The 57,713-nt window shown below is 42.0% G+C and overlaps 6 protein-coding genes across 9 annotated transcripts; 3 read left to right on the forward strand and 3 right to left on the reverse strand.

Annotated features, from left to right (window-relative positions):
- Nucleotides 1-7,679: 7,679 nt before the first annotated feature.
- On the reverse strand, nucleotides 7,680-12,617 carry tmlhe (trimethyllysine hydroxylase, epsilon). Its single transcript, XM_088279696.1, has 7 exons — nucleotides 12,205-12,617; nucleotides 11,943-12,119; nucleotides 9,242-9,521; nucleotides 8,998-9,117; nucleotides 8,674-8,910; nucleotides 8,036-8,174; nucleotides 7,680-7,936 (listed from the first exon to the last, which is right to left on the reverse strand). Exons 1-7 carry the CDS (start codon nucleotides 12,353-12,355, stop codon nucleotides 7,805-7,807), a joined length of 1,236 nt encoding a protein of 411 aa, XP_088135822.1. The 5' UTR covers nucleotides 12,356-12,617; the 3' UTR covers nucleotides 7,680-7,804.
- A 1,764-nt stretch (nucleotides 12,618-14,381) lies between these two features.
- mpp1 (MAGUK p55 scaffold protein 1) lies at nucleotides 14,382-21,168 on the forward strand. Its single transcript, XM_088279205.1, has 12 exons — nucleotides 14,382-14,755; nucleotides 17,158-17,286; nucleotides 17,403-17,481; nucleotides 17,561-17,646; nucleotides 17,761-17,829; nucleotides 18,767-18,963; nucleotides 19,220-19,320; nucleotides 19,395-19,475; nucleotides 19,794-19,874; nucleotides 19,952-20,154; nucleotides 20,260-20,334; nucleotides 20,413-21,168. The coding sequence occupies exons 1-12, from the start codon at nucleotides 14,633-14,635 to the stop codon at nucleotides 20,587-20,589; spliced, it is 1,401 nt and encodes a 466-aa protein (XP_088135331.1). The 5' UTR covers nucleotides 14,382-14,632; the 3' UTR covers nucleotides 20,590-21,168.
- An 826-nt stretch (nucleotides 21,169-21,994) lies between these two features.
- vamp2 (vesicle-associated membrane protein 2) lies at nucleotides 21,995-26,993 on the forward strand. Its single transcript, XM_088279206.1, has 5 exons — nucleotides 21,995-22,454; nucleotides 24,978-25,080; nucleotides 25,155-25,313; nucleotides 25,436-25,487; nucleotides 25,600-26,993. Coding segments are annotated over exons 1-5 (333 nt in total). The 5' UTR covers nucleotides 21,995-22,452; the 3' UTR covers nucleotides 25,617-26,993.
- A 4,877-nt stretch (nucleotides 26,994-31,870) lies between these two features.
- On the forward strand, nucleotides 31,871-36,074 carry pcolcea (procollagen C-endopeptidase enhancer a). Its single transcript, XM_088280332.1, has 9 exons — nucleotides 31,871-32,036; nucleotides 33,049-33,157; nucleotides 33,237-33,495; nucleotides 33,884-34,008; nucleotides 34,077-34,213; nucleotides 34,298-34,656; nucleotides 34,734-34,811; nucleotides 35,512-35,682; nucleotides 35,767-36,074. Exons 1-9 carry the CDS (start codon nucleotides 31,948-31,950, stop codon nucleotides 35,895-35,897), a joined length of 1,458 nt encoding a protein of 485 aa, XP_088136458.1. The 5' UTR covers nucleotides 31,871-31,947; the 3' UTR covers nucleotides 35,898-36,074.
- Nucleotides 36,075-36,506: 432 nt separating this feature from the next.
- tmem88a (transmembrane protein 88 a) lies at nucleotides 36,507-39,852 on the reverse strand. The gene is made up of 3 exons (XM_088279816.1): nucleotides 39,381-39,852; nucleotides 38,228-38,545; nucleotides 36,507-37,006 (listed from the first exon to the last, which is right to left on the reverse strand). Exons 2-3 carry the CDS (start codon nucleotides 38,528-38,530, stop codon nucleotides 36,719-36,721), a joined length of 591 nt encoding a protein of 196 aa, XP_088135942.1. The 5' UTR covers nucleotides 38,531-38,545; nucleotides 39,381-39,852; the 3' UTR covers nucleotides 36,507-36,718.
- A 1,853-nt stretch (nucleotides 39,853-41,705) lies between these two features.
- kdm6bb (lysine (K)-specific demethylase 6B, b) lies at nucleotides 41,706-57,364 on the reverse strand. 4 transcript variants are annotated; one of them, XR_015839630.1, is made up of 21 exons: nucleotides 57,230-57,364; nucleotides 55,410-55,533; nucleotides 52,946-52,982; nucleotides 52,668-52,791; nucleotides 51,981-52,043; nucleotides 51,478-51,697; nucleotides 51,116-51,361; nucleotides 50,072-50,221; nucleotides 49,727-50,008; nucleotides 47,408-49,530; nucleotides 47,199-47,325; nucleotides 46,999-47,104; nucleotides 46,586-46,791; nucleotides 46,091-46,293; nucleotides 45,859-46,007; nucleotides 45,610-45,724; nucleotides 45,337-45,524; nucleotides 45,053-45,194; nucleotides 44,789-44,915; nucleotides 44,113-44,704; nucleotides 41,706-42,431 (listed from the first exon to the last, which is right to left on the reverse strand). XR_015839630.1 is itself a non-coding variant. In XM_088280118.1 (21 exons), exons 4-21 carry the CDS (start codon nucleotides 52,784-52,786, stop codon nucleotides 44,254-44,256), a joined length of 4,761 nt encoding a protein of 1,586 aa, XP_088136244.1. In that variant the 5' UTR covers nucleotides 52,787-52,791; nucleotides 52,946-52,982; nucleotides 55,410-55,533; nucleotides 57,230-57,364; the 3' UTR covers nucleotides 41,706-44,253. The 4 variants fall into 4 exon arrangements, 3 of the variants coding, with proteins under 3 accessions (XP_088136244.1, XP_088136242.1, XP_088136243.1); XM_088280118.1 differs by having other exon boundaries at nucleotides 41,706-44,277; nucleotides 44,534-44,704; XM_088280116.1 differs by having other exon boundaries at nucleotides 41,706-44,704.
- Nucleotides 57,365-57,713: the final 349 nt, after the last annotated feature.

Below are 57,713 nucleotides of genomic sequence, written 5' to 3' on the forward strand. Positions count from 1 at the left end.
CCCTGCCTTAAGCGACACTCGCAGTTTGACTCATGGTGACGCTCGTATTTGAACAAAAGAAGCCATATAAGCACGGTAATCCACGTTTAAAGACGCGTTATGCCTTGAGATAACGGCTTTTACATCAAACACTCGCCATGGAGACGTTTTGTCAACTTTTACTGAGCCATGCCACATATTTTACGACCCAAAAAAAAAACCCGACGACACTGCCAAACTAAAATATCGCAAATTTTGAAGTAAAGAGCACACAAAGCTGATATAAGGGTATTTACGGAGGAATTGAAGAAACCAATTTTTTTTATTTAGCTTTTTTTTTTTAGTAATAATCTTTGATGTCCTTTTATCAAGATTTTGCAAGATAATTAGGTTTGAGATGGCTGAATTTCTTATTAACATTTGCCATGGAAATAAGCTTTGCTCTGATTGGCTTGCTGTTCTCGTTACTATAAATATGCAAAACAGTGGGATGTAATGCCAACTGTACGATTTATTTATTTATTTTTTCTTATAGTGACCAGCAGTACTTCTCAATTCAGCCTTTCGTTGCTATTGCGCCATCCCAGCACAACGTGCGTGAGATGAAGTAGAGCCGTCAAATTGGTACTGGCACGCCATAGTTAAAGTCATAACGACTCTTATTACCATTTTTAGATTGTTTAACACCATACGACTGCACCGTGGGAATGAAATATAAACAGAATTAGGAAAAGTCAAGAGGCCGGCAGCATTTTATATCGATATACGTAGAGTAATAACCATCAACATAACTGCTCTTGTCGTCCTAATGTGAATTTTCCGTCCATCTAATATCGGATTTGTCCTCATTCGGGTTGCGGGTGTGCTGGAGCATATTCCAATTGACGTTGGGTCCGCCCTGGACTGGTCACCAACGAAGCCACAGACATAGATGACATGGTTCCCCCATTCTCACCCTTTTCTGCTTCATATAGTTTCTTTTTTAAGACATCAATGTTTTAATATGGCCAAGGAAAGGCTCGTACTGGCACTGTTGACGGGAGAAGAGCTACAACTCATTTACCATATTTTCCGGGCTATAAGCCACTATTTTTCCTTGATTTTGAACCGTGCGGCTAATACAACGATGCGGCTTTTCTGTGGATTTTTCTTTCACCAGTAAGGGGGCACTCTATAGTTCATAAAAATACATTTTTTATTTATTATTTAATTGTATTTATTTTCTATCTAGAATTGTGGCGGCTTATATGCAGGTGCGCCTTATAACAAATCCAAATATATATATATATATATATAACATGTACGACTATTGTTGACAAATTTAAGTAGCTTATTCTACAACGCTACGTTGTATTGCATCACGTGATCAAGTGTGTATGAACGTGAAATGAAGAAATATGTAATTGGGTCAACTGATGATCAATGCCCGTAATGACTCTTCTTGAGCTTTGGACACTCAGAGTCTACACATATTAGTGAGACTAATTGAAGGTCAGGGGTCAAATATTGACTCAAAGGAAATAACCAGAGCGTAATACCTGCACAGTCGATATCACTAATATGTGAGCAGGTCAGAGAAGGCTGAAGCTGATGTCAAGACGGTTAAAACATCTCGGAGATAGTTTATAATTTAATCTAAGTATGTATAGCATTGTGAAAAGGGATGTCATGTTTTAGCAGAAATACACCAAGCATATGAAACTTCACTTGCCACACGTGGACATCCCCCCTTTTTTTGCCAAATGACATCAGCACCTTGTCTGTTATCGTCTTTAACAACTGTCTGTGAAAGTACTTCAAACGAAAAGACGGGTTATTGAGCACCCTAAATATGAATCATATCATTTTACTGTTCTGTCCAGAAATGATTTTTTTTTTTTTGCGCGCTGAACCTTCGGTCACGTTGCAAGTCGGCCACAAGACGTAAAGCAGATTTAATGTTCAGCTTAGAGTCATCTAATTGATTTCGTTTAATTTACTCACACTGGCCTGTACCGGGAACTTGGACAGTTGATTACACTGCTAAGTGAGTTCACCTTTTGAGGACCAAGGGCCTGATCAATCATTTCTAACATGTCAGAGAAAAAAAAAAGAAAAAAAACTCTTTCCATTCACAAACTCACCGGTTGAACTCGATTCTTCCAAATGTTGCGAATGAACGATAAAGCAATCATGTTTGCCGCCGCTGCTGCCGAATTTGGCTGCAGGTCCGTCTTTTGTTTGCGCAGGTAGGCTCTTTCTGAAGTGGAGTGCATACCTCTGTTCATGCAGACGGTGACAGAGCCGCAGAAGCAGCACCATGAAATGTGCTTTCCATTTCCGTGTTCAATTGTCAGCACTCCATATAACAACATCAAATATTGAAAAGATGCATTAACATGGGTCAGGAATTGATGGCTGTTCCCGTGTCGAAAGAAAAGAACGTGGGAGCGGTTAGACTTTGAGTCTTTGAATATTTTTTTTTTTTTTAAATAGCTTGTTTAATGCATTTCCTCATAAGAAGACTTTTTCCATTTCGAGAATCCCAACAAATCTAGTAAATATCCCCTTTCTTAGAAGCCCGCGGAGAATAATCAATTATTCAGTCAATAAGCAGTCGGAAGTCGTCGTATGAATCAAGCTCCTTCGGTTAATGCATCCACTATGACATGATAAAATGTCAAGCCATGTTTCCTCTCAAGCCTCGTCCCATTGCGTTGCCATGGAGTTCGGCTCGGAGGTTGCGGAGAGAGAGAAGACGTAAAAAGAGTCGAAACTCAGCCGTGCTAATAAAATATTAACATATACCGTATATTGTTGATGCCACGTGACCGTTACGAGACCACTCCATCAAATCCCCCCCCGAGGCATTGTTCATTAACGTCGTGCCTAGAAAGCAGGTGCAATAATCTGTGATTTGGTCAGCTGACCCAGAGAGAATGTGGCGAGCGAGTCGAAAATGAAAATGCTGTCACTGCCAATACCAAGTGAATTTGTTCGAGCTTCTTGCGGAGGTCTCTGGAATGATGGGGGCTTCCGTGGTTCTCAATCAGAAAAGCTTGGATTTTTGCACTTCAGGTTTCTCGTTAAAATCCTTTAACTTGGTCCAAAAATGACAGTGAGCCTCATAATCGGACGCGGCTTATGCATGGATGACGAATTGGAGGGGAACAAAGTTTGATTTATTTGCTGTTCTGCTGTGGTCAAGTAGTAGTAGTTGCTTCCATTTTTGTGTCTAGCAAGAGTGCATCACAAATACGGCGGATTGTGGTAACCACAAATATGAATGCTTGAATAGATGCAAATTTATAAGCAGATCAGGCAGGAAAACTCATCCGATACAATTAACAACACAGGGTAATTATTCAGGAAAATCTTTCACAGGCATCAAGTATCAAGTCAAATTTAGCCCGACTGTTGCGATGCATTTATTTTCCCTTTACAAACGTTGATTTGACTAAATGTGCATTTGTTGACCAACAAGACATAATGGAGGTCGTTGGAAGCAAACCAAGTCAAGCTTCTGAAACCGTAAATCGTATCCGACTAACCTTCTCAAAGTTGCTACAAAAACGGCATGCTGCAATATTTGAGCGTAGACGGAAGGTAAAACGACCACTTGGAAATGTTCAACATGTGCCATTGAGGAACAATTATGATGTGCTTTATGCTTCTTAACTGCAAGCAGTAGGAAGGTTGCAAATGCAATCGTGATGCAACACAAAAGAATGTCCACCGTTCCCCCGCTCTCCTCCTTATACAATTCATGCTCTGTCACCTATAGCAACAGTGCGCTGAATTTCTGACGCCACAAAAGAATCAGGTGATCTCGCGACTGTCGGTGTTCCGGTTTTTCATATTTCGTTGCACACTTGTGTCAAACGTTAAGGACGTGGCAAGACATGCTTTTGCATATGTTTTTGATGCCGATGAAAGATGATAGTTCAGTGTCACTGCATTTGCTCACATATACCTCCAGTCACGTGATGCTTCACATCACTGTGTGTGGAATTGTGATTTGCGCTTTGAATCATCAAGACTTGTGAAAGCTGGTTTTAGCAGATGTAGAAATCTTGTTAGGTGGGAGCTATCTGTGTTTTGGGGTTCGGGGGGAATGAGCAGTTGTTCATCAGCTCCGATCAGCCTTCTGTTTGACACTCACGCGGGCCTCTAAAAGCCTCTTCTGCCACCTGCTGGCTATCTTGAGAACTGCAAGCTTTGTTTTCTTAAAAACCAAAGCATCTCTTTTTATATAGCACAGTTTTCTTAATCGGTAATAAGAGTTAATATTACAATTGCATATCATAAAATAGAGTAAAGTAGGAAAAACTAAATCTATGGGTAATCAATCCAGCAGTGCCAGCCAAAGTGCTGATTCACTCCTCCTAAGAGTCTGCTGACTGGGAAACCACGCATGTGGTGGGAGGATGAATGAGTCTGTGTGGAGGAATTCCACTGAAGGCAGCTCTCTGGTGTGAGGGGGAGACAATTGCAGGCCTGCCGGGTCTCACGGTCCACTTTACCAGACAGCCTCGCACGTGCCGCAGGCCCAATTGATCATCGGCTTTCAACTCAAATCTACAGTCGTGACTCAAGAGACATCGCTTTGGTCCAGCAAGGCATGCTGGGAGGCATGAGGAAATCATTCATGTATGTGTTCCCTTATAAAAGACATTCGTTGCATCGTATAGGTTAGTAGGATAACGCCATGATTCCAATATCGGACATGTTTTCTCTGTCATACCAGATGTTTGATGATGTGCTTTATGTTAATATTTATTTGTCTTGCTCGACCACTTTCAACTGACCGCAAGGCTCTGCCTTAAATGTTATCACCTGTCTGGGTTGTATAATTTGTCAAACTCAAAAATGGGGAAACCCTGGACCCGAAAGACTGTTGCAGGCTAAGTAGATGATCTGAGGTTGCCATGGTGATGCTTCTTTTCTTTTTTTCCAAGTCCGTGCACCGTGCAAATGATTGAAACGGCTGCCTATATTAAAAATAGACATTGGGTAAAAACAAATTATCTTTTATTGAGACTATGTTCCGCGTTGTTGTAGAATTGTTGCAGAACAGCAACATAATGTGTTTTTATTGATCCAATTTCGTATTTATTTTCTATTTAATTATTTAATCTTTTTTTATGTATATAATTAAATTATTCTTGTATTGCACTGGAGCGGGGAGCTCTCTAATCTCATTGCAATCTGAGTACAATGACAATAAAGGGCATTCTGATTCTGATGTTAAGGTAAAAAGCAGGTCCGGCTGTATGGGGGGGGGAGCGGGGGGGGGCTACCCACCCTGCCTCACACGCAAGATGGTGTCCGTTTCTTGTGGGTTGGATGGTCAGCACTAACAACCCAGTCCCATCAACAAAACATTGTATAAGAATGACAAAATAATGCGCCCCCCCCCCTCATGCTTTGCAAGCCTAGAACCAGCCCTGGGAACAAGGTCATTATCAAACTTGCTCCGCTATCATACATGAGTACAAAATTGTCATACAAGCGATACAAGCCTCCCTCTACTTGTCCAGTCTCGCGCTCTTGTCGCTCCACTCACCCTAATCAACACTTTTCACACCCTTAATCACCTTTGTCACCTTCTGCTAACAATGAACAATCAATCTTGTGTGATTTGTCCCCCTCCCTCTATCAGCAGGCTTCAGTGTGTCCTGAGTGAAAACGATGAAGGTGAAACTTATTTAAAGTATGCATCACCAGGGAGTGATTCCCTCCCCCCGGCAATGAGCAGCATGATGCAGTGCTTTAACTTTCGGTGGCATGAAGGCAACTAATAAAGGCCAGGTGGAGATTAAATTAAATTAATTCTTCAACCACAAGCCATGACCCGGACTGATATACAAGACAAGCCAGGCAGAGTTATGAGCTGTTACTAAGCGATTGGCGAATAAGCGCAAAATAAATGACATCTACATATACGTAATCAGTTTTCAAAAATGTCGTCACCTTCACCTGCTCCGTAACATCGACATGTTTAAAAGGCTGCAAGTACTTTTAAAATAACGTACTCACTCACTTTGGGCGACCCTTGAAAAAAAAAAAATGCCCATTTCATCTTTCAGCGGACCGTCTGTTCCCAAGTGAATTATTCTTTATTTGATGTCGTTTTTACATTAAATGTGTTTCGGCCAGCTGGTGATATTGGGTGTAATATTATTCAAGACATGGATTCGTCAACAAAAAATCGTTAAAAAAAAAAGAAAAAAGCACTATGTACTGAAAATATTTTTATGACTTTATTTTTATTATTATTGAGCATCAGTAAAATAAAACCTCTTGTAGGGAGACATTTAAAATATACAGTAAAAAGGTGGCTTATTTAACAATAGTAATAATATATATAATAATAATTTGAGCAAATGGAGCAGAGTACTACCTAAACCGAATTGAAATTTTTTTAATAGTTGGATTGCAAATCCATTGCAGAGAATAAATCTTGAGTTCTGTTTTGGGTCATTGTCCATCTGCACTGAGTTGACAAGCATTGGAAGATTTTTATAGGGTGCTTGAAGCTTCATCCTCTTGCTCCTCAAACAAACTCTTAAAACGCATCCCCCATTTGATGAGGCACTTCCGGGCACTGTTGCAGAAGCTCCGGCTCACTTTTCTTTCTTTTTATTCTCTCAATTTTATTGTATTTTTCCCAACATTCTTTTTTTTGTCCAAGATGTACAGTATTGTCTGCCAATATCAACATGAAGAGATTTTTTTCTTCTTGTTGACGGTTTTTCACCTCCAACAGTAAGAAACTAATACTTTTTCACCTCTAATATAGGGCAAGTGTCTTTTGTTTTTGCTTTTAAAAAGTATTTATTCATAGCACTGTATTTCAGATGTTTTTTTTTTAAGTGAGATGAGATGCTGGAACTACTGTAGACTTTCCGCGATAACTGTCAAGCTTGAATAATTCATATTTAAAATAAAAAAAGAATGTGTGGCACCCATCGTAGTTTTGTTTGGAAGAGCAAAAGTGAAGCGTCTTAAAAATGGCAGATCTGAGACACTAAGTAAGCCTGAGTTAAATATTTACATTTCCACTCACTGTCAGTATTGTTTCTTCATTTGCCCTTTCCACTTGTCCTCCCCCTTCGTACAGTAGTCTCAATTATTGTCCGTAAAATCTTTTTGAATCCCTTTAAATACCTTTCCTCCCACCGAAAAGGCAACGTCATCCATCCCAAGCACTTATTGATCGAAATGGTCACCTCGCACGGCAGCGTCTGAATGCTCTCATTCACCGAGTTACCAGGACAACAATGCGGGCTTCAGTATGCTCAGCTGTTTCCATGGTTACCACAGCAGTCTCCTCAAAGTCAATGATGGAAATAAGAGTAGGACTGTGACTGCAGCTTTGTGCTTTGTGCCGTCTTCTGCATGCAAATGTCCCCCGAATGTTTGCTGGCAACAATTAAGGCAACACGCACGCACACGACCGATACTCAATTTGTTACACGGATCGAAAAGTCATATGATTGTCACGGCGGATTAGCCCTCACCGTATTGCGGAGCTGCAAGAAATATCGTAAAGTAGAATATGTGTCTCAGTCGCGAATTTATGGCTTTGCCGTCAACGACCACCCCCTGGTAGTGATGGGAAAATGAAGCTTCAAATTTGCTTCAAGAACCAGCTGTTGTATTTTTGAGTCCTCTAGATGGCAGTGTTGGTTTAAAGTAAAGGGTTTACAAAATGCCATCTACAGGAGTCCAAAAATACTACAACTGGTTCATGAAGGAGATTTGAAGCTTCATTTCCCCATCACTACCCGCTGGCCTCCCTTGACGGGATGAAAAGTGCTTAAGCGACTCCCTTGGCCTAATTTTAGGCCTGAAGGCCAAAACCCCGTGCATTGCTGAGAACATCATCCCTGCTCAGGTAGCATCCACAGAGTTGCCGTACGCCAGTGAACGCCTCCCTGCCGTGCATGACCCGCCAGTTGTCGATAAAAATCACCTGAAGTGAAAGGGATGGGAAAGTTCATGATAGTTTCTGACAAAATGCGAACTTGATGTTACTCGATGTTAACTGGCGAAAATGAGGAAATGGCCTTACTTTTCCCGGAGTGAGTTTGACCCACAGCTCATTCTCTGGTCGCCTCAGTTCCGTGGTCAACTGTCGATGAGCCACATACCAGCGGCGGACAACATCGTGAGGGATTGTGTTTATCACTGACCGGTCATAGTTGTTGTACCTGTTATAAGAGGAAAACAACTTTGAATATACACATAGCAGCGGTAACTGACATTTTTTTGTTACATTTGACCAAACAGGAGTCTTACTATCATTATCTGACGGTAAATATTTGAATCCATAAGTCGTTTTTAAAGTCACCTGTGGTAGAATTGGGAAAATGAAGCGTCAAATTTGCTTCATGAACCAGTTGTTGTATTTTTGAGTCCTCTAGATGGCACTGTTGGTTGAAATAAAGGTGTGCTTTCAGCCCAATGTTGAACAGAGGGCGCCATCTACAGGAGTCTAAAAATACTACAACTGGTTCATGAAGCACATTTGAAGCTTCATTTAGCCACGCAGCTGCTGGCACGCCAAGGCAAGCGCAACATGACAACAAACGAGCTGGACTAGACTTTGATTCGCACAAATATTAAGTTACCATGCAACCAACCAAAACAGGTCCCAGCATGTGAAACGAGTTTTCGGAATACTTAACTAACATGACTCCTACAACATACCGAATCAAGTAAACTTCATTATTCCAAGGATAGCTATTTAGGACCGGGCCAATGCCAATCATGTGGTTTTTGTGGCTGCCAGTGCTTTCAACATATTCGTGTGTGATTGGAACATGCGAAAGCAGGTCAAAATGTTCTGGCGACTGCAGACGAACAGTTTCAGCTGCATAGAAACCATCCACGAGCAGATTCCTCCCTCCAGTCCCCTCGTGCTTCAGGCAATGAAAAACTTGAATTCTGGAAGGGCCAAAAAAAAAAAAAACAGGCTGTGACAAGCAAATTGGCGCAATGTCACTTTTAAAGATGTTTTCCTCTCCCACTTACCCACATGGTTCATGGAAGTAAGTCGTGTCTGTGTGGCGGTCAAGACCCAGCTGGCTGTAGGCAGTGTCTCCTCTGGAAAAATCGGAAGTGAAGGACCACATTCTTCCATATGTGGTCTCCCTTGAGGATCAGGAAGACAAGAGATATGTTTGAGAATGAGAGGATGCCTCCGGCGTTCTTTGACAACGTGCCCACAGAAAGTATCAGGAAGCAACACAAAATAAAGCAGAGAAGAACGTTATACCTGATAAGACTAACTCTCTGCGTCACGGCCTCGGTGGCTTCGACGGTCGCGGGGACATCGTCGACAAAAGCGATGCCATACAGAAGATAGTTTTGCAGAAACTTCTTCAGTTCATCCTCGCTGCTCATGAATGAGTCCCATTTGGAAGAGGTTACGTTCGATTTTTTATAGATGTCTGCATTCCAAAGGATGCGTGGTTGTACGGTGCTCTCCTTTTTCCCCTCGTAGCTGTTCTCAGCTAGCCAACAAAGGCGGTATTTGGACGTGTGACCGCCGGGCCCTGGGGGTGCATAAAGGCAAACTTTTGTTTCGCGACTGAAGATCGAAAGCAGAAGACAATTTTTGCAGATAACAAACTATCACTTTGGGACTCTTTAATTTTCACCATAATTCGAAATGGAGTTTTAAAGGGTGTGAAAAGAAAAAGTGTGGCTTAGAAGGTTACCACACTGGCATAGTGATGGGAAAATGACGCTTCAAATTTGCTTCATGAACCAGCTGTTGTATTTTTGAGTCCTCTAGATGGCACTGTTGGTTTAAATAAAGGTGTGCTTTCAGCGCAATGTTGAACAGAGAGCGCCATCTACAGGACTCCAAAAATACTACAACTGGTTCATGAAGCACATTTGAAGCTTCATTCACCCATCACTGCACTGGCACACATTATTTGCAAGTCACAGAGAGAGCGAGATTGCTGGAGAGACTTTCATGATCTTCAAATCACAAAATCTACTACAACGATATGTTGTTCGATTATTTGCGTATTTATTGAACGTTGAGTCAGAGAGAGGATTGCAAATATTGATTGTAAAAACGAGGAAATATCTTTGTTTTGGTTTTCCCGGTTCAAGTCATTGTTCTTTACCGGAGGCCACATGCGAATACGTTCAATGTCGTAAGTACGTTCTCAACACCGATTGGCTGTCGCCTATGCGACGCCACCGAAGAACATCTGACTGTCCTAAAAAAAAAAAAAAAATAATTAAAAAATAAGCCGTGATGAACTGTAATTTAGCTAAATTAATGATATTCATGATGGCGACTGATGATGATTCGTCTTGAAAGAATGACAGACTGACAATGGCGGACTTTTTGTGACGCGCCCACCTCTAGGAAGCGGCGGTAAAGGCATCGGCATTGTATATTCGTTGACCTTTATATGCTGCGTAAGGTTTCCGATCTCTAACGAAGGCCCATTACTCTGAGCTAGAACATTTACAGAGCTGTCATTTTGAACCAGTTGATGTCTAACCTTGGTTAAACAATGACTTCTTTACGAGCATAAATGACTTGTACCATCTTAGCCATACGGTTGAAACCAGGGGCGGGCAACTCCGGCCCTCGAGGACCACCCCTGGTTGAAACAATTAAGAGCAGTCTGCAGGATGACTGAATTAAGTAACCCATTAAAGAGTAAAACAAGAGAAAAATGAAAGTGCTAACTTTTTTAATGTGTCAGAATTATACTGAACATGAGCTGAACTTGTGAAATACAGTCTGACTGTATGCTATCATGGATGTTTTATGTCTTTTTGTTCCAGCACACCTAATTCAAATTTGGCAACAAATTTCATACAGCTCAGAATAAAAAAAAAATTTTTAAATAGATTTTTTGATTTGATTTGATTTTTTTTAATTCAGGACAGTGAGGAGGTGGATTAAGGACATTGAGGTGTGGACCAATTTCCAGTCACAAGTCCTCCTCCATATGACAACTCTTGCCAAGTAATCTTGCAAAACAAGTCCTTGGGAATGGCATCAATTTCCCCATGTAGATCTTTACGAACTCTACTTCGGTGACATAATTGCTTTTACATAACGAATGTCGGTTTATCCTGGACACACCCCTTCCAAATGGCCCCGATTGGGCCTTGATGTACATTGGGGAGGGGAAAAGGGTCTTCTAGTGTTTAAAACATCAAACGATACGGGTCCTTGGGGATTGTCACCTCAGAAGATAATAATTAGCCGTCAGAGAAATGCGCAGCCACACCCTTCTTTTTTTATGCCAGTGGCAGTTTTAACAAGTCATGGGTGCATAACACGGAAACACACCAGCAATAGTATTCTGCGTTTGAAGACATTATATTATTTACTTTCTATTCTGGTTAAATATTTGTTGTGTTATTACTGTGGAAGAAAATGAGGACGAAAATTAATAAATGAGTTCTCTTCTTGGCGTGCTTGTGAATGCGCTGAAAACCATTTTGTTATTTTGTGTGGGTGTGTTTTCTTTTTTTTCTTATTTTTTTAAATACAAACAAGAGAGAGTGGACGGAAATGTTTAAAACTGGCGCAATTGTCATAATATTAGCATTAATGCCAACATCAAGTACGACACGTCGGATGTTTATTTTATTGTATCAAAAAAACAAAAAAAAACAAACGTACTTGACTGCAATTTAACTCTGGATTGAGGACGGAAGACTCTAAAATATATCTTTATTCTTATTTACAGTTTATGGGTGATGTTCACAGCAGCCGCCGATAGGACCGCGACATGAAAGTGGTGTGGTTCCTATTTATTATATATATATATATATATATGTATTAGATTTCATAAATCTGAAAAACAATAGAAAAAAAGAAAAATAAATTTAATATAAAATAAAATAAATAGATAATAAAAAAAAACAACAGAATACAAATGTATTCTGTTGTGCAAGTGGGGTTGCCTATATTGTAACCGTAATGGACTTACAAGTGATGATGAGGTGGTCATCTTCCACTTGGATGTGATCAGGTCGAATGTTGAGGTCAATACTTCCAGTGTCAAAGTTCCGCTGGTTTGTTTTGAAGTTGAAGGACAAGGTCGACTGGCAGTGATCCCTCAACCACACGTAGTCAAAATGCATCCGACTCCCTCTGTAGTCGAGCTCTGGTGCATGCATGTGGAAAATGGGGTATGAACAGCAGCTCTCGTCTTTTTAACGAGACGAGTGCCTGAATATCACTCAACTCACCCAGACAGTCTTCAAGTAAGTTCAGAGTAGATGGTGGGCTTGCGTACCCACGGACTTTGTTCACGTGTCTCCATGGAGTTCCGATTCGGGTGGAGAGGTGCTGTGTGCGCGTGACAACAGCTCGTGCGCTCCTGCTAAGCATCCGAATCATGTCTAATATCTCACAGAACAAGACCTCCCTATAAAACCGCAAAGTTTTTTATGCAACTGAGTCACAGCGAACTAACCACGGCACCGAGACACTTAAGTGTTTACACGGCGGTCTGTTCTCTTGCCCTTTGCGTTCATCAAAGCGAGTTTACTGTTAAAGGTGGATCTGCGCGTGAAGTGTGGCCGTGGTTAATTATTAAACACCTTGCATTTTGCATGTGATTTAAATTGTTAACGAGCTCTTTGTGAAAAGGTCAGTGCCCCTGCGGAAACTAAGTGAATTTGAGAATCCAGGCGTTCTTCAGCCGTAATAGCGTAATACCGTTTTCTTAAAGACACAGGCCCAATTTCCATTTTTAACTGTCTTTTAAAAAAAAAAAAAACACATTCACCAGTGGGCTTTCTGTTTGGTAATTTTGCATATCCCGCAGTGAACTATCGTTCTGTATGAAATAGAATGTTTTCGTATTTTTATTCTCTTGGAGCACTAGTACCCGTACTGACCACAGGATGTCACTGTTTTTAAACAGTACATAGTCAAACAGAAACTAAAACATGCAGTTCTGTTTTACTGCTTTTCCATATAGTCATGTTTTTTTTTACTAAATAGTACCACTTTCCCCCCCCAAAAAAGTCTCCCTTTTGTTTTCGAAGTCCTGCAAAAGATATTTTAAAACGCCGAAAGCGATAGCGACATTTAAAGTTAAAAACACGTACAGTACGTGCAGTGCCATCCAGGCACGCGTCAGTCAACATAAGACAAAGTATTCCTGTTCAAACGTCATTTTTTATCACGTTGCATCAAATCAGCCTTTTGTGCTTTAATTGATCCAAATGAATGTTTTTTTTTCCTCTTTACTACCGAGTGCATTTTAGTGGTCATTTCGAATCAAACCCATCCGTGTTTGGATATGTACAAAATGTTGCAACGTGGCCAGTTACATTGTGAGACTGCTAAACAAGCAGTCGTGCAAGCCTGGGCTTCCCTTCCTGCAGTGGGCCGCAGCGCTGTGCTGCCTTCCTGTCCGTAGGATATTTGAAGAGTTTCGGTCGCGAAAACGGAAGACTATAATCACACTCGCTGGTCATTTCATTAGGTCCGCTTTCCAGTTTCGTGTTTCCGCTTTCCTTTATTTAAATAGAATGCATCCCTACAGTATTTGTGTATTTGATGTAGACTTGCATGCTATTGTGTATTAAATAGTAATGTGTTTTTATTTTAGTTAATTATTTTTTTATGTAATTGTAAATGTGTAGATTAATGTGCTTTTGGAACATAATAAATACAATACAATTATATTTATGTAGCACATTTCACAACAGCTGCAGCTGTAACAAAGCGGTTTCCATATCCCGTCATATAAATTAGCAGGTAATTAGAACACAAATTCAAACCCATAAACACCTTTACAATATCTCAAACTTTGGTTATAAATTGCACTGTAATTTTAAATTAGATTGGCACATCAGTGCTGTTGTTCAATCCAGCTTCTTTCATCATAGTCAAGTGGCTAAGGTGAAAGAAGAAAGGGCTTCTTTCTTTCTCAGCAGCACTTAGAAACCATACCTTCGTTACATTTAGGCTAAATTACTGTAATGCACTTTACTTTGGAGTCAGCCAGTCCTCCCTCAAGCGCCTCCAACTGGTCCAAAATGATGCTGCTCGCCTTTTAACTCGAGCACTGAAGAGGAGCACATAACGCCAATTGGCTTCTCTTCACTGGCTCCCCGTGCACTTTAGAGTTCATTTTAATATACTTCTGTTTGTCTTTAAAATTTAAATGGCCTCGCCCCAGTTCCAGTCGTTGAAAAATGCGCTATATATATTGAGTTGTATTGTATTGTAATCAGTCGCCCGTATTTTGTTCTAGAACATAATGCAAGCATCAGTAAAGACTTAATTACAACATACTATCACGGAAAAATGACGGTATAAGGTACCACTGAACTTGAATTTCTTGAAATAACCAATTTGACAACGCGCTCGAGTGAACACTCATATTTGGTATTTCGTGTTCATCACGTGAAGGCAGCACGAGCCAGCCCCCTGTTTACTTGCTCTGTCAGCTGTGTGCCTGCAGTGGACCTCATGTGATCACCTGCTGCCGAGCAGAACCTTGGACTTTTATCTCAGTGACATTATAACATCAGCGGTCGTTATCAGCACTTTGCTATCCCGCTGCATTTCTTCGAGCAGAGCCTCGCGCGGACCTTGCACAGGGACGCAAATCCGGTTCACTGATATTTTTTTTCTCCTCCTTTTCTTTCCACCGGAAAGATGACGCTAAATTCCAATAAAAACGAACCTGCTGTCATATTGGAGCCTGTGGACTCCGTCCGGACAGCCCTTTCCGATCTTTACCTAGAGCAGCTTCTCCAAAACAAACCAAAGCCTGACAAGGTAAGTCGTCGCTTTTGCGTTTAATCTTTTAATAGTCCGATTTTGCTGTTTGCTTCCGGGGATGCGAGTTAGCACATGACCGTTGTTGTCTTTTAGAGAGAGAGAGGAGGGTGGGGGGTGCTTTCAGATATTTGGTAGAAATGAATGTTAAGATTTGCAGCACAATTGAACATCATGGCCGAAACAAAGTGGATAAAATGCTGAAATATATTTTGTGGAAAGCTTGAAAGCTGAGTCACCTCTACAGTGTTGCCCACTCAACCTGAACTGGATCCAGCAGGCATGGCGAAGGCTTTTCCACTTCTGGAGTCGCTTTCCAAAAATACACATGCAAAACATGTGAGGGGTAAACATTCTTCTTCCATGAATAATCAGTTTTGTTTGTATGAGAACGTCATGGTGGGTTTTGTTCAATGAACTTTAGAATGCAGCATTGCACCGTTTTGCTTAATCTCTTGTTGTTGCAGTGTGTCCAAGTCACAATTTGATGTTAAAATAGATTATGGTGCAAAGTCCTGTTAAAACTGGGAAATTATGTGAACGAATCGTCAAATGATGTGTTCGAACACATAGATTTAAATTGCCAACTCAGCAGTGAGGGAAATGGGGACATGACAAAGAAAGGAAACTTTTTTTTTTTTCCTGACCTCAGCACTTTTGTCTCGTGCTTAATGCTGATTTAGTTTGTGAGGTTTTCACAGTGCAGATTGCTGAGTAGAATGTTGACCAAGGGGCACATTGCGATTGTTGGGAAGCAACACAAGTCAACTAAGCGATATTCTAAGACTGTGGCAAGTAAAGGAACATCCGAATTTAGGTAGATTAGTTGCGACATGATCTGTGGGGGTGGTGTTTATCACAAAAATACCAAAAGTGAAATCTTTGAGGGGGAGCGTTTAGTCAGGTAGAGCTTTTACATGCCATCTTAAATTTAAGACCCAACCTCCCTTTTGGCCAATTATTAACTTTAAGAAATCTGTTTAAAAACGATCAATAATTATTAATCATGTAAATCATCTTTTTCTGATACAGTCAGACACATGCTTGAGGAAGTGTTTTATGGAAGTTACATTCCAATCTAGTGGGCCATGAAATATTTCCTGTTGACCATTTTAAGGGATACCAAAGGCTCCCTATATGGGCGGGGTGTGTGTGTGTGTGTGTGTGTGTGTGTGTGTTTTAGTTGTTTGTCCTAATGCTGTGCCACACCCAACACTGGCATTGAGAAAGCCCCCGCTCAGCATATTATCACATAACTGTGTGTTGTAAAGCGTTCTGCTACGTCTTAGAAAATTGCAGAACATTCGCACGTTTTTGCGGCTTCCACAGGTTCTTGTTTTTTCACACCACGCACACAGTTTAGGACCAGTATGACTTTTGTGATCTCACAGCGTGTCATTTAATCTCCTGGTGTACTCAAATATTTTCCCCTGACACCCCTCTGTTAAACTCAAATAGCCCACGGCCGGTAAATAAGTATCACGTTGCATGAAACCAGACTTTCACCAGTCCGGGCCTCACTCAACTATTGACTGCATGTTCAAGACAACATGCGATCCCAGGCATGGAGTTTGTCTTTTTCTGTTTGTTATATCCTCAGGAACCTCAATAATGCCTCCATGTTTCTTTTATTATCTGCCAGCAGCATACTAATTCATGCACATTGCTGTGTGAACCACGTGGGAGTGCTCTAATGTTTTTGCGGCATTTAGACAGCTGAGATAGGCTCCGGCACACCCGCAACCCTGTTGAGGTAAAGCGCTTCAGAAAATGGATGGATGGATATTTCATGACCTTGCCTGAAATGTCCAACCCGATAGCTCTTATGTCATCCGCTGTTCTGCTCAGCACCACTAGGGGGCGTGCTTGCGTGGCATCTGGGAATTAGATCGCTGCACTGTCATGCCTAAACACCAGCATCCAAAGTCAGAATGCATTTCAGTAGTTCTGTGTGATCAGTTGAACGATTTTCATAGTCTCACTTAGTATCTTTGATTAGAGGCCTCCTTGTTTCGCCTTTTGTGGGGAGGAGGCGGACAGAAGTGCAGGCCTCAAATTCGTGTCTGACCGCATCTTTGCAACTAATCGATGCTAGAAAGATGACTTCTTTACAATTGTCATCCAAGACAGTTCATGGAATCTGGCTTTACTGCTGGGATGACACTGGTGGTATCCATGACCACACGAACCTGTCGGATAAGATCATTGGATGTGTTAAATGAGGTGTTATAATGTCGGGTTAATTTTTAACCTGGGACATGTGTTGAAACTGCAAATGAAACGCTAGCAATTAGCAAAAGGCTTTCTCAGAAACGCTGAAGAAAATGTCCTGATTCAAGATGCTCTCGTTTTCTTTTGCAATATTATGATGTCTTTTTTTTTTTTTTCTGTTTTTTTTGCAGGTCGCGATGCAAACCTTTGAAAATAAAGGTGCTGAGGTTTATACTAATGGAAGTGCCAGATACGCGAATGGCACTGAGCTGACCAAAATGAAAGAAGTCCAGTTTGAAAAGAATCCCTCAGAGCCGATGGTACTTCTTATATTTGCGACACATCTACACTTTATTATTATTATTATTATTATTATTATTTTGGGCAATTTTACCACCTCCTCATTCTTCGTCTCTCGACATTCTCTCCTCTGCAGGGAGTCACTCTGAAAATGAATGACAAGCAAAGGTGCACAGTGGCCAGAATCTTGCACGGAGGATTCATTCACAGACAAGGTCGAACATTAGAATCACAGCCACTGAAGAATATTTTATGCTCTTATGACATTACACTTGTTTTTTTTTTTTCCTTCAGGGTCCTTGCATGAAGGCGATGAAATAGCAGAAATCAACGGGAAAAGTGTGACAAACCAAACAGTCGATCAGCTCCAAAAGATTTTGGTGTGTTCACACTTTATAAATGCAGTTAGTAAAGAGACTTACGCAAAACGCGACCCCCCGACCTTTTCTTAAAATGCACCATGACAATTAAACTTTGCCATCTTCTTTCTACAGAAAGAAACCAATGGAATAGTCACAATGAAGATTGTTTCCAACCAAAAGAGTCGCTCCAAAGCCTGTGAGGTAATAGCAAATTTAGAAGTTGCTTCAAAACAGTACCATTTGGTCACTTGTCATAATGAGACTATCAAACGTTGAAGCGCTTTAATGCAGACTCTTTCACGTTCACAAGCTTTTGACGTTTCATCATTCCGAGAAGAAATATAGAATTTACAACTCAATTCATCATCTTTTTGTATTTGTATTTTGTACCAAATTTGATCCGGCTCATTGCGCTTCTCCGGGAAGTCAGAAACGAGCCAAGCATACAGTTCATCAACTAAAATCTCATTTTTTTTTCTGTCCAAGTCAGGAATGAGAGGGAATAAAAATAATTTGACATTTTAATAATAACAATTTATAATTCACTTTATTATTATTTTCATTTAAAAAAAACCACACAAAATTGGAAAATTCCTGATAAAAAAATAGTATTGAAATAAATTGCCTTCTACATTAAAATTATATCAAATATAGTTTCTTTTATTTTTAAACACACTTCAATGCGTGATTAGATTTTGTGAACTTGTTCGACTTGTTCAACATTTGTGGTGATCCATGCCACTCTGTGAGTTGCATAGACCGCAAATGTTTATTAATTAATTACTAACCCTTATGACGATGTACCCTTCATTGACTTAACCTTTGAACAGTCCTCAGAGTGGAACGATAATTTGTTGTATCGACGCACCACACCATAAAACGTTTGGAATAAATAGCCGCGTGAGAGAGGCAAAATTGAGTAAAAGGCAGTGCATTCATTCACAAGTCAAACGACAACCATAATAACAAACAAGGTGTTTATTAATCCCTCTGGCAGTGGTAATCAACTCTAAATGTATTTTTTTTTCCTAAAAGCAACAATGAATTAATTCATACGAATTATGAATGCAGTATTTGGGGACAATTGGCAACACCAAATAAAATGTCCTCATCACGCTATTATACTCTGGATTTGCAGACGTACATGAGGGCCCAATTTAACTACGACCCGTCCACGGATGAGCTCATCCCGTGCAAAGAGGCCGGGCTACGTTTCCAAACTGGTGACATCATTCAAATCATCAACAAGCAAGACCCCAACTGGTGGCAGGGCACCGTCGAGAGCAGCGCTGCAAACTTCGCTGGACTAATACCGTCGCCCGAACTCCAAGAATGGTTTGACACATAGATCATGTTTATTATGTCATATTTATGCGGGCCTATGAACACCACTGGGACAGTCTCTCAAGCTTAGGAACAATGCTCAGCATGAAGGAGTACTCCTAATTTGAAGACGTGAATCATTTTCAGAGTTTGATGGCAACATTCAATTGTGGTTAATTCTTTTGAATTGGAATAATCCAAATGTGCACATTGTTGGCAATGTAAAATGTAATAAAATGTTGGTCAAAATGTTTGTTTCCTCCTACAGGAGAGTGGCGAGTAAAAGCAAAGCCAAAGACAGTCCGTCCTGGAGCCCATTTGGGAAAAAAAAGAAGTGCAAAGACAAGTACCTGGCTAAGCACAGCTCAAGTGAGTTTTTGACTGGGTTCATTTTTTTTCCCGCTCCCATTGAATTGTTTTCTTACAACCAAATTTTATTTCAGTTTTTGACCAGTTGGATGTGATTTCTTACGAGGAGGTTGTCCGGCTGCCCGCTTTCAAACGGAAAACGTTGGTGCTAATTGGTAAGTTGTATTCCTCTGCTACTTTACAAATATGCATTTTTTTTTTAAAATCTATTTTCGTGATGTGTTAAGTCACCTCAAAAGTAGAAATTTAGCATTATATTATAATTTAGCAAAATATGTGCGTTAATACAAAAAAATAAAAAAATAAGTAATAATATTTAATAAAAAATTAATAATAAATTATATATATATATATATAATTTATTTATTTATTTTTACTATTGTTCCAGCATTAGTTGGAATGTTGTCTTCTCATAATTAACTCATGACAACATTGAAGCATATGATTTAAACGGTGGAATGTATTTTGAATAGGTGCACCTGGTGTTGGGAGGAGTCACATTAAAAATTCCCTGATGACCAAATATCCTGAGAAGTTTTCTTACCCCGTACCACGTAAGTCGTGCAGAAGATTGAACAATTTGAAACGTCGCTCAAACATAAAGTTCACGTTTCTAACATGTACTGCACAGACACCACCAGAACGCAACGTAAGGATGAGGAGAACGGACAGGAATATTATTTCATCTCCAACGACGCCATGACCAAGTGCATCTCCGAAAATGAGCTACTGGAGTACGGCAGCTTCCAGGGAAATATGTTCGGCACCAAAACCGAGACCATCCGGAAGATCCACGAGCAGGGCAAAATTGCACTGCTGGATGTCGAACCACAGGTTTGGATTGTACACGCTGTTGTTACGCCACACTGAAAAATGCGTGAACCTTCGTTTGGATCATTTATTTGAACCATTTACCGTGTTTATTTCATTTATTGTTAGACGTTGAAGGTTTTGCGGACTGCTGATTTCGCTCCTCTCATGGTGTTCATCGCACCCACAAACACAGCTCCTCAGGTGACGCATCCTTGCTTGAATCACCAAAAAGAATATTTGACTCCAGGAAGGTAACTTTCGGCATGTTTCTGATCGTAGACGGAAAACCTGACAATGATCCAGAAGGAGTCGGACGCCATCCTGACGGCCTACAGACACTTCTTTGATATGATCATCGTCAACAATGATGTTGATGAGAGTGTGAAAGGCGTGGAAGAAGCTTTGGAGCGGGTCACCTCCACTCCACAATGGGTGCCTGTCTCGTGGGTGTACTGAAAGATGTCAAGACTCCGGCGTGCTGTCTTATTTGTTTTATTTTTAAAGCGGTGCAATATCACTCCTTACACAAAACCTCAGATCTTGTGATGTCCCAAGACTGAATATGTTTTTTTTTGGTTAATGTTAATTGTCAGAAACATTTTGCATGTGTGCATTTAAAAAATAAAATTAAAAAAAAAAAAAAAAAAAAGCAATATTTAGAAAGAATTATATTGAAAAGCTGAGAACCGGGAATGTTTATTATTCGATCAGTGAGTTATTTGTGTTTGAGGCTTTTGAGGAAGCTTTTGGATCGTTTTAATGCCACACAACTTTGTGATTGTTGCATTGTGGGTAAATACAAACTAGGACCGTAACTGTGAAAGAAATCCTTCCTTTTTAAATCATTGGATTTTATTATTACGTCATGTCATCATTTCTTCCGTTATTACAGCCGCACATACTGTATAACTTTCCACTCAAAATCATTTCAATCAATGAGAAATTCACCTGTCAAAACTGTCGCATCAAATTGTATACCTCGTAGACACTTTAGAGGCACTTTTACAAACATTAAATTTCTCAGCCCTGTTGCAACTGCTTCTTTGATTTTTTTATTTCATAGAGAGAAGAATGCGACTTCGACTGAAATACGGACCTGCCTTGTGTTTTACTGTTACATTAATGCTCTTACCACCAAATTTTCCTCACTTCCAATTAGAAATGCAGTAACCAGTGGCTGTGTCATTAGAATTGGAGCATTATTCTCCCAGCCATCCATGTTTTACACTACTTACCCTGTTTCAGGGTGACGGACGAGCTGCAGCCTATTCCAGCTGACTTTGGGCAAAAGGCAAATTAAATCAACATCCTTTCACACTGTCACTAAGTAGGAATCAAGTTGGGTGAGCGTACGAATGCTCTTGAATCACTATTAAGACAATTCAGCACACTTGTAAAATATCCTGCTAGTCAGTAGTACACCACTGAGTCAACTAGTGTTCACTAGTGTAGCAAAACAGTTTACTAGTAAAGATAGTAAAAGACAAAAAGTGGCACTAGAAAGAGACAAACCGTTTCTAGTCATCTTGTGCAACCTTCAACTAGTGTGTGGAGATGTCTCACGAGTGAAGACATGGACCTTCGAAAATACTAAATAAATGTTCAAACGGCTTTGAAACAAGTGCGCAAAACGATGTTCCTAACGAGAATAAGTAAACTAGCTTTCAGGTGGGTTCTCCTGGGTCCACTCCATGTTTGATCAAATCCACGCTGGACGGACGCCACTGTGCTGCTGGCCACGCCCCCTCTCGAGGTACGCCATTTTGTTGACAAATCCTGAAGACGACCCAAATAAACTTCTTTATATGAGCTTCCAACCTCACTGTAACAATGACACTTAAAACGTGTTAGGGGGGAAACACCTACTATGTGACTGTGGACGTGTATCGTTTAAAAAATATCTTCTCACGAGTGATTAAACAGCTCATTTAGAAGTCTCCGGCCACCCATTTTAACATGAAACTCGCCTCGGTTGACGTCACCAAGCCATCTTTGTCCAGCTAATCCAAAGTGTTTGTTATACCTTCATTTGGTTCGGTCTCTCGTCACTGACGGTACCAGTCTGCTGGTTCTCTCACATACGAAGAGGGAAAGGCTTATTATAATAGCTAAGTGGACATATCTCGACGGTGGATCCGAACCAGTGCCCCTCCTCGGCTATATAGGCAGAGAACGCCAGGCTAAGCATCCAAAGGGAGCCAGAGGCTAGAGAGGAGCGCACAAGGCAATTCGCATCCATCTGCCAGCCACTTAGCACACGCTAACATTTCCAACCCGGATTTCAGCACAGCTGTCTAGCCAACACCGCCACAACAGAAAATGTAAGTATTGGGACGAGTAAGCTCATTTCTTTGTGGATTGAATACATGATTGGTTTTCCACGGAAAGATGCTGGCGAGCACCTGGATGCTCTTTCGTCAGTCTCTCGTTTGTATTGTGCTGCGCGTTTGTTTTATTTGACAGCTGTCTGATAATGTCATTCGAACAACAGAAAATAATCGTTCAGGCTAGCCTTGAAGCAAACGGAAGCTTCGTTTGTATTTGGGATTTTTGAGGTTTTAGACGAGCCGTGTTTATTTTTCTGCCTCGTCTCGTGTCGCTAGCTGCAGCCAGCCAGCACGCACGCATTTTTTCCAGTTTGGACCGGTTCTGTTTGAAAGGACGTCGTCTGTATCGTTGCACGCACGCTAATTAATCCACGTTCGTTACAAAATAGCCTTTTTGTTCATGTCGAACATTTCATTTTTGGGTGTTGAGGCGCGGGTGACGATGGAGCTATTTCTAGAAACATCAAGGGCATATTGTGGAACTTGTCTTATTTCGATGGTGTTGACCCCGAGGCCATTTTCTCGTGTAAATTCTATTTGCTAAATGGAAAACATACCGTCTTATTTAATGGCATTTTATCATCTGTAAACGAGGTCCGGGCCTAGTTTACGTGATATTTGCAACCTTCTGCAACGGGGGGGTGGGGATAGCCTAGCCTCTCTGTCGTCGATGATTACGCGAGGGTGGATATCTAATTATTATTATAGATCACAAAATTCCACTGTAACCATTACAACGTCTCCCCTCTGACATTTTAAAGTAGTCACACATGTTTTTGAGAGACCTGAAAGAACGCAGGATAAAGAACAAGATGGCTAAATCAATCTTTTCGCAAATAGCAAGAAATCCCACAATCCGCAAATTAACCGCAACATTATAACCCAGCCTGTGTGCGTTTGTTGCCTTAAATCTCGATTTATTATCAAATTACAGTCGACCGTTTTTTTCTTTCGCCTTGAATCAAATCCCCCGTCAAGGAACCTCCCCACTGCTGCTGTCGGCAGCCACATTATTTATAGGCCGTGAAACGTGATGTTTTACTGGCTGTCATGTGACCACGGTTCTGGTTGTATCGAATTGAAAGGAACGAAGGGTTTGAGAAGTGCGAGAGGTCACAATGGACTGGAAGCCAACTGATACTGGTCAGGACTGGAGCGGTGCTGTTCAGTGCTGAAATGGCTCTCTCCAGTGCTGAAAGTCACGCATCGTGCTAATGACTGCGAGGATCCAGAAATCCTGTTAGTTTTATAAACTGCAGTGTAAAATGATATCTCTCCATAGTCTACATTTTTTTCACAGCCATTAACGCAATAATACAATATTATTTTAAAGGTTAAAGGGGCTAAATGTATTTTGCTTAACATTAAAAGTAATATTGTCTGAGGACTGTACAAAGACAAGACATTGTGCAAGGCCAGGCGTCCTAATAAGATCTGATCTTGCTGATCTGAGCTGATTAAAATTTGAGGGGGGAAAAGCAAAACAATGCTTGCAGTGTCTTTTTAATGACAGCCTATACGCATAGGATTAATTGAGCATTTTGAATGTTGTGGATCGTAAATTGAGCAGTTATGAGTTATTGCCACTGAAAATACAACAAAACAGTGCAATATAGAATGTGTAAAAACACAAAACAACCAGGGATGAATGAAAAGTTTCCATGGTAGCCTACTGTTATGGTGAACGGATGTTCTTGGATTGCTGAACTCTTTGTTTGTATATGACTCCTGAGCATTGCCAATAATATGACGCAAGGAAAGGTCAGACCATTTGGCCAATTATCCAATAGGATTTCATGTTGTTGAAGGATTAGTAATGCGTGTTGGTGTTAAGGTGACCTTTATACACAGTTTTGTCTCACAGTAGTGGAGTAGCTTTGTCACAATTCATATTTGTGATGAGGCATCGTTTTGTTTTTTTTTTATCTTTGAGCATGCTAAATTGAGCACGGTGAGCATGATTTTTACATGTGGTTTTCTCTTTTTTACATGAAGTTAAAAGCTTACATTAGATTAGGATGCCATGGTATTTGATATTTGTCATGTCATTACGACAATTAGGCACGCCTGCTTTTGGAGCTCGGCTTGTTATTTTTTTCCGGTTTTCGCGTCAATGTCACGGCAGGGAGGCAAGCAAGGTAATATTGCTCGAATTTTAAGTTCTGTTGTCTAAAACGGCGCCCGATCGCCATCGCCATCGCTACTCTTGTTCACTTGAACCTGTGGAAGAATAAAAGTGTTTTGCACAATAGTTTAGATTTATTGACATCAAACGTGAGCTGATGTGATCACCTCCACAAAATCAAAAATACCGTGCCGATCGATTCTCCACTTGCACAGGCTGACGCGGACAAGAGCAGGAATGCGCACACGAACCCCAGGTGGTTCTATTTCGGATATTTAGCTACGCTAAGGTCATGTCAGCCGGCGGGTATGGATCTTTCGAATTGAATTTGCAAATGCCGAACTGCAAATATCAGAAAATTACTGTTTTATCCCCCCCGCCCCCATAACTAGGTCTGCCCCAGCTGGAGCTCCTGCACCAGAGGGAGGGAGTCAGGCTCCCCCTAACCTCACCAGCAACCGCCGTCTGCAGCAGACACAGGCACAAGTGGACGAGGTGAGAACAAGTCCTGGCATAGCAAAAGAATAATCCGACATCCTTTAAGTCACGATGTTTGTTCCTCTCCGCAGGTGGTGGATATCATGCGTGTAAATGTGGATAAGGTGCTGGAGCGTGATCAGAAGCTGTCCGAACTGGACGACAGGGCTGACGCTCTGCAGGCTGGAGCCTCTCAGTTTGAGACCAGCGCTGCAAAACTGAAGAATAAGTACTGGTGGAAGAACGCTAAGGTGGGTGACGTGCACAACATGCGCAACACTTTTGAAAATGGTCTGCGTTCTATCCACTTGGAGCACAAAGTTCTTCTGATGCATCATGTGACCACTTTGTCTGTTTTATCTTCTGACCACAGATGATGATTATCCTGGGCGTGATATGCGTGATTGTGCTCATTGTCATTATCGGTAAGAATTTTTTCCATCTTGATCGGGAATATTTATTGGTAGTAGCGCACATTGACGAGAGTTTGTCCAAACGGACTTTGCCATGACTCATCTCTTTCCCCGCTCCCCGCAGTGTACTTCAGCACCTAAGAAGAGTCACTTCCTACCCCAGTCTAATCCCAACGTCCTTGCTTCAGAAGGAACCCTGAAATTCACGGCAAAAGGAATCACAGATATTGAGTTAATGTATCTTCCCCGATTGGCTTCAATAGAACACCCCTAAACTCTTCCGGGCCACATCATTTCCACCACCTCGCCTCTGGACACCCCCCCACCCCCTGTCAAATATTTGTCTCGTGAGTGTGCGGCCCTGCATCCGTTCCGGGTCCTCTCGGCTTCTCTAACCTGCCATAACGAGAGCCAAACACTTGTGATGATGCAACAAACAGAAAAAGGAAACAAATGATTGGCAATGATGATAGTTACATGACTGATCGATATCTGGTCATTTGTAGAGTTTTATTCTGGTATATACTGTTTTGTAGGTGTGTGTGTGCGAGTGTGTGCATTTTGTATTTTTTAATTTTTTGTATTCATTTTCTGTATGCTTCAGCGTCGACTACTGCCTAATATTCAAAGTGTGTATCTTGCATGTTCTCCGTCCCCTGCTTACTCTTTTTATTTATTTTTTTTCCTCGCTTGTATTTCTGCCCAGTGGCAACAATCGGAGTCAGCAACAGAATAGATTCTGTTGGATTTTCGCAGTCACCATCTCCAGGTTGAATTTACTTGAGAGTTGAGTCAGGGCGAAGTTATTGCTCACAGGTATCGATCAACACAAAGCAATGCATGACTTGTTCAACTATCGCTTGGTAATTAAATTTAAATCTGACCGTCTCCTTCCCACCGTTCTCTTTAGTATCTCCGGCCGTCTCCCTCGTGTCTTTGCAGCATGCTTGAATGCCCGATCGTTTGAAAACTGCCATAGTACCGTTGGACCAATGTCTGTAGCTGTTTTTTTTGTTTTTTTTTTTTTTGTATTACGTAGTGTCTTATTTCGAAAACATTCCTTCATTGCCGTCTAGTGCAAATGCTCTTACTGTAGCACATGTAACTGTAAGTATATTTAAAATGCGCGACGAAACTAAGTCAGTCATACGAAACAACAGGACAAAAAAAATGATGAGGTCAAAGGGTAAATTTGGTTGGAGTTAGGATCGGCATGTGGTGTCCATCATTAATGTTAGCTACTAAAAATAACTTTTAACTGTGGCTTTAGTGGCATCGTCACAAACATGAGTCTTAATTTACACACTGTTCAAACCTTGGTATTGAAATTTAGTGAAAAAGAAAAGGAAAAAAAAAACTTGTTTTTGATGACGCTGTCACGCTGGGCTGTAACCAGGCCCGAATTTTGCAGCCACACCTCCATACGAAGAGCACATGAAACAGTTCAGCCTCGTTTGCTATTTGAAAAAAAAGGCCCAGAAATTCACAGTCATAATATTTCTTGAAAAAAAAAAATAATAATAAAATGCATTCCTTGGCAGTGTTCTAAGTGGCTCTCCCTTTAGGTATGCATCATTAAATGTAATAGATTCTATTTTTCTTATCGTGTATTTTTGTGTGAAACAGACCGGCGAAGAGGAAGTTCCTCTGCTTCTGTCTGGTGTGTGTGTTTCCGTTTTTACAATTCAGCTGTGTGTGCGTTATACACTGCCAAGCAACAAGCTGCTGAAGGGGGCGGGGCACGCAGGGGGGGGGGGTGCTTCTCTTTGTTCATCGCAGTTGTCAGTCACGGCACCCTTTCGTGAACGGTTGTAAAACTCATGCATGTGGTCTGGGATGATGCAAACGGCCCCTTTGGCGACTTGATGAGTAACAGAGCAATAGTTGCACTCGCTGTCATTTTTAGGTCCAGATTCATAGCAAACGAGCTTTAGCATTAGCGTTCAGTCTCAGTCATAACCCGCAATAGTTCAAATTTAGTGTATTAATTAAGTGTACTTAGGAGCCTTGGGGTTTTTATGTTGGCAACCAGCTCGCTTGATGGACCGCCTTTCCTCGTTACTGATTCGGAATCGTGCTGTGTGTGAGCGTGTGCAGGTGCATTAATGTGGTGTGTGTTAGAATAGCTCTACCCCAGGAATATCCCCAGTTTATCCCGACAGATTAGGCCGTTTAAATCTCTTGAGTGAAGGCACGTTTTGTTTCCTTGCCCACTGTAGTACACAAGGATAGCGAGGGGGGGGGTGGGGCACACGACAAGTGAAAAGATGACCAAAGACCTCACGTCTGGAATCTCGTGGCTGCCAGGATGGCCGAGTGGTCTAAGGCGCCGCGTTCAGGACCCAGTCTCCCCAGGAGGCCTGGGTGCGAATCTCGAATTTCCCCATTGTGGGACTAATAAAGGCATTATTATTACGTCTGGGCTTGTGCAGACGATTGCTATCAAAAACAAATGGAGAGGAGCAGGTTCAGTCCAAACCATCGAATACTTTGATTACGGGACCTTTTAGAATATGTCAGTGAGGCGAGTGAGTGTGCCATCATTCTACTTTATGCAAGTTCAACCAAAATGTTCGGGACCGCATGCATCAATTCTCCCAACACCTCGTGTGTTCAAGTCCAAACAAAACGATTGCATCTGTAAGCAGATTTTAGACGCAGGATCCTTGAACTCATAATAATAGCACAGCCTCGTTTTTTTTGTTCCCCATTTCTGCAGACTTTCATAGTACAAAACATTTAAGTAGCTCTAACGATTGGACGCAAATCCAAATTAGGTGTTGTCGTATGAACGTGTTTTGAGGGTAAAGGGGGGACTTTTTGTTTTTCAGAGTCTACGGGGACAAAAAAAAAGTGAATTAGCAAAGTATAAATGTGTCTCGTTTAGCCATCCTGCTGAGGTGACATGACACTTCTGATTGGGGTAGGACACGTGTTATTCCATCAAATCCAGCTGTCGTCCTGTGATTACGCAACCAATTTGATCACAATGGAGAAAATGAAGCGAGTGCTGTCTCTTCACGTTGCTTTACCGTATTGTGCGAAAAGGCGCGCACCTATATTTGAACAGTGTGGCACTTTCTGTTCGTTGTTGTCATTCTTTTGGGGAGCGCATTTGTTCTAAATGAGAATATTGCCCGTTGTCGTCCTTGTGAAATGTTCAGCTGTCTCAAATTTCAGCTGCACTCAGCCCATTTGTGGGGGATCCGGAAGTCTTTGCAACAAAGTGTTTTTTTTTTCTTGCTTTTATTTCTTTGTGAGCTTGTAATCAGCATATTAATCAACTTTGAATGAGCTATTGTTAAAAAATACAAATGTCACTCCAAATGGGTTGAGTGTAGTTTTAGGAGGGAACCTATTGAGTTTCTGAATGGTCACTTGACGACTTACAATTTTCCACAAAATATACAGAAATAGATGTTTTGGTTTCTATGCCCACTTTTTTATTATTATTGTGCATTGATTTAAGAAGAAAACAAAACTCCCGATGTATCAGAATTTTGTGTCAGCACCGATTGGTAGAGGTAAAGACGGCTCAAGTCAACAGGGAGGAGAAGGATTTTTACCTTCAATTGTCCAGAAAGTTTAAGACTAATTCTGTTGTTTACATCAGATTGCTGTTTGTATCCACACGATGCTGTATTTTTTTTTTGAATATATTTATTTTGGAGGAAAGATTTTAATTTCTCTTTGGGACTGGGGTTTTTGGCATACTGGTCTGCATTGCCCCTGTTTGTCTGGTCTTACTGGAGGGACCCGACTGGAGGATCATGGGCAATGTGCTCAGTCATATATTTTTTTGTTTAGCTTTTATTTATTGATAGATATGTTGTGCTGTCATTTAATATGGGATTAGACACTGAACAAGGTTGGCTCGATGTAAAGGAGAGGAAACTGAATGGAAAACTAAATTGTATAAAGTAATTGTAGTGTAAATCTATCAATGTCTTAATATATTGATGAACATCATAAAATATATGTATATTGGAAAACAAGTGTCTTGTGGCCAATGGTGCTTTCTTTGTGTGTGTGTGTGTGTGTGTGCAAAATACATTGTTGTTGCAAGTGCACGCCCATATGACTTTGATCCAGTCAGTGTGTTACACAAGTGACAAAAATTATAAACTGAAATTATCCAAGTGAAGTGGCTGTAAAGCAATTTATGAAAACTAGTAAACAACACCGATAATCGGTCTCTTCACATCCTGTGTGTGGTGTGCGTCACGTGACCTACGACACACGATCCTCAAGTGGAAACACACTGGTAAGCGAAACCTATGCACTGCCAGGTTGCGGTTACGCAGTTTAACCACCAGATGTCAGTAAAGTAACAATCTCACGGCTACGTCACAGTTCGCTCCGGTTTCCAAAATCTTGCTAGACGCGGAAGTTTAATTCCGCTTCGCATTCCACTTGAAAAGATCACAATTGCGCTATCTCGCCTATAGGTGGCGATGTTTTCCACAATTTTGCATTAGAAGCTGGATTTCTTACGTGGTTACGGTTAAAAAAAAAACAATCAAAATGGCCTGAGCTTTCTCCCCTGTGACACCTCACACTCCTCCAGATTTCAAATGAGACGAAAATGAAGATTAGAAGATTACGAAGCAAAAACTGGAATACATTAAGTGTGCTTCATTTGCATTTTCAACGTCAATTGCATTCATTTTGGATCAAGTCATGTATTTCGATGGGTTGCCATATAGACAAAAGAAAATGGTGTTGAGTTTCTCTACACTTTGCCTCCTGTCAATTGAGACCCGTAGTCATATATCTGCGTTTGAAATAAAATCAAACCAACAGATAGAAAAACAATTGACTTTCTTTACTATTCCTATCACTAAATTTACTAAAGGATGAGATTCAGCTTTTTTCTTTGAAAGCGGCGCAAAAAATAAACGATATATTTTGTGTTATTATGTCAGTTGTGTTGCTCTAACGGTGACATCAGAAGATTTGCGCCTCGCTTCCTGGCACACGGTCGGCAAAAAGCTTGTTTTTTTTTCTTCAGATTCTAGTTAGACGTGCTTGATTTTTCTCCAGCTGTTTCTTGGAAGTCAGAGTTTGGCAGAGTTTGTTTGTTATCAGTTTTCCTAACATTCTAAACTGTCAACTCAAAGTTGTCAACATTTTCATGTTTTCCCTGGAGCCCGATTGAAAACATTAGGTTCTGTTAGAATGTCGTGAGCACGTTTCTACAAACTTTCATATGCTACATGAGTTAAAGACCATGTTTTGCGGTTTGCTTGTTTTTTTTGTTTTGTTTTGTTTTTGGTTTTTATTCCTTCATAGCAGAGTGAATTGGAGTGGAACCAAACTGACAGAGAACAGATGGGATTCTCAGACAATTAGTTCATCACTTCATTTTCCTGCTGTGAAAGGTGAAAAAAAAACGCAGAATAAACAAATAGAGGGCCAACATTTGCAAATGCATCACAAGCAACTTTTCGAATGTCGCTGAGTCACATCTTTCTTCTTCCAGTTGTTTTTCCTCAGATTTTTTTTTCAATCCTCCCCTCTCAGCCCCACTGCGATTCCCCGCAACTCTTGACAAACTGAAAGCATGCCAATCTGGAGTTATTGCAGAACTCTTTCCTTGCCTTGACCCTCCACCATACTCATTCTCTTTATCAGGACTTCACTTTTGAAGAAAAACAGCACGGCAGTGACCAGTACGTAGCGAAACATCAAATCAGAATAAAACAAAAAAAAATTGTGATTTTTAAGTAATATGCAACATGTAAACGGAACTGAACTGAACTTTTTATTGGTTGTTCCAAACTCTGATCAAGCAGTTGCAGGTCATCAGTGCATGAAAGCAATTTTTTTTTTTTTTTTTTACAGCATTTATTGGAACAGCTTACCCGCTGCAGGCCTCAGCGGTGTCGAGAGGGTTGACTCATCCAAGAAAACTCCTCCACTGCGGTGTCAGTGTTGTTTTGGGAGGATTGCAGGGGGTTATGTGCGTGTGTGTGTGTGTGTGTGTGTATGTTATGACAGACACCCTCCGGCTCACACTCTGTGTGGAGTCAAAGGACATCCTGAGCTTTGGAGGGCGATACGATTTAAGAATACTTCATTTGTTTTATGATAATATGAAATAGAGATCCCACAGGAGCACGGCCCCCTACCGAGCCCCCCATCCCTTGTTCTATCCGAACCTGTGTTCTTATGGGGAAAACATCTGGCTCTAATTCAAGCCTTCTACTCCCTTCCTCCCTCGGCTTATCACCCCCCCTGGGCTCTTTCTCCCAATCTTTCGATCCTTTTAGCATCACTTTTTTACTCTTTATCCTTTCTCGAAGTATCAAACCCCTTCTCCGCCCCCCCCCCCGCCCCCCTGCGGTCCTCAAGTGGCTCCACCCACCCACCTCCTCCTCCTCCTCTTCCTCCTCCTTCAACCCTGCTCCTGAACCTCTTGCCTCACGCTGCAAACTGCCCTCTCTTCAAATAGTATCGCAGTGAGTGCATCATGGTGTCCGCCGGCCATATGTGGGGCATCTCCTTGCTCCTGTCGCTGACTTTGGGATGGACGCAGGCGCAGCAGACCAATTACACCAGGTGAGGTCACGCGGCTCGGTGAAGGTGTGTGTGAATTTGTAATGGAAGGCAAGAAGATGAATTAACGGTTATAAACAATGTTGACGCTCCAAATTTGAGTCTTGGTCTGAATTTTTTTCCATCTCTTCATTTGAAAGCTTTCCAGTTGGTTTGTTTGAATGGGCGCAGAGTTGTTTTCTTTTTTTTTTTCTTTTTTTTTTTTTTTAGCGTCTACAATGGCCGAGCCACCAGATGTTAATGTTTTCGCTGCTACCCGTGGGGTCGAAGCCGAGCGGCTTGGCTCCAGCTCTGGACATTTTGGCTGTAATCACAAAGTGTATGACTTTTTTTTTTTTTGAGGGAGGGGGGGGGGTTCTGCTGTCTTGCTTCATACCGTTCTTTTTGCTGGAAATGACACATGATGTGTAAAAAAAAAAAAAAAAACGTTTTGTGTGAGGGAATGCAACCTTGTGAACCAGAATCCTGGTCGCATTTAACAAAAGCGAGTGTGTAAAAAGTTTCATGTAAAAACTTACATCACTTTCTTGTGTATTTTTCTTTATCTATCTTTAATGACCTTGCCGCAATAAAGCCATTAACCTCAAAGTAACTTCAAATCAGAAACCGACCCTTGCTGACTCTGCTACTACAAATTTGTACATGTGTACACAAGAACTGCTCCTTTGTGTGTAATTATCTCAGACACCCACAGCGCTCTTTAAAATGTTTACGACACCATAACGACGCGGTTGAAAGAGTCAACTGAAGAATATTAGTTTAATTTATTTCTTTCTAGTTACAATACTTGGAATGCATTCAAATTCCAACCTTGGCTGACAAAGACGAATCAATTTTCTTTCCAAAAATTCCAAACTTCAGCTTTTGGCAAAAGCGATTCACAGTTTGCGACTCCCAATGGGAGTTTCCGTAAATATTGTAAAACTTGCGGGCCGAGATTGTGCATTCATGCAATTCTTGTTACTTTGCCAACGCTTGTTTATACTGGACTGTCTCCTCACGACGTTTATCACAGGCCCGTGTTCCACTGTGGAGGATCACTTGTTGCAGATTCGGGATTTGTCGGCAGTGAGGGCTTCCCGAGTCATTACAAACCAAACAGCAAATGCGCATGGGTCATCACAGTGAGTCGCGCTGCAACAAGCCCAAAACGCCGCACGAACGCCATCCTGTTCATCTTTGAATCTCTTCTCTGCTCGCCAGGTCCCGGAAGGGAAAGTGGTCATCCTCACCTTCCGCATTTTCGACCTGGAGGCCGACTCGCAATGTCGATATGACTACCTGGATGTTTATAACGGCAAATCCAACACGGTGCAAAAACTGGGTCGTTTCTGTGGAACCTTCCGGCCCGGCGCTCTTATTTCCACCACCAATACGATGATGTTGGAGATGGTGACAGATGAAGAGACCCACGGTCGAGGGTTTGTGGCCTACTTCAGTGGTGCCACGCCATATGCTGAGGGTAGGTCCTCAGTTTTTTTTTTTTTTACATCCTCAGAACAGATGAACAATATAAATTCATCAGTGAAATAATGGGGGAGGAGTCTTGCCACAGCAGCCACAATTTCCCACAAGTGCTCAACAGATTTCAGATGTTTGCAAAATACACCCTTGGATGTTTTTATTTGTGCGCCTTCATCTTGACTCCCTAACGCATAGGTGTCAAACTCTGGCCCGCGGGCAAAATTTGGCCCACAGTGTAATTATATTATATTATATTATATTATTTGAATGTGATTTAGATTACAGGTGGGAAATATTTTTTTCCTAAATGCATCAAAACGGAGCATTGCAATGTGCTGTTATCTTAGTTTTAAAAAAATCCTCTTGTTTTTTGTGGATTGTTTTAGATCAGCAGTTCTGCGGGGGAAAGACAACAAAATCTCAGGGCGAGATCATGACGCCAAACTGGCCCAATAAGAAGTATCCGCCAGGAACTAGCTGCTCTTGGCTCATTACTGTGGAGCCTGATAAGGTTTGCGACATAACCTGCACAAATCCCTTTCAAATGTTGGTGCTTAATTATTTCTGTTTGCTTGACAGGTAATCCAGGTTAAATTTGGTAAATTTGTCTTGGAGGCGGATACCTACTGCCGCTTCGACTACGTGGCCTTCTTTAATGGCGGAGAGAAAGATGACTCACGCCTGATAGGAAAATTTTGTGGAGATCAAGCACCACAGTAAGAATAACAAAACGGATTCAAATTTTTTCTTATTTTACTGAACCAGCCCCAAATTCTCGGTCATGCTCTTTTTCTATGCAGGCCTATCACAACCAGCGGCAACGTGCTCCTGGTCCAGTTTGTATCCGACCTCAGCGTGACATCTGATGGCTTTCTGGCTACTTACACAAGCATCCCCCGTGGTGCTGACACAGCTGTAGTGCACAGTGCCGGTGCTGATACGAGGTCCAATCCAGCGAGGCCTGCTGTCAAACCCGCCGCACGTGTAATCCCAACTATTGCTGCGCCGCCGGCTGTCGCCACAACCAAATATGTGCCCCCTCCTCCACCGGAACCAACGAAGCAACCCAAACGTGTCAAGCCCACCAATGGACGTGGGGCCGGTACCACGGGTCAGGCCGGGAGAGTGGTTGACTCGAGACCAAATGGAGGACGACCTGGTGAGTGAAGCGCCGTCTTGTGCTATTTTGGCATACGGTACTGTTTTTTTTTTTTAAATGTATTTTTTTTTTTGTAGTCGCTCAGAATCCACTATGTGCCAAAGTGTGTAAAAGAGACGGAACAATCAAGCCTATGTTCTGTGCCAGTGAATTTGGTAAGTCAACCTATTAAACCAAACATCTTGTACTAAAGGGCCAGATTTGATTTTTAAATCAGACAAATGGTTCAGATCATTGGTAAATTATCTGAAAATAAATAAATAAATAAATAAAAAATGTGTATATAAAATATTTTGTATTTTTTTTAAATATTCAAAATATTTAAATCATTGATTATAATTCCTGAGCCATTTTAAAAAAATGTTAAATGTACTGTTTTAAATTAATTATTTTTATGATTCCGAATCAGACCCTCATTTTCTCTAACAAATAAGGTTTTCATAAAATGAATAATAATAATAAATAAATAGATAAATAAATAAATAATTCTATTGATATTAATATTAATAATGATGATATATAATGCAGCAATATATTTAGTAATATTTAGGATTAAAGGATTTGTTTCAACAACCGGTGGAATTATTTTCTTTAAACGCCATAAATTACAAAGCATTGTAAAATTATTGCTCGAGCTTTTATAAGTAAGACTTAAAAACAAAAAATGAAAATATCATACAGTATTGAAAGGCAGTTGTGGAATAAAAACTGGTGTGCTATAAAACCTGAGGAATGTCTGTATATCCAATAAAAGCTCTAATGGTTTTCGAACCCATTTGTGCGTCGCTTTCATGCTTGGTGGAGGTAAAAACCAATTAAATCCTGCCTTCTCACCACACTCACTTTTTTTTGTAGTGATAACCGGGAAGGTGACGTCTCTGGCCCCCGGGCCCCGGGGCACCCTCCTCATTGGGGTATCCGTCATTAAGACTTACAAGGCAGGGCGGCTAACGATCACGCAAGTCGGAGAGGCCATGTCGGTTCGTTTGGTGTCACAATGCAGAAAGTGCCCGTTGCTTCGCAGAGGTACACACACATATGCACATCCAATGTTTCACACACCATCAAAATCCTCAATTGAACTTGGTCCTTCTTGTTATTCCACCACAGGCGCCAACTACATCATCATGGGTCAAGTGGATGAGGATGGCCGTGGCACCCTGCAACCCGGCGCATTCACAGCACCATACAAAGCGCCACATCACAAATTATTGACAAACATCAACAACCAGCCTTGTTAACTCAACACATCTGTCCACAACACGATGACTCTCCAAGTCCTTGTCTAATGCGAACTACAGAACTACATTTGATAATATCTCATTCGAATGCAAGAGTCATTTTTATAACCCCATTGAAGAAACTCAAATCCTTAAACATTGTCTGTAATTTATGTGAATAAAGGATTTTTACATCTCTTTTGTCACTCCTTGTGTCAGTCATTCTGTCTCAACTCATTTTTTTTTTCAATCGTGCCCTCATAGGACGATACAAAGTTTTCGGGGGCCATCTAGTGGCCGTGGGGTGTAAGAACACCCAGATTGAGCGTCTGTTGTGTAGTTCCTTTTACTACTTAGGCTTTTTACTTTTTCCAACCTCCAATCCAATTAGGATATTTATAGATTTTTTTTGCTAAATTGCTCCAAGAATAATTTGTGATGACTACATTGTAAATTGTGTCAACACACTGAACTTATTTTGAGTGAAGTGAGGTTTACAAATTGGCATGTAATTAAGTTGGACAAGAATGAGAAGAAAGTACCGGTAGTCATATTTGACACAGCTTTTTTCCCTCGAACAACAAACAGTACATTGAATTTACTTTTTGTTCTCAGGCCAAAGTCTTGACATCAGAATAAGGTTTTATTGGAAAAAATATCTTATAAAATACAGGAATAGTATGCAAAACTGTTACCTTAACATCCATTTGCAATGACAGACTGCGGTGGATTGATTTTTACAACGGATTAAAAAATGACCATCCGCTTCATTAAGCAAGGATAGCCTCTATTAAAAAAATTTTAAAAAAAATCTGTCTTCTAACGTCAGAGGTCACCACTCTTTACACCCAAACGCTGCCCTTCCCCTCTCTCTCCGAGGTTTCCGGCATGCCACAGCAGCCGGCCACTCCGGCCTCCCTGCTGCGAGCGGCAGGGAGGTTCTTGTACACGGCCCTGCTGTAGGGAATGAAGCACAGGCCCAGTTGGAGGTGGCGAGCCAGGCGGCAGAAGGCCGCCAGCGCCAGGACCAGCAGAGGTGTGAGCAGCAGAAAGCCGACGACCAGCAGCGCGACACAGCCCGGATCATCCAACAGGTCTGAGCAGTACACTGAGGTACCGTGGGGCTGCACCTGAACGAGTCACATGCACAAGCACAGCTTAAGATTCCATTTTTTCATTTTTGTAGGACACTCATTTTTAAATGGCAACCCTTGTCCATCGTCATTTACAAACAAAGAAATCACATGATTCTATCGCCTTGTATTGATGCATCGGCTGATTAAACTTCAAGCCCAAGAAAGAGCAACACATCAGAAATACTCTCACTGGACACTTCATTAGGTAGACGTGTATCACCGAATATAGTGAACGCCTGCATATTCATAGTTTGGCATTCGCAAATCCCCTTTTTTTAATTTTTTTTTACGTATTTGCTGTTTTTGTTCTTTGGCTCAAAGCAATAAATGTATTACTTTGGAGTCATTTTGAGGCATCCTGGTGCTAAGGAACTATGTTGAAAGGAATTTAGGAGCTTTATTTAGGCAGAATTCTGTGTTCTTCTGCCATCTTGTGGCATATTTGCGCTGAGGAACTATGTTGACATGAAATGTGGAGTTTCATTGTGACAAAAGCAGTGATTTGCTGCCATCCTATGATTTCCATAGGCAATTCCAAACATATTTGGGCATTTATATTATTATTATTAGTATATTATGATTAACTGCTGAATGTTTTTGATTAAATATTTTCATAAATAAATAAATAAATAAATAAATAAATAAATAATGAAATTGATATTTTTTATTTATTTAATCTATAATTAATTTAATTTATATATTTATTTAAATTCTTTATTATATTTGCACTGGGAAGCTCTTCAAACTCATTGTACACTGAGTACAATGGCAATGAAGGGCATTTGGATTCTGATTCTGACAATTCTCTATACAGTTCTCATACTGACTAAATGTAATTTAGTCTGCTGCACAAAGTCATCAACGCTATGAGTCACAGCTGCAAAAGATTAAAACCTAATCTCCAGGAAGTCCCAGGAAAACTTATAAAAACAGTATCAAGTCACTGAGAAAAAATATCCCGCACATCACTATAACCGTTCAACTTGCAGGTGGCTGGTGAGGCGTAGAAAAATGATTCGTAAGCAGTGTGCCATATAAATAATGTAACTTTGTTCATCTAGCTATGCCGGCGACGTATACAGACAGGAAAAACAATTCAATCTATGCTGCTTGTGACTTTTGTTGTGGTTTTGTGAGATTTAAAAAAAATTTTCTCATGTGCCTTGGCTCCAAAAAAGGTTGAGCATCACCACTTAATGAGCGCATTAGACTGACCGTGGAGTGGCACAGGAAGCCGAATATAATCATGACGAGCGCTGGGGTGAGGATGGTGCCAAACACGATGCCGGCCAACAGGCCGTTTATCGCTGCGATGACCAGATTCTGAGCCGTGACCAGGACGGAGCAGGCCCAGCAGTCCAGAGAGCCCCTCAACTCCAGTGGGGGGTCGGGGGCGTCGCTCCCGCCCGTGGAGTACGGTGGGGGCACCACCACCCCGGCCCCTCTCGAGGGGGAGCTGGGTTCGGAGTGGGGAGGCTCCGATGTCTTCTCCAATGTGCCGTTTCGTGACAGACTCATGTTTCTGGTGGGGAACTGCAGCAGAGAAAAGAAGAGATGCTGAATTTTGTGAGGGGGGTGCACAAAAGATTGAATATTTACAATGAGGGGCCTCTGGGTCTGCAACGAGCAGGCTGAAAGCGTGGGCCTCTTATTCGCCGCAGGGCCACAAAATGGTCAGTTGGATAAATTGTATAAAAATAACCTTAGTGTCCTGCAAGTACATTGGAAGAAAATGTACCAAAAATATTGCATCCATTTTACATAACTATAAAAAATAAGGGCTTTTTACCATATATATTATTTCGATTCCATTTTTCAATTCCCCTTGCAATCAATTTAAAGTTTTTTTTTCCATATTTTTTTCGACTTTGTGCAGTGGTAGCAACGATGTGGAAAAGCACGGCGGCAAAGTATAGTTTGAAGTGCAAGGAAATGGGCTCTGGCGACCCCACCTCCACACTTCAGGATAACCAAGAACAATGAGTCCGAGCAGCTGCCGAAAAATTCCTCTAATCACTAATCAGTCAGAACAATGTTATTGCGTTGATGACTGTTTTTTTTTCCTTTTTTGTTTTATGTTCGTTTTGTTTTGTTGCAACAGCTTGTATTTCCATTTCTCGTTTAACAATCACTGGCAAAAACATTAGCATGTGTGTGCCGACGTGAACAGTTGGGATGCACGAGGAACAGCTTCTTTATTATTATATTTTCATTTTAGAAACACAATTAGGAATGTATTTTCATTTTAAAGACTTGATACCATTTGGAAATACTTTCCGTAAAATAAAAATATTACATATAACATATAATTTTGTTCTCGTCCAAGTTTTCGTTTAAAAGTGTGATCTTCTACTTCAATTCTACTCACTGTGGGGTTTAACCCGATGACGTGTGTGTCCTCCTGCACTTTGATGCCACACAAATCGAAGGGACTCCTAAAGTTCTCGAGGTGCTAAATCACGGATGAAGAGAATTCCAAGAATTTCCTCCTGATGAACGTCTTCTGTGGAATTCCAGTTCCAGTGGTCGTTGGTATCCGTGGAGCGATCCCCCCCCGCCAAAAAAAGTTCTTTTTGTTACTGCGGTAAAGCGGCCACTTTATCTTCTCTGAAGTCGTCTTTCCCTCGGCCCCTCTCAGAGAAAAGGAACCGTGTCGACTTGAGGAGAAATCTGCTTTCCCACTGACTTCAACGCTTCCTTCCCTGGCATTCTGTTTCCTCCGTGGGACTCCGGCTAAGATATGATTGAGTGTGCGTACGCGCGCGCGCGCGTGTGCGTGTGCGTGTGCGTGCGTATCCTGAGCACATGAAGCCGACTGGGCTGGTGTCTGGGCAGTGGAGGCTTTCTGTGATAACACCAGAGCCCAGATGTGAATCCAGGGGGAGGGAGAAGTGTTTATTTGGAGAGATTAGAGGAGTCAGGGTATGCTGCCCCACGCTCATCGTTTGACACGTCTTTCACCTTTTTTTGTGTGATGAATCGCAGCGGAATGATTTTTTTTCTTTTATAATGCTTTGGAGCTGAAACGGAGCATTTTGGAAGGTGTGAGCTAAAGCATCCACATTCCCACAGAAGCCTGAGGTGTAAAACAAAAGGGCATGAAGAGCTGGTTTGTTTCCCAGCAGCAGGAATGGCAAAGCGTTGACCGTTGACCCCCCCCCCCTTTGATGAAAAACAGATCTGCGGGTAAGGAAATGAGCTTGGGGGTAGAGCTCGACTAATTTACTGGAGAAAAAAGGCCACTATATGCCTGATAAGAAGCCATTGGGGGTTCAGTTCAAAGACGGGAATCAGTATTATGATAGCGAGTCTAATTTTCAGGCGTTATCGTTGTTGACAGGGCTGATGCACTGTACATACTGTGCCATGTTTACTTTGGGGAGAAGATGGGCCTTTTAACAGTTTGAAAAAGTGTACATAGACACCTTGAGGCAATGTTGGTCTTCAAATAAAAAAAATAAATTAAAAAAAATACAATGTGGACACTATGGATGCTTTTGAAATGAACAATGACTGAGTTGTGTGCGTGTGCGTGTGCGTGGGTATGTGTCAGTGCCCCTGTCTCGGATTTGCTAGGGAAGGCTTGTTAGAGGAAAACCATTTTTCCTGTCCTTGGAACCAGGATATCCCTTGCTGCATCCGCAGTCAGTCCAGATGTGCAACCTAAGCCATTTTGTTTGCCTCAAGCCCCAGGATGGACGTAAATGTTAAATATAGAGACAACGTAAGTTAACAATAGATGACAGGGTACTGAGCGTGCATGTGAGGTGACGGTATATGATCTCATACTAGTGAGAAAAAGCATACATTTATATTATCTGTGTGTGTCCGGTGACAAGTGATGCCAGAAACACGCTATAAAGTTGCAAATGCCGCTTTTTCAAATTGCAACTATTCTGATGCTTGACTTCTTTTCAATGAAGTAATCTGAATATAGTTACTTGGCAAGACGACAAGCTCAGAGAAAATTTACCGTCAATTACCACTAATCCACAATATGTTGATGGTGCCGTTAACTGACTCTTGGGGGCAGCAGTGAGCAAAATTCAACAACACTTGAATAGGAATGACATTTTTAAATGAGTTGTCCTAGCTTATAATTAGCAAATAATAGATCACAGCCAGAGACGTAGACACTAAACAAACAACGGGATTTTATAGAACACATAGGAAAGCTTCAAGTGAAGAATTTTGGCATTTCACAATTTGCATTCCTGTCTGGAAGACTGACATCACGCATTGGAGGGAGGATGTGCATTTGGAAGCACTTTTTTGAGTTCGTGTCAGCTAAAAAAAATATGAATGTCTGTTGCACATTCTGTGCTGTTGACAAAGTGTTTTCTAGCTTTAATAATACTACCATTATGTCAAGTAGAAACCCCCCCAAAAAATATTCATACTCACGTTCCTATTAGCAATTTTGTCTTCAATTAACTTCACTTGTGTTTTTGAAATGTGGGGAAAAAAATTCCAGACAAGATGAGATGTGATTTTCACACCAGAATCTGCGAAGGAGATGTACATTATCTTTACATAAATGTAATTTTCAGCTCGTCTGGATTTGGTATGGTTGGTAATTAATTAGACACAAGCCTTTTTGTCTTTTATGAGTTCAGCTCATCAAGCTCCAAAAACAAAAATGTGTTTTTCTCCAGTGTATCCCACTATAAGAATAGAAAACTCAGACATTGAATACATTGTTGAATAATTTATCAAAACATTTTTTTATTGTCTTGAACAACAATACAATATGTCACAGAAATATCACAGAGGGATTTTAAGACAGGTCTGGCTCAGGTTTTCTTCTACATATCCTATTTGAAACTATAAGTGCAGCAGAAATCAAACATCATGAGAGAGAGAGAGGAAAATAAAAAACATGACATCGCTCAAATAAGAACCCAAAATGAGGACGAGACATACAAACACACACAGCGATCAAAACCTTGGCCATTAAAAGTCACGTCCCTAGAAGTCTCTGCAAAATGTGTCAAGGGTTACAACTACAGCTACTAATGCTCATAAAGTCACCAATATAGCCACACGAGATTATGAAGTTCACACGATTGTAAAAGGTAAAAAAAACAAAAAAAACACATTTGAGTTAAATACAGTACAAAGATTTGATTTTAGTCAAAAGTAAACTGTGTAGAAATGTCTCTAAGCACCAGCAGGTCGGCTTGAGTTGCATCACCGCTTATTCATCGTCGCGTTGTGAACAGGAAAGGGGGCACAGAGGCAAAGAGGGGTCTTCAGCACCGAAGGGGGATTACACCGGCCCCTCAACGCACTTCCCCTTCCCACATCTTGAAAATACCTTGTAGCCCCACGAGTGAGTACCATTTTGATATGCAATAAATATGTAAGCATGTACAGTATAAATAATGTCACAATGTACAATTTTCGCTGCAACCCAGCCCTAAAAAAAAAAAAAAACAGTCAACAAAAAGAGGTATAAAAGTAGGAAGAACTTCCCAGTGCAGTAATTAAAACGAGAGTGAATTAGGATAGTTCAATTTTTTTTTTCTTCTCCCAAACAGCAACAAAAACAAGAGACTGAGGATGACAAAATGAGACCATTTTACAAAGAGAACTATTTTAGTCAAGTAAATTAGAAAACAGATATATTATGTACACAATATGGTGTGCATAGACGAATAATAGCAGGGGATAAACTTTTTTTTTTTTTTTAAATTTCGATGTTATACAACAGGCCTTTCCCAATTTATAATCCCGATAAAGGAATACAACTTTAGAACACTTTAGAAGTGTAATTACATTATAATACAGTATGAGGTCCTCGCAATTAAAACTGATAAACAGCGGCGAAAAATTGAGGACCTTCTGTGAAATTTAAAGGGAATTTACAGTTTTATCAGATGGAATTTGATCACTTTTATATTACTAGAAAAGTTTTAAAATAGCAAGTATGAAACTTAAGTATTGATTGACGATTGTGATCTGCAGAGAGTAGAAAAGTTGCTTTCTGTGAAACACAATCACGCTTAAAGAACTCATCATGAGACAATGACGTTCCTCCTTGTTACAGATCCAGTGGCGTTTGCTGGTAGAATTGGTGGATGTGTAAGCAAGAGAAGCATAAATCAAAGTTGTGTACTCTCATGGGTGGCCTTCTTGTCTCAAGAGTGTAACGGTCACTCCAAAAGAACCCCAAAAAATAAAAAAAAAATAAAAATTGTCGATTCCTGCTTTACTTCATCTATGCACGCCACCTTTTTAATCCCATAAAGTCATTCACAATGTACAATTATTTACGTTCATGTCATCTAAAAAGAAGAACCAAGCAACACAAAGAGGTATAAAAATCGGGATTCTGTTCCCATAGCAAAACAAATTAAAATAGAAAAATCCACACATTTGCTTTTCGGCGCATCGTAGACTTTATCGACTGTTTGAATCCCCAACTAAGAACGAAGCCTTATTAGTTCTCTAACAAACCCGTATCTTAGAGAAATCATTTCTTTTTTCCTTTTTTTGTGTATTTTTTTTCCTTCAGTTTAACAAAAGCAGAGTTTTACACTCCAATTCCGACTTCTCATAATACAGTTCACAAGGCCAATGTGGTGTACTTCCAGGCTGGTAGTTTTTTTTTTGAACTGATCTGACAATAATCAATACGAGTGGAGTAAATAGCACCTCGGAGAATTCACAGGCAGGAGTAACATGTTAAAGTTTACCTGAAGATCAACACAAACTGGGATCAATATCGATAGGATGCAAATGTGACAATCAGCTACCTCCGCATTGTGAAACGGTTTCCCCTGCTGGTACAATAGAATCACAGCAAATTCATGGACATATAGAATAACTAGATAGGTGTAAAAAAAAACGGAATTTGCATAAAAGTACCTGAATTGATACATACAATTGGCTACTCGACGCGTTTGAATCACAGCAGAGTCCGTTGAATGGATAAAACCTGATTTTCAGTGTTAAGCAGTGCTCACTCTTTTTTTTTTCTTTTTTTTCCTTCCATGACAATTACCATTCTAGTCATTCTATTTCAATGCACGAGTCCAATCAGCAGCTGGTTTGGGGAAGACAGTGAGCTGTACTTGGATTGGATGAGTTCGCTTTACCTTATTGTGGGATGTAAACAAGCGAGTAAACGTTGATTGGCTGATCCGTAACGTGCTCGCAAGGAATAGATTGCCTTCAAAGGCAACATTTGTGCTGCCCTTAGTTTTTGGTTATGGCTGAAAGACGCCATGGCGACGTCCTCATTTTGATAAGGGAGATGGAGCCTGAAAGGGAAGAGAGAAACAAGCTCAGGTTCAGAAGCACAACCGGGCATGTCAAATCAACGAGAGACGACAGACAGAACTCCAGCATACTTACGGATGCCTTTTTGCTATGTTGATTAATGTGCCCTCCCTCCCCAAAAAACAAAACCAAAAAAAAAAAACGGTGGGAAGCATGTTGAGCCTAGTGGTTAGCACATCAGCTTCACAGGACAGAAAACGGATGACTGGATGTCACAGGAACGGAGATGAAACTGACCAGTGTGAAGCTGTCATAAGTTTTCATCAACTCTTCCGTTCGATACTGTTCCAGCACCACCACTCCGGTCAACGACGGGCTCTTAGCGCGGGCGCAGTCCTCACAGTGCACCACGTAGGTCTTCTTAGTGCTGTGCTCGCTGGTCACGAACATCATGTTGAACACCTCCACCTGAGCAAATACCAAAACGCCGATGACACGCGCAACTACACAGCAGACATCGTGAGGGGGAAACGACGAGTGTGAGGAACTGACGTCGCAGTCGTTGCAGTAGTAAGCCGGCTCATCCTTCAAACGACTCTGATAAGAGATCTTCTTTCCCGACGCCACCAATTGTTCCCTCAATATCTGGATCTGCTTGATGGACTGCAGTAGGCAGTGTCTGGCAGAGAAGGAACACAGAGTGGACACAATTACATCAAAATTGCAATATCTATCGAAAAAAAAATAAAATAAAATAATCGCAATCATTTTTCACCCCCAAAATCATTCAGCCCTAATTGGCACCAACAAACTTACTTGATCATCCTGAAGGTGTCATGGTCTGTGATTTTGATGGTGCGAGCCACATTCCAGGAAACGTGGATCATGGGAACTATTGACTTAACCTTCTTCAGCTCATTCCATTCATATCGTTCCAGGGCCAGTTGATATTGGTAAGCTGTGGGACAAAATAAAACAAAACAACAAACAGCACGTCAAGCTAAGAGAAAGGAAACCGGAAATTGATCAATCGAGACAACGCGATGCCTAGCGAGCATCTGCCGTCTCGTTTTCTCTTTGGGTTGATTCACGTTACTCACAGTTTAGAGGTCCCACATTCCAGGCGATGTTGTTGCACCAGCCCACTGCTTGGACCCAGTGCACAGTCCCCGCATTGATCCACACCAAGTCACCTGGCCTCTGAATGAAACGGTACACGGGGATGTTGGAGCTGTAGAGATCTTCCAGGACTGGCCACCAGGACCCTGTGAGGTAGTCGACTCCATGCCTGAGGAAGACATAAGAAATAAACGTGAGGTAACGATATGTTGGAACGGGTTTTCTACTGTTCAAACCAAAGCCGCCTCACTCACTTCTCACAGAATGTGTTGATGGCCTCCCAGTAGTGCTCATGGACAGCAAACCACTCGCAGTCACCCGGTCCGATATTTATGTTGACTGAGCAGAAGTTGTTGTTCTCCTGGTGACCTGAGGACAATATTAAAAAGAAAACGCAATAGCTCACTCAACACGAATGTGAGCCACAATGACTTCACTGCGAGAGCTCAAAACAAAATCGGTGACCAAACGGGGATGCTAATGCTAATCAAAGCCGCACTGACCTGGAGTCCGGCTGCCCGGAACTTTCATGTAGAGCTGGACCGTGTTCATGCCCAAGATTGTGTGTCCGACATGACTGAGCATGTTGTTGACCGATTCCACTCGCATGAACGCTGGCAACTTGAGCAGCTCCTGCAGCTGAGGTTTCCACCTTCGACAAACACGGCCGATCGCGCGTAACCACTCCTGATCATGTTTGAGAGTTATCCGAATGGCCACAATTTGCAAACTCACCGTTTCGGGTCCGAGAGATCGATGTTGGTCCCAAATTTGATTATCTTTCCGAGCGACTTTCCATCGGCGTTGGGTGTGTTGGCAGTGGAGTTTTTGCTGGGGGGGAGTGCAGAAGCGGCTTTAATGTCAGTCGAGGCCGGGCCGCCTTTACTGCCGGAGTCTGCTTGCTCTTCTTCCTCTTCGTTCTCACTCTCCTTCTCCTCCTACAAAACGTCTGCATGAGCTTAGCTGGCAGGTTGGTCAACGGCAACAAGTCGGTCCGTCATTATATTCCACTTGACTTCACAACCATTTTCATACTTAAGGCAATTTAAAAGTGCTCTGTGAGCTATAACGTTTCTCCGATAGTCTGCTACCAGTTTCATTTTGCTCTCGGCAGCCGGACTGAACTTTTTGACAGTCAGTCTAGTCCTCACAGACAAGTAAGCAAGAATACTTCCGGTGCTCTCGATGCTCAGTTTGCATTCAATTTGTACAAGGAGGAAAAACGCCTACCTGCAGGCTCTCCTGGAAGCTGGAGGCCTGGTACTGAGCATATTTGGCAATGGTGGTATGCGAGCGGCTGCTCTCACAGGGCCACGTCTGCGCGGAGCCACGGGAATCCCAGTTTTCATCGGCGGGCTGCTGGACCTGAGTCCTCACCTCCACCGCATGCTCTGCATTGGCCTCCACCAGAGATTTGGTGGAAAACAAGCCAAGGTCTTGAAAAAAAAAACAGAACAACATTTGTATTTGGCGTTTCGTGATCAAATTGAGGCCAGTGCAAATCTGTTGCTACCTTGCGATCAGTTAAGGGCCGAGTTAAAAGAAGAGTATAAGCGACTACGAATGTCAAAATGAATGCCGTGTAATAATTGACACAAGGGGTCCCGAACGTGTTGCAGAATTTGTGTCGTGTATAAACTCACTGAGGCGGAGCGAGCCAGCAAGGCCTCGGATGACAGTTACGGCATTTTTGGGATCGGTGCAGAACTGAAGCAGGACCGGTGAGAAGGCGTCCCTCCGGCTCTCCAACTGCAAACAACAAGAGATTAGATCTCCAACCGCGCAAACCGCCCAACTGATGCGCCGTATTCGCCGGTTTTAACGGAATTGTTTTTGGACTCACATAGATGCTTGGCGTGGGAGGGTTGCGCTTTTCTCGAGGTATCGGAATCTGGGTGGAAAGATCGGGTTTCACAGAAAGGGAAGGGAGCAGGTATGACTCCTTGAATTTCGCCTTAACCTTTGCCCTCCTGTGAAAAAAAGGAGAACGCAAAGCGTGTGTTTAACTTTTCTTTGCGATGGAACAAAACAATACTTGTCTTAAAATCTTACTTGCAAGCTGCCACGGCTTCAGCGGCTGAGTTTTGGATACCGATCTGACCAAGTGGGATTTTTTGCTCTTCCGCTTCTGCTGCGTTGAACGTGCGCGTCCCGTCAAGTTTCATCTTCACCAAGACGACCTTCGCCTCTTTGGTAAAGCCCATCGACAACATTTTGCGCTTGAGCGGGTCAACAGAAGCTGGTGTACGGAGAGGCTTACCGGCGCACGACTTGGAAGCGCTGATACTTGCCAACAAGCTTGCCGTTTTAGTCTGAGAGGTTCCCGCTTTTGATGATGCATCAGTTCCAAGCACACCGACATCATGAATCTTTGTGATGATGTTTGCCTTCGCTTTTTCATGTTTGGCTCTCTTTTGCGGCACGTCTTTGCCGCGCCTTTGTTTACATTTGCCGCTTTTCTCTTCCTTCATCTTAACTTTGACCCGCACCGGGTGATCTCTCGTGGCACTCTTGAGCCTTTTGTCTTTGCTGGCGACAAGGAGGCAGTTCAAAGAGGCGGTGTGGGTGCTGGTCACTCTCAGCTCGGCGCTGAGTGAGTGGTCCGTATGGATGTCGTCATCATGATCCTCACGTCTCGCTTTAATATCACCATCTCGTTCCTCTATTTCGCCCGCTGGGGTGTCAGTGATGGGCTCGCCCGGAACGTTCTGACTGCGCTTTTCTAAACGCGAGTCGGACTGATTGCTCGTTTCCGAGGATGATGCCGCATTTGACTTGAGGGCGGGATTTTGTTGTTGGCGGCGGTTAATATCTGGTCCCAAAGCAAGAGAGGAAGCGATCTTAACTCCGTCGGCAGTCAAAGCAGGAGAACCCCCAAATGGACCTCCTCGACATGCGCCCCTCTGGCCGCTGAGAAACGTGGCCAAGCTCTTGAAGACGTCATCCAGACCTGCTTTATGGTGAAGCTCATGATGTCGTGGGCTGGATTTTTCTGGAATTTCTTTCTCCTTCTCATCTTCAAGAAAACGACTCGTTGCGTTGGACGGCTCGTTGGATTCTGAACAATCTGCCGGCTTACTTTCCGCGGACTCCTTCAACGCATCCTCGATATTGTCGTCTTCTAAGTGTGCCGGCGAAAAACACTGAGCGGGGCCGGGCTGGAGGACGGGTCTGCTGATCGTTCCCTTTTCGATCTCGTCTTCGTCCTCTCCCACGTCCGATACTGGCGAGCCTTGCCAGCTGAGTACGGGGGGGGTGTTAGCAAGGTTGTCTCGCGCGTCTCCGTTTCCAATCACACCCACCGGCTGGAGATGGGGCGCATGGAGGAGCCCGCCTTGGCCTTTGCTTTGGCCCGACTGCTCAACGCTCACAGAACATGCGGCACTGAGAGGTTCTAAGGCTTCATACAAAAGGGAATTTATTTTCAGTTTCTCTTCAGGTTTTGCTTTTGGTCCCTCATCTGACGGAGATGAGGCTGTGGTCGCGCTGGAGTTGATTTGTGTGGGGAGTGAGTGCTCGTGCTTATTTCGGGGAATAGGAGACGTACTCCTGGGAGGGGGAGATCGACCCGTGGGTGGGCGCTCCTCTTCTGAAGAGTTAGAAATAAGAGAGAAGCTATAAGTTTCTCTCTCAGTGTTTTTAGGTTCCAGGGCGATTTTCCTTTCTTTCCTTGCTGCCTTATCCCTTTTCTTTTTCTTCTCTAATTGTTCGACTTTTTTCCTCCGCTTCTTTCTGTCGTCAGCCTTTTTGTTTGCGTTTGCGACATCGTCCCTTCGCTGTCTTTTCACCAGTTTATCGTTCGGCATGCATCCAACTGCTCTTCGGGCTTCTGACTCCTTACCCGGCTTGTTTATTCTTGAGCCGACACGCTGCGAGGTCTTCTTGTATTTGACATCTGAAAACCTGGATTTTGGAGCAGCCGCAGAGGTCCGAGATGGGATGGAGGTTGGGCAGAACCTTGCTGTGTGCGCGGGGCTTCCGTGGACTTTTGCTTTGCCGCTGAGGCCAGGGCTACATTGTTGACGGCTGTCGCCTGCTTTGTGTAACGGAGGGCTAACACGTGGACCGTGAGAAGAGTCTTTCGAATGAAGCGACGAATAGTTAGGAGACTTTTCTGCAGAAGGCCTGAAGGTGGCTGACTCTTTTGAAATGCCTCTTATGTCGTGCTGAAAGTCCTGTAGAGTGAATAAGCAGTTTAATACAGACGCATTACAATTTTTTTGCATCGAGTCATTTTTTGGTTTGTGCAGTTTGTGCAATCTCTCTTCTAATTGATACCATCTGTGTCTATATGGGTTCTAAGTAGTTATTCAACACCAAAACACGCAAAAGCTTCAAAAGGTCCAAACAAAGTACAATTGAAATTCGTACTGTGCTTTGCTTGCGGAGATGATTCCTTGAGTCGTCCTCTTTTTCCTCAAGGCGGTGCGTCAGAGGTTTGTGCTGTTCAGCTCTGAGGTGGCGAGTGTGCCGCTGTTGTTGGTAATGAGGATTTTGGTGGCTGTAAGGCACACGGGTGTGTTCTGCTGGTGAAGACATTTTTCGATGATGGTTTCCAAGATGTGAAGCCCTGCTGCTGCTGCAACCCTGGCTTTGGACTGTTAGGTCACTGTTGCAAAAGTTATGTCCTCCAGCGCGTGATTTTGAGGTCTCCTGTCGAAAGAATATTTAGAATCAGAAAGGATGGACCATTTGTACGTAAGTGAGCGAGTATACCTGTTGCTGTGTTGTTGAGGTCCAGTGGTCGGAGGGGTGGCTCGGACCTGCCCGGTCATGAGGAGGCTTCCAGTCATCTTGGTTACAACGGTGGTGGCGAGGCGGCGATGGTGGATGGGCAACTAAATGCCTTGATCCAGGATGAGACGACTGAACAGAGGAACAGACGACCGCGTCGTCAACAGGAGAATGGTAAGTCAGACAGTTCGATCCCCAAAACAGCAAACTATTATTGTCTTGTGATTTCTATGTAGAAGGAACGTAAATGATTTTCACAAAGAGAATACCACATTTATGAGAGTTCAAGAGGGCTAAATGATGCAGGTCTTAAAGGGGAAGTAAGAAAAACATATTCTTCATAATATGTTGTAAGTGCACCCACTAGACTAAAAACAGCCTTCTAATCAATATTGCTTTTGTGAAGTGTGACTTAAGTGTGTGAGACTTTATCCACCTCAGGAGGCGGCCATTTTGCCACTTGTTTGATTTTGCTGCTTAACTCGTGTTCCGACCAGTTGAGGCGCATTTAACATATTATTGTAAAAAAAAAAAATGTTGGGGTTCCCCTTCAAGGTGTCATTAAGAAAGGTACAATATTTTTTTTCTTCACTTTTTCCCTAATTTATCTACCATGTGAGTGGTACTATCGCACACATTTTCAACTTCTACATAAGGCCTACTCCTTGCTTCAACAGAATTGACTCTCAAGCAACAATTCTGACTTGAACTGGGGTAAAGACCACCAAGCTAGTGATTGGTCATAGGGCTACACGATATTGGAAAAACGTGCGCTTTGCGGCATGGATGTCGATTATCGTGATAAATTGGGATCGGATATTTAACAAGTAATTAATTAAATGCATTTAAATTGTAATTTCCAAAGATAATGTTCAACTACCAGGTGGTGATGTGCACTTTGGTTTGCATCTGGTCAAATTCAGATCAAAGCATACAATTAAGTAAGAAAATGATTGCATGACTGTGCGATATGCACATTATCATATGACGACTATTTTATCACCCTAATCGCTGAATAACATCTACCTGATCAGGACCCGAGTCCCGGGTCCTCTTGGCTGGACACTCATCCCTAGTTGACGTCGGGTGCTGCAGGTGTGGACTACGCTGGTGCATTTGGTCTTGGCGCTGGTGAGAGGCTGGCCGTTTCCAAAGCCCGGGTCTGTCATTTATCATTCGAGCAGGCAAAGTCCTGCGAAAGTCCGAGGGAGCCCATCGTTCCGGCGGGGGCTGGAGCTCTCCGTTGTTACGGTGCAGACGAGGACTCCCGCGCTAGAGCCGAGAGGAGAAACATCACAGCGTTTCATCAAAATGTTAAGTGAATCAACAACAATTAGTCCTTTGAAAAGATACTTTCTTCGCAGTCCCCCCCCTTCTCAAGGCCTCACCAAAGAGTTGCTGACATTGCTGTCCCAGTTTGTGTAGCGGTGTCCCGGTCTTGTTAGATAACCGTTGTCGGTGCCAGCTCGGTTGTGGAATGAGCGCACAGAGTTGTGCTGCCAGTTCTGGCCCTCGAACGGCAGTTCTTTACCATCCCAAACATGTAGCGACTGCCTGTGCCCCTTCGAGGAACCTTTGTCTTGGGCATAGTGAACTGTCCGTTGCCCCCTTGGCAAACAAACAAACAAACAAATTATGGAGGACGAATTTAAGGTCATTATTGCAAACCAAAAGGCCTTTTACTAACAAATGATTCTAGAATTGCTTCCAACTTCCGAGCTCATTCATTTGACCACAAAAATCAAGTTGAATATTTTTTTTATGCTTTGTAATAACTTTGCAAGTTTAAATTAGCCGTTACACGCCGACTCTGGGCAAAAATGACGACTTCTTCTTTTCGGCAATTTAACCTTTGATTATGGAGTGACTGAGGTGACTTTTTATTGTTCACCTGTTATATTCACGACTTGACGGTGGGATGGGATGATCGGATGGAATGCGTCCTCCATTGCATCTGCTGTAGCAAAAAGATACATACAACTGTCACGTATTCAGGTAATAATGAGTTAGAACAGATGACAGAGAAATAATAATGATGTAATACCGTACAAAGCCACACGTCCCATTCAGCTAATGGTTTATATCAGGAATAAATACGGTTAGGCAGACATCAGCTGCCTCTCTTATTTTTTTATGCTTCATTCGACTATCAATTGCAAAAGCAACCCTGCAGTCTCATCATTCATGCAATCATTTAAGTTTCACAATGTCGAGTGAAGGTTAGCAGCTCAAGTTGTTCGTCCTCTGTATTTAATGACTGAACGTAAAATGAAGCGGTTCGTATTATTTGCCTTCTGTAGTATTATTTAAGACATTTTCATATTTCGGAGTAAAAAAAAAAGACAAAACCATAACAGGGTTGCTAAAAATGAATACAGTCACTCATGTTTGAACACTCTGGGCCTCCGCAAATGAACACTGCCTTGCATTTAAGATTCAAGTAGAAGTCAACCACAACATTTTTTTGGACAAGAATTTGTCCTATGCAGGCCCAGTCGTCGAAACATGGCTTTCAGATGACCATTACATTTGTGAAATATCAGTGAAGCAGTAAAAATGCACTCGTGCTTGTGCTGACCTTTGTGTTTGGCTCCAAGGCCGACTGTTTACCGGGGCCCATTGTCCTCTGTTTGGTCCTCCATCTGGATAGGAGTGCCATGTTTTACGGCCAGAGTACAGCTCTGCCGGGTGATACATGCAGCCTGTAACAGACACGTTGTTTTTTGATATAAAGTCATCAGGGACTACAAGGAAACACATTTCATGATAGTACTTGCTTTTATAAACGTCTCAATTTGTGAATAACCCGCTTATGCTAATAAGTACATCAATAAAAATACAATTCTGCGTGATTACCAGTCTGTCTGTGTTCAAGAGGCCCTCCACTTCACACCTGAACAGACAAAACACATGATTCAGTGATTTATGGAGATTTTCTTTTTTTTTTTTACTCCAAAAGACCAAAAAAATCTAATTAGAATTATTATAATGATCTCAAAGATACAAGTTCCATCTTCCAAAGTCTGGCCATCCAACCACCTCTCATGCAGCCTTTAGCTTACAGAATCCATTGTTATAATTCAAATGTGAACTTAATTAACTTTAATTGACAAGTAAGGCATCTTTATTTATACAGCGCATTTTATACACAAGTTATAGACATAAAAAAAAGCAAGATTTAAAAGCATTTATACTTGTGCTTGACTTCATTATCGTTGGCAGCTTATTCCATATGTGTGCAGCACAACAGGTAAATGTTGCTTCACCATGTTTGCTTTGAACTCCAGGCTACACTAATAGACTCGAGTCCGCAAACCTCAGAGCCCTGCGGGGTTTATATTCAATTAGCATTTCTTGAACGTATTCAGGACCGAAACCATTCAGTGATTTAGAGAGCAGAAGCAGAACTATTCTACATGTGAAAGGGAGCCACTGTAAAGCCTTTAGGATGCAAACTAATTTATTCCCTCAGCCGTGGAGGTTTGAATGAGCATGTTTGTTTGTGTATCGCCACCTGTCTGTATTTTTTGATACATCGACTTGACGGCTTAAAAAAAATGGTTAATGTTCCTAACTATGGTTAAAGAAGACCGATCCAGATCCAGACTGTATTTGGCAGCAATTTTAAATTTAGCATTGATGGGGCATTATTCTCTACCAGCATCTCTGAATTTTTGCTCAATGCATTGATTGCTGCTGACAACAGAAATTTACACATCTAAATAAAAAAACTGTATCGAGTTGCGGTTGCTTGCGTATACGCTTTTATTGCCAGCTGTGCGACATGTAAGCAATTGCTTCACTGGTTAAAGGTTTTTTTCCATCCACATTTGCGTGTCGTATGTTTCGAGAGTGTTGTGCAGCCATTGCATTGAAAGCCTCACCGTGTATGTTGAATGAGGTAAGTGAGGAAGATCTTCAAGAGTCAATTTTGACCCAGTTGCTACAGCAACTGAAAGCCAGACATATTTTACTGGTTTGGCTTTGGGCCATGTAAAGACCATTTCATTTAGATTTATTCTTGGTGAAAAAAAAAGAAGGGCACAACAGGCATTCAGAATTCGGCAATATATTACCATGCTCATGTAATTATGACCCTGCGACATTCAGTGTGCACTTTATATACGATTGCGGTATGAAATAAAACAAAGCTCCAACATGCTGAGTAAACATGACTGCTTCGTGCTCAGAGTCACTGTAATCCTCTCGCAGTTAAAGAACATAAGCCTCCTGTAAATGAACTGTTCATCATGTTGACCTTGCTTTTTTTTTTTTTTTTGGCATCTAGTGGAATTTCGTAAGAGAAATAATTGTATGCAAGCTTAACACTCAGCATGTTTTTGTTACATTGAATGACATTCATACAATACAGGTATTTCTTAGCGAAACCTTCAAAGCGATCAATTTAGAACGTGAAAAGACATCTGGCCTTATTTCATGGCAACCCTTATTTCATGGCAACCCCGAAAGGGTTGTGATGTTTTGATTCACAGATAAAGAAAAACGCCTCATACAGCACTTCAAACGCGAAAGGATTGAAGGAATATCACCCAGACTACGATTACCGCCCCTTCTGTTTTGGAGCCTCACTATTGCACAGTGGAATGCACACAATCGTGACAGGAATAAAAGGGGGAGTTGACCGTCAGCTCCAGTTTGACTCAACACAACAGCGTTGTGTGTGCGGCCAATATTAAACCCATCTGGGCAGGGTTAGCTCCATACATCTGGAATTTAGCTCGGAGGCCCAAATGATGTCACGTGCAACGAGGGGTTATGTGTAGACTACCCCTCAGTAGGAAAAACACATTCAAAGCAGTAGTGTCAGCATGGAAGAGTGCGTTGTGCTGTAGAAACATTTTTTTTAAAAATCGACGGGCATCGCTCCCAAGCTACACCAACTATTTCGGACAACTCTGCCAACAAAGCTGCCTTCCTCTCTGGCATTAAAGGGGAAGTCAAGTAAAAAAAATAAAATCTGGAAATTAATTTATATAATTAACATTGCATTTGTAGAATATTAATTAAGCATCATTTTATTCACCTCAGGGGGCTGCCATTTTGCCTTGCATTGCAACTTGCTGTCAACAGAAAATGACATTGCAGTACCAAAGGGCTTGCAAATGCCACATGAGCAAACCCAGAAACATGTGAGCCGCGACGGTCGTTACCTGAGCGTGACCGTGCTTTTTATTTGCCCACTGTGATACCCGCCAATTAGAGACCGTTGTATATACACTACTGTGATCAGAATCAAAATTGAGTTTTGTTTTTAACGATATGGATTTAAATGTAGGAAGTTCATATTGAGCACCTTTACCTTGCAATGAAAGATGAGTCAAAAAGAGGAGATGGGCTCTCAGTCAGTCAGTCCAAAATAGCAAATACAGCAGACCCGTACAGTCTCAACCGCCTTTAAATAGACATGCTGGCCCTTCCACTATCTGGCAAAGATACAGAGCAGACAGAGTGAGGAAATACCATTGTCAGTCGCTGGTTTATTGTGTCAGGAAAAAAAAAAAGAAAAGGAAAAAAAAAAAGCGAGGTGTTTCTTCTGCATCGCAAGCATCCTCAAAATATGTAGGGTTCAATTTGTGATGTTTTTTTCCAAACAATAAGATAAACACAGGCGAAGGATGGGGCGGTAGTCTTTGACAAATGAATAAACATCCTCTCGTCTGTTTCCTCCACGTGACTCTGCCTTTATTGCCTTTTCTATCATCATAACTTGATTTAGCGTGGATACTTTTCATGCCAGGATACCTGCAAACACCGCCCTTTCCAATTCCTCTTTATGGCTATCTTGATTCCTCACACTCCCCTTTCTCCAGCACTATGTGTCCTTGTATCCCTGGCAACCAGTGATAATTTAGCCTAGAGTTGATAGTAAGGCTAGGAGGGGAGGGGAGAAGATGCAATTTCAACAGAGAGGTGGGTAATGGCAGTGAGCTGATGGAGAACGCTACAGTTGCATGAAAGATTTTCTGCTGATCTATTTAATTGTCTTTGTTCATCCCTTCCTGATGAAACAATTCTGGCAAGCCTCTCACAATCTGACCATCGCTTGTTGCAGTGCAACACCGCATCCATGCATTTCTGACTGAGATGCATGTGTGCAAATGCAGGAAAGCAAACTGCTATCCAATACCATAAAAGGAAGGATGGGCTGCACCAGACTCGGCCCTCTCCAGTGACTTCCAGGGGTTGCTAACACGAGAAGCAGACACAGAGAGAACAGATGGAGACAACGCGAGAAGCTGCAACAGTCAGCACTGACATGGAGGAGACAGACAGCCTGCCCCAGATATCACACACACTGTGTGTGATTGCATTGCGTGCTCAAAAAAGAAAAGCATGGCAGCCAATTGGGAGAATATACAGTAGGAGCCGAATATCAATCCCACTTCTAAAAATAACCACCAGGCTTGCTTTCCTCCCTGTGCTGTATCCCCTTCTATAATGGCAGCCTCTCCCGGTGTATGCTCCATAAAGCACGACTCTCTGAGGGGTACTGGAATGTACCAAGGCAAGGTCAAGAGCGAGAAGGAGGGGTGTGTTTCGCCAACAGTTCAAAACTGTATTTATACCAGATTATGACACAGTTTAACGGGTTCATTGCAGGATGCACGTGCATGTGTTTGTGTGTGCACATCACAGAGTTGGCATGCAAGGAGGCATTAGGACAGGTATGCAAGTGGATTAGATTCAATAGATAGATTTCAAATGGGCCAGTAGTGCACTTTGCAATGTGTCTTTTTACCACTGCACTACTCCAGCTACACGCAATAAAGTCAACAGATGAAGTTGAACAGTTCAAAGCTGCAGTAGTTGAGCCCCAACCACCCACCGGCTTCAAAATCCAACCCAGTGTTCTTGAAAATCTTCTGCACGTGAGAATACATTGCATGTGTGTGTTGAATGTGCAGCACACTGCAGTGCCTACCAGGACAATGACAAGCACACATACAAAAAAAGAGAGACTAAAAGAAACTGGTCAAACATATAACGATAAATCGAAATGCACGAATGCAGATAAGCTTATATGCGGACGTCGATAGCTCTACTACAATGCACAGTGTAAACTAGAAGGCAGAGGCAAATCGAACACGATCAAGTTGCCGATGTGCAGTCGACTTTTACCTCTTATTTGTCTTCCGTCTTTTGGTCCACACACACACCCCTCTGCACCCCTTTTCCTCCCTTTCACTCCTCACCACCTAGTCTCACCCGTTCCTTTCCACCGTGCCTTTTCTCCCCCCCTTTCTACCAGTCCTTTTCCTGTTTCCAATCCGCTCTCCGACGCTCGGGCTCACCGAGCAACCCGAAGGAGGTGGGTCAACAAGCTGCCAATCACGATGCGTGAGCCAATCAGAGGATAGAATTGCGCTCATGTGTAGTGTCAGGGTGACGGAGGAGGAGCTTGGATAAAGCCCTTTAATTTTAGCGTGTCAGAGTTGAACCACAGCCAGCACAGAGAAATAGATGTCATACAGTATATTCCACATCCAATACAAAGCTCCTTACATGTATTTGTTTTTTTCCCATCTTTATCAAAGAAGCTACACAAATGGAATCTGAAGTAATCCCTACGTTATTCGTTTGCGTCATTTAAAACCAAGTGCGA

This window comes from Idiotropiscis lumnitzeri, chromosome 17 (assembly GCF_059441095.1).
Source record: "Idiotropiscis lumnitzeri isolate Australia: NSW breed Sydney's pygmy pipehorse chromosome 17, RoL_Ilum_1.0, whole genome shotgun sequence".
NCBI classification, from domain to species: Eukaryota; Metazoa; Chordata; class Actinopteri; order Syngnathiformes; family Syngnathidae; genus Idiotropiscis; species Idiotropiscis lumnitzeri.

Excerpts from the sequence above, each read along its gene's own strand:
- tmlhe (XM_088279696.1), bottom strand. The coding sequence starts at position 12,355 with ATGATTCGGATGCTTAGCAGGAGCGCACGAGCTGTTGTCACGCGCACA. Across the intron at positions 9,522-11,942 it reads TGACCACCTCATCATCACTT|GGCCCGGCGGTCACACGTCC; the intron begins GTAAGTCCATTA and ends ATGCACCCCCAG. Across the intron at positions 8,175-8,673 it reads AATGAAGTTTACTTGATTCG|GTACAACAACTATGACCGGT; the intron begins GTATGTTGTAGG and ends CTCTTATAACAG.
- vamp2 (XM_088279206.1), top strand. Across the intron at positions 25,081-25,154 it reads CACAGGCACAAGTGGACGAG|GTGGTGGATATCATGCGTGT; the intron begins GTGAGAACAAGT and ends TCCTCTCCGCAG. Across the intron at positions 25,314-25,435 it reads ACTGGTGGAAGAACGCTAAG|ATGATGATTATCCTGGGCGT; the intron begins GTGGGTGACGTG and ends TTCTGACCACAG.
- pcolcea (XM_088280332.1), top strand. The coding sequence starts at position 31,948 with ATGGTGTCCGCCGGCCATATGTGGGGCATCTCCTTGCTCCTGTCGCTG. Across the intron at positions 33,158-33,236 it reads AATGCGCATGGGTCATCACA|GTCCCGGAAGGGAAAGTGGT; the intron begins GTGAGTCGCGCT and ends TCTGCTCGCCAG. Across the intron at positions 34,009-34,076 it reads TTACTGTGGAGCCTGATAAG|GTAATCCAGGTTAAATTTGG; the intron begins GTTTGCGACATA and ends TTTGCTTGACAG.
- mpp1 (XM_088279205.1), top strand. The coding sequence starts at position 14,633 with ATGACGCTAAATTCCAATAAAAACGAACCTGCTGTCATATTGGAGCCT. Across the intron at positions 17,287-17,402 it reads AGAATCCCTCAGAGCCGATG|GGAGTCACTCTGAAAATGAA; the intron begins GTACTTCTTATA and ends TCTCCTCTGCAG. Across the intron at positions 18,964-19,219 it reads TCGCCCGAACTCCAAGAATG|GAGAGTGGCGAGTAAAAGCA; the intron begins GTTTGACACATA and ends TTCCTCCTACAG.
- kdm6bb (XM_088280117.1), bottom strand. The coding sequence starts at position 52,786 with ATGTATCACCCGGCAGAGCTGTACTCTGGCCGTAAAACATGGCACTCC. Across the intron at positions 51,698-51,980 it reads TCAAGTCGTGAATATAACAG|GGGGCAACGGACAGTTCACT; the intron begins GTGAACAATAAA and ends TTGTTTGCCAAG. Across the intron at positions 47,326-47,407 it reads GAAGCCGTGGCAGCTTGCAA|GAGGGCAAAGGTTAAGGCGA; the intron begins GTAAGATTTTAA and ends TTTTTTTCACAG.
- tmem88a (XM_088279816.1), bottom strand. The coding sequence starts at position 38,530 with ATGAGTCTGTCACGAAACGGCACATTGGAGAAGACATCGGAGCCTCCC. Across the intron at positions 37,007-38,227 it reads GCTTCCTGTGCCACTCCACG|GTGCAGCCCCACGGTACCTC; the intron begins GTCAGTCTAATG and ends TGACTCGTTCAG.